Here is a 54,954-nt window from a genome sequence, read left to right on the forward strand (position 1 = left end):
TTTTACAATGCACGCTCGCGGAAATTGAGACGTGTGCACAACGCGACGTGCCAACATTGCTCCCTTTGCTCGAGCTTTACGGCTTTGCAGCTTGGCAGCGCCCATTCACGGCAAAGTGCCGCTGAGTGGAAACCGAAACTGATTTTCACTTTTGTTTTTCTGCCCAATCAATTCGCTGCGGGTAGGTGCGTGCGCATTGGAAGCCTATCAAAAACAACTTCTCGTGTCAGCCAATCAAAATGGAGGCCTGCCTTCGGCTGGCCGCCACTTCCACGTGTCCATGACGCACACGCGTGCCAGCCAATCAGAACGCTCGATTGCCATGGAACTCCTGCTCTTGCTCCCCCGCGTTATTTCCTGAATGGCAAATGAGTGGGGAACAAATGTCTCCGTGGTCAAAAGCCACGGAGGCTTTTCTACGCGGGGTCGCTGCGGCGTTGCACTTAGAAGAGGTAAGTGGGGAGTGGCCCCATGTTAGAAATATCTGATCCCCTGGAGCAAATGGCTGCTTTTAGGGGAAAGGGGGTGGACTCAGTGGGATCTTAGGGGCTTTCCGCACTGACAGAGTTGTACTGGTTTCTATCTAGGTTCACCTCAGTGTATCCGCACTGCAACTGAGCTCAACGTTGTTTTGTCTCAGTTCCCCTCCCCCCCTCAGAACTGCGACATCCCTGTCGCAGTTATGAACTGCACCTTTCTGCTGGAACAAAGTTGATACCGCTTCGAAGCTTCGAAGCACGGACACATCGAAACGACACCTCATCCGTTCAACCAATCAGGATGCGCAGAATGGGAGAGTCGTGGCGGGCATGTAACTGTAAACTGTAAACTGTGAAAACTGTAAAAAAAAGAATGCTCCCGTTTCCCGTGGTAACACAAGCTCCAATCACGATCGAGGAGCAAAACAGGCACCAAGATGATCCCGCCCACTTAGCTCGGTTCCAGGGGGCCAAGTAAGTTGCTGTGCGGACAGCCTGGAATTGCCCCCCACTGAAGGGAACCGAGTCGATCTTAGCTCCCTTCTGTAGTGCGGAAAGCCCCTTAGTGGGGTATAATTCCATAATTACACCACACTAAGATCCCTTTCCTTCATGAACCCTGCTCACCCCAAGGTCCACCCCCAAATCTTCAGGAATTTCCCAGCCCAGCACTGACAACCCTAGCTGTATCAGTCACAGACACTTGTTTTGGAAATATCGTTACCTTCTGAAGTGGGAGATGCCTCGTGACGCTTACTCAACAGGTTGGTGTTTGGAAATATCTGACAGGTGCATGACCACCTCCAGTCCGGACCCATTAAGGCAAATTCCACAGCCTTGCATTTTCCCTGCCGTCCCAGTTTTATTTACTAATAAAACGGATGATTATAGCATCGGTTGTTGTTCCTGACACCGCCCATTGGAGGGCCTTTTTTAAAACTCTCATTAAAGAGTCCCTGCTAAAAAAAGGTACAGCTAGTAAAAAAAAATTCTTTGGGTGTGCTCTCTGAATAATTCATGGTCAGCAGCAATATTCTATTATTTCTTTTGGAGGAAGTGGGTAAATTGGATGGTTGGGCAAATGCAGGAGTATTCATGGCTGTCTGAGGTCTGTGCCAGGAATTTAAAATTCCCAAAGTCTGGGGCCTTTCTCCACCAAGTTGTTGGCACATTTAAGATTCACCAAAAACCATTTTTATTGGATTGTATGGTTTTCGGCTGGATGTTGTTTATAGGCTTAATGAATACAGACATGTTTAGAATATGTTTGAGGGCATATGGGAGGTCTGGGCTGAGCACCTAGTCTCTATGATCTGCTTAAGAAGTTTCTATTTTAAAATTGGCTTTTTTTTTCTTTGCATGGCTCATGAAATACAGGATGGCCTCAAAGAGAGAAGCCCATATTACAAGTTTGTTCCTATCAGATAAAAGATGCTCAGGTTCTGGGAGAGATCTCTGAATATGTTTGGTCCATCTAAGTCTAAGACATGCAGCTGTTGTAGGTGCTTAAAAGATATCTGCCTTCAAAAAGCACAGAATCATTGAATCAAAGGCACTTTCTGCATGGGCCAAAAGCGGCGGCGGGCCGGTAAAACAGCGTTTTGGCGGGGACTGCTCGTGCAGGCACCACTGCCAAATCGCTGCAGCTGCGCCTGGCTCCCGCCCAAACGGTGTTTTTGAATCTCACTCAAGGAGCGAGGTATTTTGGAAATGCCAGCTTCCATTCGGTGCCATGCGAATGGCACCAGGTGGAAGCCAGCGTTTCTCTCCCAGTCCTCCCAAACGCTCCTTACCTCCGGTTGCCTTCTGTCGCATTGTACAGGCCAGGAGACACGCCCCCTGGCCTCATTCTCCAGCGTCGTCACTCTGGCAAGGGTGGGCATGTCCCCTGGCCTCCACAATGTGACAGAAGGCGACCGGAGGTAAGGAGCGTTTGGGAGCAGCGCAGTCTGTGCGAAGGCTGCTCCGCTGCCGCCGCTTCCAGCAAATGGTCCATGCGAACGTCCTGCGGGGGGGGGGGGGCGCCGGCATAAACTATGCCCACGCACCCCCCCTCAGTGCCCGTGCGGAAAGGGCCATAGAGTTGGAAGAGACAAAAAGGGCCATGCAGCAATACACAATCAAAGCACCCAGTGGTTGGATTCAAATAATGTAACAATCAATTCCAGTGGTGAGATTTAAATAATTTAACAACTGTTTGTTTACCAGTGCTGCGTGCTGCCTATGAGACCCACGTGGAGTCTGGAGGCAGGTGCAGAATTGAACATTGGGCTTGGCCTCGTGTTCAGCTGTGGGTTCAGCCTGGCCCGGTCTGGCTTTCAACTGTACCACCTCCAAAGCCCGCAGTTTAAACTTGGATCCAGCCAGGCCAGGCTGAACTGTGGACTTGGCCTGGCCAGGCCTAGCTTTTTACTGCTGACTCTGCCTCCAAAGTGCACGTGACCTTTTGAGGCGGAGCCAGCAGTATACAGCTGGACCCGGTGTTGAACTGTGGGCCAGGCCTGACCAGGTCTGCCATTGAGCTGTGGACTGAAGTCCCCATGGAAGTTCAACGCTGCACAGAAGGGAGATGGGGTTTTTTGAATTGTAAAGGCAGTGTGCTGAATGGGCCCAGAAATTCCAAGTAATGCAGCATTTTGGGGATTTGATTTTTCATCTCCCTTTTAAGGCTGCTTTTATCAGGTGAAACAACTGATAGTCCACTCATTACTCCATACCTCTGACGTCTACGTGGCAGTTTAACCCTGGACCCAGTCAAACTGCATAAGAGGGAGAGGGGGGGTTTTTTGTGTGTAAAGGCAGTGGGTTGAACAGGTCCAGGAAATTATATTGTAGCATTTTTCAGGATCGGATTTTTTGGCTCCCTTTAATTGCTGCTTTTTCAGGGGGAAAAAGCCTGAAAAAACACAGCAAGGTATTTTTTTTTAATTGGGGGAGGGTGTTCCAGATTTACTGAACATCCAACCCTAATTAACATCTTAAGAAAAATTAAAGTAAGTAAATAAATAATTTTTAGAATAAAGAGTGTTGTGGCAACTTCAGGACTAACAAGTAACATAAGAACGAGCCAGCTGAATCAGACCAGAGTCCATCTAGTCCAGCACTCTGCTACTCGCAGTGGCCCACCAGGTGCCATTGGGAGCTCACATGCAAGGTGTGAAAGCAATGGCCTTCTGCTGCTGCTGCTGCTCCTGAGCACCTGGTCTGCTAAAGCATTTGCAATCTCAGATCAAGGAGGATCAAGATTGGTAGCCATAGATTGACTTCTCCTCCATAAATCTGGCCAAGCCTTTTTTAAAGCTATCCAGGTTAGTGGCCATCACCACCTCCTGTGGCAGCATATTCCAAACACCAATCACGCGTTGCGTGAAGAAATGTTCCCTGAATATAAGCTTTTGAAGTAGGCCTCCCATTTACCCATCTCAGGTGGGGAATTACCCGCCCCAGCCCCAGTTTCTCACCCATAAAGAACTGGGGGACTAAGGAGTGGTGAAAAATGGCTTTCTCATAGTGATGTTCCAGGAGCCTTCCTTATCTGTGGTAAAGAACATAGAGACTGGGACAGAGAGCCTACAGTATCATCCAGAAGTGACATAGCATTCTCCACAATTACTTCCCTCTCCAAGCTCTGCCTCCCAAATCTTCCAGCATTTGCAGAAGCAGGGTTGGGAACCCTGTTTTGAGGTCCACCACATTCATGGAGTGGTCACCCAAGTGGTCAGGTAGTAGGTATAACTACACCTGCATACATATTCCTGGACAGAAGAGGGGATTTGTTTTGTTTTGTTTTTTTTACAAAATTCTTCCCAAAGGTCTGCAAGAGTTAGCAATAGGTTTATCACAGTATGGAATATGATTGCATACAAGATCCCTTTGGCATTGGCGATGTACTCCAGATGGTAGTGATAAACAAAAACAACAAGATGAGTAGGAAGCTGCCTTTTACTGAGACCATGTGTCTATGAAACTCACTATCCGCAGGGCCTGTAAGACTGTGTTGTTCCACCGGGCCTTTGGAGTGTCCAGCCGCTGATATGGTGCCCCTCACTGCTCCTGCTTTGGCACTGGTACAACAGAGCTCCTCATATTGAGGGGCCTGCCGTCCCCCCCTTCTTGGGGTGGGTTTTTAAATTGAGCCTGGACGCCTCTTGTTTAATTTGCTAATTGTTAGCCGCTGTTTTTATGTATTTTAAGATGTTTTATTGACGGAGCCTATGTTTGTATTGTACCGGATTTGCTCCTGCTTATTGTTTATATATTATGTTGTTCACCGCCCGGAGCCCTTTGGGGATCGGGCGGTATAGAAATTGAATAAATAATAATAATATCGTCTGCTCTTTTAGTCGTGGTCCTCCAGAATCTCAGCTGTTCTTTCATCTCCTACCTGACCCTTTAAAAAGGAGACACCGGGGGCAGAACTTGCAACATTGTGATGCAAAAGCATGCGCTCTCCCACTGAATGCCATGCCCTCTTTTGCACTTTGTGGTGAACTAGAAATTCCTGGGTCACGTAAGAACACTTTAAAGTGCCATAAGAATTGGTGTTGTTTCTGTATTGCAAGACAGTACAGTTGTCACTCCATTCAGAAGACACTCTAGGAAAACATGTTTCCACTTTACAGATGTGGAACAGTAAGATAGTCTGATCCTATATCAGAGAAGTTAGAAGACATGCAGCAGCAAAATCAAGGGACAGCCAGTGTGGTGTAGCTATTAGCATATCTAACTAGGGTCTGGGAGACCCAGATTCAAATCCCCACTCTGTTAGGGAAGATTGCTGGGTGACCGTGGGCCAGTCACACACTCACCGCTGAAACTACTTCACAGGGTTGTTATGAGGTTGCAACGGAGGGCAGGATGTAGTAAGTAACTTCGGTAGGGTTGCAACCCCAGCTGGCACTCCAGCGCGATAATTGCGGGGGAACAGATTTATTGTTGGTAAGGAACAATGGTCAGTGAATCACCTTGTTAAATAACAGTGGAGAAACTAATCCAGTCCACCAGATAAGAGTCCTCTGCTCATGTGGAAGGGTGGAGAATCAAACCTGGCTCTCCAGATTAGAGTTCACTGGACCAGCAGTGGTATAGTGGCTAAGAGCAGGTGCACTCTAATCTGGAGGGACCAGGTTTGATTCCACGCTCTGCCGCTTGAGTTGTGGAGGCTTATCTGGGGAATTCAGATTAGCCTGTGCACTCCCATACATGCCAGCTGGGTGACCTTGGGCTAGTCACAGTTCTTCTGAGCTTTCTCAGCCTGACCTACTTCACAGGGTGTTTGTTGTGGGGGGGTGGTGGCAGGAGGGAAAGGAGATTGTCAGCCCCTTTGAGTCTCCTTTTCAGGAGAGGATATAAATCCAACTCTTCCTCCTCTTCCTCCTTCTCCTTCTTCACCACTCCACCAGACTGGCTGCAACTTAATGGCACTTTATGCACACATTGCCTTGTTATGATGATACCAGAAAAAAAAATGGAACCCTGTTGAAGTCGGCCCGCGGGGGTCGCAAGGAAGAGGCGAGACGCGGAGATATCATCCAGTGGAGAGAGCCAGCAGCAGGAAGCGTGATCCGTGGATCTGGCAACTCTGCCGTGCTGGGGTCCTCTGGGTAACCTTTATTAGGGTTTTCTACGTATGGGGCGTATATCGGAGGCGGGAGAGCGGGAGAGCGGGAGAATATCATATGATACATGACATCATGGGGTTGCCTACGTGCGGGAGGAAACGTTCGCGTCTGGGTCTAATCCATACCTGGGGGCAAGAGCCCCTTTGTCCCTTTGTCTGGGACACCTGGTGACAGGTAGTTCATGACCTGTGACTCACGGGGGGTCTGGGGGATGGGTGAGCGTGTGGGCCCAGAAGGACACAGATGGCACAGGCATTCCATGCGCTCTTTCTGAGGCTCTGCTGGGTTCGCGGGACTCATCCCTACACCCTGTTCCTCGGACTCATCTGTATATAACCACCGACACCGTTCACCAGGAGACACTGCAAAATAGTTTCGTCGGCCAGACGTTCTGAGCAATGATGGGTAACATCTCTGGCAACTTTTATAGACGCAATGAGCCACACTTTCTTTTTATTAAGCAAAGAACTCCAAGCTCATAAACGTTTGCCTTTTTTTTCTGATCTCCCCATTAAGAGGCAGCCAAGCCAAGCTGCCGAAAGAGATATAAAGGCCAAGCTCATTCCAGAGAGAACTAGACGGTTCACACGGGACCTTCCTGCTGTTTTCATCTCTTTGCTTTCTCTCGTCCTTTCCTAAGAAGTCATGTCTTGTCCGTCGAGCCCTGGAAGCAAAGCCACTCATTTTACTTCCTCCTCGGCGGTCCTGCCACCTACGGGAAGCAAAGACCATGTCAGTTCTCCTTGCCCTAGCAAAACGGGTAGCTCCGGGTTTAAGGGAGCTGGTTGTTTTAGCAGCCGCAGCCTCGCCTGCTACGACTCCAAAGGGCCTCGGGCCGCTCTTGGTAGCTGCCGTGCTGCTAGATACAGATATGGCTCTCGGGGGGCCAGTTCTGGATATGGCTACTCGGGCACTGGATTTGGTTTGCATGGTTTATATGGGTTTCGACATAGTGGGGCCAGTGTTGCAGGCACCCCTTTCATCACTCCTGTCACTTGCAACGAGAATCTACTACAACCTCTCAACCTGGAACTCAACTCTTCGGCCCAGGCAATGAAATGCCAGGAGAAGAACGAACTCCAGTGCCTGAACAGCAAGTTTGCTTGCTTCATCGATAAGGTGAGTGAATAGCAGAATGTCATTGTGGGGTAAAACCTATTCATCCCATGCAAGCTGAGGTTAGGAAGGTATGATTTGTGCTGTGAGTGAGAACTGGACAAAGACTGGACACCTAGTATGGCATAGAAGTTAGAATGTCAGCTGGGGATTTGGGACACCCAGAGTCAAATCCTCATGTTGCTATGGAAGCTCACTGGGCTTTCAGACAGTCTCTCTCTTTTTCTCTCTCTTAGACCCTTTCCACATGGGTGGTAAGGAGCGTCCCAGGGATGTGAAAAACTTTAAACTAGAGAGCCCAAATTCTCCTTTTAAATCCACCTTAAAGGGAGAATCTGGGGTCCCTAGTTAAACAACATTGAAAGTGATGCTGTTTTGGAGTGGATTATCCCCCCACCCCACCCCACCCCACCCTGAAGCAGCATCACTTTCAATGTGGCGTAGTGGTTAACAGCAAGTGCACTCTAATCTGGAGGAACCAGGTTGGATTCCCTGCTCTGCCGCCTGAGCTGTGAAGGCTTCTCTGGGGAATTCAGATTAGCCTGTGCACTCCCACACACGCCAGCTGGGTGACCTTGGGCTAGTCACAGCTTTTTGGAGCTCTCTCAGCCCCACCCACCTCACAGGGTGTTTGTTGTGAGGGGGGAAGGGCAAGGAGATTGTAAGCTCCTTTGAGTCTCCTGCAGGAGAGAAAGGGGGGATATATATCCAAACTTTTCTTCTTCTAAACTGAGGACTTCAGATTCTCCCTTTAAATCCATGTCGAACGGGGTGGATTTAAAAGGAGAATCTGGGGAAATTTGGGGGGTGCCTGCTGTCAGGGGTGCAATTGTTAATCTAGAAGCACCAAACTTTCAGGGTATCTTTAGGAGTCTCTCCCAAAGGGGGTGCCCCCATCCTCCATTGATTCCAATGGGAGCTAATAGAAGATGGAGGCTAGTCCATAGGGTCTGATAACTTTGACTCAGTCCTAACCATTCTCAAACCTGGGAGGCATGATCAGGAGACTGCCCTAATGATACCCCCCCAGGTTAGGTGAAGTTTGGTTCAGGGGGTCCAAAGTTATGGACCCTCAAATGTGTCTTCCCCACCCCTACCAGGACCATCCATGCAAACGGTCCCGGGGCGGGGGGTGCGTCGGCATCAATTATGCCTACGCACCCCCGCAGCGTGGCCGTGTGGAAATTGCTGTGATTGATAGAATGGATTGTTGTTGTGAAGATAGAATGGATGGAGGTGGCTCTGGATAAGCAAAGGCCCTTTCCGCACAACCCAAATGAAACATTTTGAGGCTGGATATAAAACGTTTCCTCCGTGGAGTTCCTCATGGGTTTTTCTTCAAAATCTTTTTATTTTCAGCCTGAAAACATTTAAAATCAACCCTCTTCTTAATGGATTCTTTTTTGAAAATGTTTTCACTTGAGCAGTTCTTTTGTGGAACTGTTTTCACACGCTGTGCAGGTTTCTCTGAAGATGTCATTTCCCTCAGGGACAGTGATATCGGTAGTAGGGGGACGAGGTCTAATTCTAAGAGAATTCCAGGGCCCATCTGAAGGTTGGTAATCCTATGTATGGCTCAGTCACATTCCACTTTTCATTTGTACTTAATTAGTGATTTGGGGGCAAGTCTCTATCCAGGAAAGGACTTTGTCTCCGACAAGCAGAACTTGTTCCCATCCAGCAGCTGGCATTTAAATAAACAGTTCCCCTCGACATGGAGGCTCCATTTAGATATTATAACAGATGGGAGGGGATTTTTAAAAAAATTAATGTAGGTACTCTGGTTTTTTTCCCCACAATGGAGATCCAAAGTGGCTTACCACACTGCTCTTCTCTCCTTCATTTTATCCTCACAGCAACAACTCTGTGAGATGTTTGGCTGAGAGAAAGGCTCATTCCGCACATGCAGAATAATGCACTTTCAAACTGCTTTCAGTGCTCTTTGACGCTGTGCGGAATAGCAAAATCCACTTGCAGACAGTTGTGAAAGTGGTTTGAAAATGCATTATTTTGCGTGTGCGGAAGGGGCCAAAGTGACTGGCCTAAGGTATCCAGAAACTTTATCCTATGCCAGGGGTCCCCCAATGGGGTGTCCCTGGTGTGGGGCCTATAGGGGCCACCAGGACCTTTCCTGGTGGCTGCCAAGTGTTTTTAGAAAGTGTGGGGGGCCATGTGGGGCTTTTCTCCAACAAGGCTTCTGATTGGCTGTGCAGTTTCTTTGAAATGTTCTTTTGGCAACAACTGTCACATGGAACAAGGATCTTCACTTGTGTGACAAAAGTGGCAGGCAGCAGCCATTTCGTGGCTGGTTCTGCCTCCTATGTCCACCGCCATTTTGTGGCAGCCATTTTACAACTGTGCAGTTTCTGCACAGCCCAAATATAATGGACCGAGGAAGCTATTTATCCCATTTTGGGGGAGAACTTTACACAGGGCTCTCCCCCAAAACGGGTTCAGCCTGTTATATTTCCCTCAACATGGGTTTTACAAAAATCGCTACACTGGCAATATTTTGGGAGATGCCAAAAGAGCCACAGCAACCCTGGACTGTTTGCAATTGCTTCCTGGAGGGGAGAAATCTCCAGTGCGAAGGCAAACAGAAGAAACCGTGTTCATTAATAACACGTTACACATTATTTGTGTGCTGTGCAGAAACCACCCCCTGTGTCAGAATTAGAAAGGTGCCTCCAAGCTCAAAAAGGTTGGGGACCCCATCCTTGATCCAACACTAAATCGCCTCACTACACTCGCGAGCGTCTTCTGGCTGTAAAATGAAGCAGGTAGGGGAGGCTTTGGGTGGAGGCAAAGAGAAGATACGATGTGTTTTGGTTGGCCATCAAAGCCAATCAGACATATTTTTGTTGAGAAATTACCCCCTAAATCGCCTCTATATAAGAAGATTCATATAAAGACCAGAGAAACAAATAAGGACCTCAGACAGAAGAAAAAAGATAGCAGAGTGAGCAACCAGATTGGGGTGCCGAGCAGGGGAAGTGAGTGGGGAGAAAAGGTACTGTGGATTGTCTGAGGTGATTTAGGCGGGAAAAGTACATCTTGAGGGAAAATATGGCTCCATTATGGGTAGGAGGCTGGCAAAATATAGTGAAGAGAGGAGAAGCGGCTGCGGTGCTTGCATGATAGGAAACCTCCATGGAGCAAAGCCTAGATGTGCAATCGTGTGCAAGCATTTCTTACAGGTTTAGGATTTTCTCATGTGGAAGCGTCTTTTCGGGGCTTGAGATTTTCACGTGTGTGTGTGTGTGTTTGTCTGTGGAGGATGTGTGTGTTTAGTAACAAAATAAACACCAAGCGCACAGTATAACAACAGCATTAGCTGCTTTGGCTTTCTTTTCTTCTTCTTTTGAATGATAAACCATCCCAGGGTAAGCAGAGGTGTATCTAGGAAAAATGGAGCCCGGGGCAAAATCTAGGGAAAATGGAGGGGGGGGGGACGAGGGGGTGGGCAGAAAACTGCCCCAGGTTCCATTTTCCCTATATACACTTCTGCCCTCTGCTTTATGAGATACAAAAGCCAATCCCCCAGTACTATGAACCTTTGCACCGAGAGCTACACAAAGGCTGATTAAACACTGCTGCTATGCTTCGCAGCAAGGGAGCGTTTCCTTCGGGGTAGAGATTTCTGTGCTGACACTCTCTGTGTTATGGTGCCACAGATTCTGAAAGCCCCATGATTAGAGAGCAGGGAATTCCTGATGTTTTCTCTTGCTTCGTGGTTTCCACTCCTTTTGGTTTCTCCACTCCCCCTCACTCAGTGCAAGCATTTCTAGGGGATCTACGACTGGCTTTTGTGAAAAGCACAAAAATACCAATATAACACAGAAATATCAAAATAACATAGGAATATTGATATAAAAATTAAACTGGCTTTTAAAAAAGTCAGAAGGACTGGGAATAATGCGGAAGTGGGGGCAAGCAAGCCACGCAGCAGGCAGGGGGGTACCTCCTCGCATGTAAACAGAGGAAAACACACCCTGAAAAATGGGCCAAAGTGTGGGTTTCCTATTCTATGGAGCCTATCTTCATATGTGCATCACAGCACACATGGGGCATCGGATCCAGGTTCCTGAGTTTTTGGTCACTGACCATTTTAATACAGGGTTCTTATTAGGAACAATAATAGGCTACTTTTAAAACAATGCTGTTGTTCCTTTAGGTCCAATGCCTTGAGCAGCACAACCTGATGCTGAAAACCAAGTGGGACTTCTTGAAAGAAAAGAAACGGCAAAAAAGTAACATGGAACCCCTCTTCAGTGAGCACAGCAGTAGGCTGAAGAAGGAACTGGAATGCCTGGAGTGGGAAAAGTCCCAGCTGCAAGTGGAGATGAACAATTGGCGAGATGCGATGGAAGGGAACAAAAAACGGTGAGCCCCAAGGCCAGATTAAGCAATGTGCTAAGTACCCTGAACAGGAGAACTCTGAAAATAACACAAAAACTGATGTGACTGTATGTCACAGAAGGGCTGGGCAGACCATTGGGTCTCAGGGGCTACTGCAGGAGCAGCTGAAAGGGAGCAGAAGAAGATGGAGCCTAGAAAAAAGGGAGCTGGAGATTGAGAACGTGACTGCGGCGGCGAGGGGCAAACAGAATGACGGACTGGACTCACTGAAAGCCTTGCACTCATTACTATTCAATAGGGTTGCCAGATCTGACTTGGGAAATACCTGGAGATTTGGGGGGGGGGGTGGAGCCTGAAGAGGGCAGGGTTTAGGGAGGAGAAGGACTTCAATGGGATATAATGCCATAGAGTTCACCTTCCAAAGGAGTCATTTTCTCCAGGTGAACTGATCTATGTCATCTGGAGAAGGGACGGAGCGAGGGGGAACTGCGTCTGGGGCACGCATGCGTCCTGCGCCCCTGTCACACCCTGCCTGCCCCACCCCAGAACACCTCAGAACACCCCCCCGCCATGCCTTCACTATGCCCCCGCACCGGCACATGCACTCCCTGTCCCCTTGGTGCTACGCCACTGCCTGGAGATCAGTTGTAAAGCGGGAGATCTCCAGCCACCCCCTGGAAGTTGGCAATCCTACTATTCAACAAGGTAATCAGGGGGCCGTTGTTAGTCACCAGCATGTAAAGCCTCTCTCTCCTAACCTCCCCAGGTTTGAAGAGGAATGCAACAGAAGAACCTGTGCAGAAAATGAATATGTGGCACTTAAGAAGGCAAGTGGCAGACTGTTCAAGATTTTGACAGAATTACTGAGAGCCAAAAGTGACATAGCATTAGAAGGTATTGATTATAAGGTACAAGGAAGCCTTGCGCTTCCAAACCATGCCAACGGCAGTAATGTCTGGAAGAGATAACAAACTGCCAAAGGAACAGCGGGATTGTATTTGTGCAGAAACAGTCATGGAGGATCTCCCACATCATGTTTTATCTTGTCCAATGTATATGGCACTCAGGGCCAAATTTCTTGAACGATTACTGAGAGGTTTAAACTGATAGTCCGACTGAAAAAAAATGATATTTTTCACTATCAGATGCTAATTCTTGTGTTACTTATAGAATGTCTTTGCTTGTGCAGCAAAAACTATAAAAGCAAGTGAGATCTCAGAGAGTAAGTCTATAGAATCTATTAGTGTGGGTGTTTTAGTTTAGTTAATTTGTATTTTGTCTCTTTTTGTGAAATGAACATTTTACAATGTTATTTTATTGTTTTATTTTAATTTTAATGTTTTATTGTTCTTACTGCACTTGTTTTGTAATGGCTTTTGGCTACGGAACAGTAACATTTGATTTGACTAGAAGGTATTGATACCTGATGTGGAAATCTGACCAGGCACAGCACGGCAGTGTGAGAATGCAAACTGTGAGCTTTCCAATTCAAACCTTGCTTCTACTGTGAACTGCTAGGTGGCCTCAGGCCAGGTACTCTCTGTTACTTCAGCCTGGCCACTTGAGAGGCCCAAATTGACTCAGGACTCTTCAAACTTTTGAGACCCCCATCTATAATGAAAGTTTAAAAATGACGGCACATGAGATATATAAAAGCAAGTTATGAAACTAAGGAAATGCAAAATAAATAAATAAATCAGAGGCCTCTTTGAGCTTGAGGCCCAAGTCCAATAATCCTCTGATTCCCTGTGCCTCAGCTCCTAGGACAAGTAGGCAAAGAACATCAGAACTGCTATATGAATGCTGAAGGTGGTTGGTTAATAAATAAAAGCTCTAGAGAACCAGATTAATCTTCACACATGACAGGATTTTACTCTTTGTTGGTTTTTTAAAAAAATTAGTGGCACATTGATGTTGAATTATGCTTGGGCTGGGGTTAGGGTTGTCAATTCTGGTCTGGAAAATTCATGGAGATTTAAGGATGGGGGAATACGGGGGGTGGTTCACGAAGAATCCATGGTAAGCCATAGGGTTTGCCCTCTGAAGCTGCCATTTTCTAGAGTTGCCTAGGCAATTCCTGGCAAACGACTGGAAGGTTGGAGGCAGTGGGGATGCATAGTATCACAGGACATTTAAAAAAACAATACAGCATTGTGTTGTCAGGCTCTCGAACGTGGAAATAACAGAGACCGTAGGAAAGTCCTAAAGCAGTTTATTTCTACAATGCGTAGAGTAACAGAGAAAGCTGAATCTGGGCTCTCCCGCTTTAGATCCAGCAATTATATCCTTTCAATCCCCCCCCCCATTTGATTCCCACCAAATGGGTTTCACAGAGAGTATAACATTTGCACTACAGAGCTTCAAGAAACCTGGGAACGTTCGCACCTTCCCGCAGGAGGGCTAGCACCAGGGAATTGCCGGGGAGGGGAGAGAGAAACTGGAAAGCATTTACAGGAAACATTTGCAATCCCCACACAGCAAGACATCTAAGCACTGACAGGCATGGACCTGACAGTGTACTGATTGAAAGTGACATGAGTAACTCTAGGAATCACTGAAAATTCTATGGTAAAACCAGAGTTTAAAGTAATTCCTAGAGCTACACGGGAACCATAGCATTTCTGATAATCTTTGCCACTTCTTTTACCAATCTCCAGTCAGTATCAACATCAGGTGTGATGTCACTTCTGGGTTTTCTCAGATATCAATTCTCTCTAGGTATTGCAGTATACTGTCTGGTTTGACCATTGTGATGTCAAACTATTGTGCTGATGGTGCCTCTATATCCCTCCCGCAGATTCCTGCCAGTTGCCATGCTGTGCCTGGTGACCCTTCCATTGCATTTTTGTGTTATTCTGATTTCAGTGGTCAATTTGTCTTTATCATTCATCTGTGTGTTAAAAAAAAACAAAATTCCAGTTGGAATTCTGGACATTTTCAAGTTCAGATTCAACTACCGGTATTTGGGGGTTTAATTACCTGTTGCCCTTTGACGAAATTTTGTTTTAAAACTTTTTTCCCCTTCCCCCTAGAAAGTGGATTGTGTTTTTATAGACAAGTCAGAGAAAGAAGCCAAGGTGGAGGCCCTGATGCGAAACGTCTGCTTCTACAGAGATACTTTTGAGGAGGTAACAATTCTGCTCAGTCGTGCTTTTTGCCTATTAGGGTCAGGCAGTTTCATCTGTTTACCTCACAAAAAGTACTAGAAAAGGCAAGAAGGCATTAAGAGCCACTGTGGGGTGGTGGTTAATCTGGAGAACTGGTTCTGATTCACCACTCTTCCACATGAGCATCTGACTCTGATCTGGTGAACTGGATTTGTTTCCCTGCTCCTACACAAATCCAAATCCAAAACCTTTATTAGGCATAAAACCAGTGCCAAGAATTTCAAATACAACAAAAAGATCATTATCGCTCAACTTGCAGTACACAGAGCAAAAACATAGCAACAGCTTCAGAGATTTCAACACTAGAGCTATTTAGAAGCTTAGCCATTTTTGTTTTATCCGAAAGGAGCATAAATCCTGTTGGTAACACTAGGGTTGGTCAATACTCAAAAAAAATTGCAAAATTCGGATTTAGTATTTTGGGCATAAAATGATTTTGTATAGTTCGAATCAATCATAGTCGATTCGATATGCCCGAGAAAATTCGGGTAAATCCGAAAAATTCGGTCCATTTTATTATTTTTTTTGAATTTTGGTGTTTTTTACACGTTTTGGCCTGCAGTAGGTGCAATTTTAAAGCTACAGCATCTAAACTTTCAGGATATCTGAGACTGTCCTGATGATTTTCCTTGTTATGTAGTTTGCTCAGGGGGGGCAAAGAAGACCCCGCAAGTGCCCCATCCCCCATTGTTTCCAATGGAAGCTAACAGGAAATGGGGGCTACACTTTTAAGGTCCATAACTTTGAACCCCTGAACCAACCAATTAAACTCTGTGGAGTATCATAGGACAGTACTTGGTATGATAAATTCCGAAATTTCCAGATAGCAGTTTCTAAACTGCACCCTTTGTCACCAACACTTCCCCAGATTCTGTGCTCTGTATGGTTGGAGTTGTTCCATTAGAAGCTAATGGGGTTTCAGGGCTGGAGTGCACATTTCTCATGGAACCCATTAAATCCTCAGCCTTCAGGGAGAAGCTAGCGACACCATCCAGGTTTGTGGGACCGCTATCAAGGGGTTCAATGTTATGGGTAGGGTCCATCTCCCACTGCCCCCATAAGCAAGTTCTCAAACCTGATGGTGTCATCCAAAGACCTCCTCCTGAAGATACCCCCCCCAAACATTTTGTGATTGTACTTGATAATGTGCACCCCACAGCCTCCACCAGAAATTCCCCATTGACAGCAATGCAGAAGTCACTGCAGAAAAAGAATCTTGGGCAAATTTTTTGGGGTGATTTGTACAATACTTTAGATATTATCAGTAATTGGGACATCAGGACTGTCCTGATGACACCCCCCAAGCTTGGTGCATTTGGTTTAGGAGGGCCAAAGTTATGGACCCTCAAAAAAAATGGCAGCCACCATCTCCTTAGCTCTCATTGGAAAAAAATGGGGATAGAGGCCCCCCTTGAGGGTCCATAACTCTTTGCCCCTGAACCAAACTGCACTAAATTGGGGTGTCATCAGGACAGTCTCCTGATGATACCCCTGAAATTTATGCCAATTAGCTTTAAAAAATTCCTGCTTTCATGTTTCACCGCTTCCCGCACATGAAGAAGCCTGCTGGAGTGAGTGAGCGGTGAAACACGCAAAACCAGCATTTTGAAGCTAGTGACACTAGTTTTCAGGGTATCATCAGGAGACTGTCCCGATGATGCCCCCTCAAGTTTGGTGCAGTTTGGTTCAGGGGAGCCAGTTATGGACTCTCAGCGTAGCCCCATCCCCATCAGCTACCACTGGAAACAATGGGGATAGTTGCACCCTTTGAGGGTCCATACTCGAACCAAACTGCAATCTGAACTTTGGTGGGCAACATCGAAGGCCACCCGATGATACCCCGCTGATACTTTATGCTTCCATGTATTATCTCAAAATGTATCCCCTGAGAATCTCAGAATTGTTCAGATTATTTGCAGTGACTTGTGCCAGGCTGCTGTCAATGGGGAATTTCAGGGAGTTGTGAGGCATTACTTCTTGAGAAGGGTCAATAAACTAGGTAGTTTTCAGGAGAGTCTGGATGACACCATCCAGGTTTGGCGAATTTTGCCTGTGGGCGAATTCTCATGGGACCTGGAAAAAGGGTAGGTCCATCTCCACTGCCCTGAAGTAAGTTCCCAAACCTGGATGGTGTCATCCAGAGACTCTCCTGAAGATACCTTGCCTTGTGGGTTTTACCATGAAAAATGTGCACTCCACAGCCCCTCTATCAGAATTTCCACACGCAATGCAGCTAAGTCACTGCAGAACAGCACCTTGGTGCAGGTGCCTGCAGGGGTGCATTTGTAGATAGAGTCGGTAATAGTAACATCAGAGACTGTCCTGATGATACCCTCCGTTTGGTGAAGAATTAGGTTGTGTTAGACCCTCAAAAGGGTAGCCTCACCTTAGTTCCCATTGGAAAGAATGGGAGATAGGACACCCTTTGGGGTCCATAACTTTGCCCCCCCCAACCCCAAACCCCAATTAACTTGAGGGTATCATATGACAGCCTCCTGATGATACCCCTGAAATTTTGGTGCTGAGACAAAAAATGCGCCCTGCAGGCCGAAACGCGGAAAAAAAAACCCTCAAAAATAAAACGCATTGTTGGTGATCCCAATCCCATGGATTCGGATCTGTTAGATTCGATATTCAGATTCGGCCCCTCCCTGTCCAACTGGGTCCTGAATCCAAAGCAGATCTGGTAAAATTGGATTTGAACCGGGTCAATCTCCAACCCTAGGGTAACACAAAGTGCTCTCAAATCGGTTCTGCTGATGTTGTTGTACTTTGAACAATGAAGCAGAATATGAGAAAGTGTATCAGTTCTATCAGGACAAAATCGACAGCGACACTCATTTTGTGGAATACCAGAGAAGCGACCTTGAAGATGTACTGATGGAAAAGAGTTACACCTTGCTCTAGTCATGACCCATCTGCAATTGTAATTAATAAGTTGTTGCAGGTATATAGCAGGGCTAGATTTCTGAGGGATAATCCCAAAGAATATTGGAGAGCAAGAGCTTTGCGCTTTGCTCAGGAGAAATTGGTACTCTTGATCCCTGCTCCTACACATAAAGCCTATTGGGTGACTTTGGACCAGTCACAGTTCTCTCTGAACTCTCTCAGCCCCATCTATTTCACAAGATGACTGCTCTGGGGGAAAAAAAGGAAAAGAGTTTGTAACCTGCTTTGAGACTCCTTAAGGCAGAGAAAAAGGAGGGCATAAAAACTTAACTCTTCTTCCTCCATCTGAAGCCTGCTACGTGACCTTGGGCCAGTCACAGTTCTCTCAGAACTCTCTCAGCCTCACCTACCTCACCAGGTGTCTTTTGGGGGAAGGGGAAGAGAAAGCAATTTTAAGCTGCTTTGAGACTCGTTATGGTTGAGAAAAGTGGGGTATAAGTCTAAACCCTTCTTCCAAGTGTCACTTCTCTTGCCTGAGAATCTGGTACATATTTGTAATGTGCCTTCTCTCTTGTCAGATTTATTATATACAATCTATTGAGTTCTGACCAAAAAAAGTCTTTATTCATACCGTATTCCTTTGTACAAATAAAGTTTACAAAAGAAATTAATCAATCAAAGAAAGAGGTTAAAGTAATCATGGCCGGTGACAACCCCTCCCCCCACACCCACGGGAGTGCTGTCAAGTGTACCTTTCTGCCCTTGAACAGTGAAGTTTATGAACTTACACATATTTATTTGGTAATACGCTCAACTGATTTCTGCACTACTTTCTTCCAACTAAGGCCCTTTCCGCACGGGTGTTTTATGGCACCCTGGGGACGGCAAAAACGCCGTCCCCAGGGAGCCATTCGCACAGGGGGCGCAGCTGCTTCGCAGCCGCGCCGCCCTCGTGTCGCCCGACCGGTGCGAAGCCGGCATTTCCCAACCTTGCTCGGGGAGCGAGGTTGTTGGGAAATGCCGTCTTGGAGCCGCTGCCGTGCGAACGTCAGCGGCTCCAAGGCGCCCTCCCCCCCACTCCCCCCCGTCACTTACCTGGTCCCTGGCCCTCCGGCGTGTCGCTGAGGCCTGGGAACACGCCCCCTGCCCTGTGACGCTCAAGCAGGCGCGCAGGGCCGGGGGGCATGTCTCCAGGCCTTGGCGACGTGCCGGAGGGCCAGGGACAAGCTGGGTCAGCCGGGCGACAGCGCTGCGCGGCGCCGTCATCCCAGCCAGTTCTGGGACCGTCCATGCAGATTACGCCGACCCAATGTGGATTACACTGACCCAACCCCTTCCGCCTCCGTGCGGAAGGGGCCTAAGACTGAGAGCCAGTAGTTACAGAGCAGGGCCAAGATGAGGGAGGAATGGACTCAGATTCCCATTCCCATGAAGCTCAATGTGTGACTTTGAGTTAGTCATTTTCTTTCAACCTGACTTGTCACACGGGTTGTTGTCAGGATGGGGGAGGGGCAGCGAACCCTGCCCAGGCTGAATAAAAATGTAGGTAAAGCTGTTATCCTAAACAAAATTACACCCTTCAAAGCACTGGAATCAATGCTCAACTTTGCTTAGGACTACATAGATTTGTGTATAGATCTATGATGTGGCCTCATTTGGAACACTGTCCTTACATGGTTAGAGCAGGGGTCGGCTACCTTTAACAACCGGAGAGCCATTTGGACCCGCTGCAGCCCGCAGGCCCCAGTCTGGCCTGGAGCCTGTTCATGTTCCAGCTCACCAGCCTCATCCCCGCCAGGAGGGCAGGTGGTGAAAACCTCACTCCCACCCGCCCAAGCCCTCTCTGCGCGAAGAGATCGAATAACAAGACTTCCACGCAAGTGCGCACTTCAGGTTCCCATTAGACACCGTTATGTGGGGCCGAAGGAAAGAGGGAAAGCACTGTGTATCAAACGGAAATAATAATAATTATTATTTATTTAATTTAACCTCCAAGTGGGCCTGGAAAGCTCCTACAATTACAACTGACTTCCAAACTGCAGTGATCAATTCCCCTGGAGAAAATGGCTGCTTTGGGCAGTGGATTCTATGTACCACACTGAGTTCCATTTTCAGTTCCATCCCTCTCCAACCTCAGCCTCCACCTCTAAATCTTCAGGAACCCCCCCCCCCCACCCCCGGGAGGTGGCAACCTTAGGTGCCACCTTAGGACATTCTTTTCTACTTGTCTTCAAATAAGAGAAGTCAGAAGCATCCAATGAAATGGATGGGCAGCAGAATCAGGATGGAAATGTTCCTTTATACGAGCGTATAAGATGTGGAACTGATGGATCAGTCCTGATGGCCACAAGCATATAGCACTAAGAGGGGACTAGATATATTCATGGAGGATAGGTTATTAGCCATGATTAAAAGGAGCCGTCACAATCAGTGGCCGTAAATCTTTAAATGGCAGTACAGGGGTGTAATGCCCATTGGGCAAGGTGGGCAGCTGCCCAGGGCACCACCTTGTGGGGGGCAGCAAAATGCAGGGTTCGTTTTTAGGTATTTTTAGTGGTTTTCCGTTTTTGGCCTGCAGGGGGTGCAGTTTTTAGACTAGCGGCCCCAAAATTTCAGCGTATCATCAGGAAACTGTCTTGATGGGACCCCCCAAGTTTGGTGAGGTCCAAAGTTATGCACTCCCAAAGGGGGTGCCCCATCCCCCATTGTTTCCAATGGGAGCTAATAGGAGATGGGGGCTACAGTTTTGAGGGTCCATAACTTTGGCCCCCCTGAACCAAACTGCACCAAACTTGGGGGGTCCCATCGGGACAGTGTCAAGATGATATCCTGAGTGGCTGCCCATGGGGGGAGGCATCCAACTCAGGTTTTGCCTAGGGCTACAGTTTGCCTTGTTACGCCCCTGTGGCAGTACCAGGAGGCAACATTGGGGGAAAAGCCTTGGCCTTTGTGCTCTGTTTTTGGCCCTCCAGAATAACTGGTTGGCCAGTGTGTAGACAATATTGACACTGGTCTGGTCCAGCAGGGCTCACTTATATTCAGTTATTGTGTTCATTGTATGTATATTGAAGATCTCACAGAAGTATGCTTTTTACTGTGAAAAAAAAAAGCCCTCTTGTTATCTGGGTTAAAAGCAAGGCTTACCTCTGCCTGCTGTTTCCATCACTGCTTGGCAGGGCAGCAAGAGAAAAATGGGGGAGAGTAATTGTGCAGTGGTGTGAACCCGGAAGTGATGTCACCACATCAGCATGTTGCTTGAAGGATTCCCCCAAAACTCTATCGTAAAAAATGTTGGAACAATGTTGTTCTCCTATCCTGGCCCCGCCCTGGCACTGGTTGAAAGCCAGTGATTGGTGATCCTATACCCCACTCAGAATTGCAATTTTATTTTTTTAAAAATGAAACCCACAGTGTTGGACTAAATACTTTCCATGGGAAATTTTGCAGGAAATTAGTGAGCTACAATCACGCATCTCAGATACGTGTGTCACAGTGAAAATGGATAACAGCCGAGGCCTGGATGTGGCATGCATCGTTGAAGAATTCCGGTCTCGGTATGAGGAGATTGCCTCCCGGAGCCGAGCTGAAGCGGAGGCTTGGTGCCAGTGCCAGGTACACCTGATTCCTCTTTAGAGCAGTGCCTCCTGTCTAGAATTTTTCTCAGGTACAGTATGTGGTTTGCCAGGTACACCTGATTCCTCTTTAGAGCAGTGTCCCCTGTCTAGAATTTTTCTCAGGTACAGTATGTGGTTTGCCAGGTACACCTGATTCCTCTTTAGAGCAGTGCCTCCTGTCTAGAATTTTTCTCAGGTACAGTATGTGGTTTGCCAGGTACACCTGATTCCTCTTTAGAGCAGTGCCTCCTGTCTAGAATTTTTCTCAGGTACAGTATGTGGTTTGCCAGGTACACCTGATTCCTCTTTAGAGCAGTGTCTCCTGTCTAGAATTTTTCTCAGGTACAGTATGTGGTTTGCCAGGTACACCTGATTCCTCTTTAGAGCAGTGCCTCCTGTCTAGAATTTTTCTCAGGTACAGTATGTGGTTTGCCATACTGAACTTTGGTCCAAAATATGGTGTATTTATCGGGGTATTTGGTTAATATGGCAGAATTTACCCAGTCACAGACACATGATACTGAGTGCAGTAAATAAATCTCCCAAGAAGTATATTTCAAAAAGTAAACCTTCCTTTTATTCAAGTAGATTTAGTTCACATTCAGGTTGCAGTCAAAAGGAGAGCGAGAAAGCTCATCTGAAGAGTACTTTCCCGATCACAAGTGGTTAGCTTATCCGGCATCGTGTGTATGGAAGTATGAGGCATGGTTTCTACAGGAGAAACCTGGGGAGGCATGTGACACCCTAGAAAGACATGTGGAGAAATGGGAAGAACAAAGAACAGAGAGAGTGTGTGTGTAAGGGTCAGGGGGCAGCTCCCAGGTTAAGACAAAGAGAAAGACGTTCCATTCAAGGAGATAACACTTATTCACACTTAGAGTTATGCAGTACACACACACACACACACACACCCCATATCCAGATGCAGAGTAGGTCACTACAACATTGTTAAGGCCAGAATGCTTTATTCACTTTCTATATTTTTCTCCATTCTGAAGTAAACAACCCAACATCATTGTTTCAAAAAAGCTCAGGGCTTGTAAGGCTAGAACTACATGTTATATTTCTATAGCCATGTCATCTAAAATGGTCTTCCCAAACAAGTTATCGTATTCTACATAATGAGAGTTTAAGAAGTCATATCAAGCAAACACAACAGGCTCCCCAAAAGTAGTTTATAGCCCTTGATATTGTATTCCCATGGGTCAGTGGACTAACGAGAATATTACAGGAGTCAAACTAGGACCTGCAGTTAGAGGGGAGAATTGGTGAAAATTGCTCTCCTTCACTTCCTCATGCAATTAGCACTTATTTGGAGCAGAAAGAGAGCTTAACATCTAAGCAGTCTTTGTCTGGGCCGGAATATGATCATCTTCTCTTCCTGACCCATCTCTCCTAGCTAGTAGGGACCCATCTCTTTGGGAGGTGGCATAGGTTAGTGATACAGAACACACTTTGCAGGTGTTGGGTGCTAGCTTCAATCCCTAGTATCTGAAATATCAGGCAATAGACCTGGGAAAGTCACCTGTCTGATAGAGCAGCACTATCTATTGTGTCATTTCCATCTATCATCATAGTATCAGGAGTTGAGGACAACTGCTGCCAAACACTGTGACAACCTACGCGATGTCAAGGATGAACTTAGTGAACTGACACGAGTTGTTCACAGAATGGAAGCAGAGATTGCTAATGTCAAAGCCCAGGTGAGCACTGAATTTGAATACATCACTTTCATTGGTGTGCTTGTCTACAGAAACATAAGGGGTCCATCACCTTCTAACAGCTGTGGTCCAGAACAGCAAGTTGCTACTTAAAGGCTACCTGGTCCCATTGATATCTGTTGTAAATAAGGTGGCATCAGTGGTATAGCCCTAAGGGGGCTGGGGCACGCGCAATGCACTGGGCGCATGCTGGGAGCATTCCGGGGTGTGGAGGGAACAGGCAGGGGCATGGCAGGGATGCAGAGCGCACATGTGCCCCAGGTGCAGTTCCCCCTAGCTCCAGCATATGACCACCCATGTTGTACTGAGTATGGGTAGATTGGTCCCTGCTTTCTGTTCCTTTATAGTAGAGTGAGCTATCCCTGTTCCAGGCTGGACTAACCATTATGTTCAGTACCATTTCTAACTGTGCAAAGGGAGAAGACTCCTCTCCTTGCTATGCTTCATGCTATTCTGAGTTTGGGGAGGAAGGTCTGAGTGGGAGTATGTGAACAAGCAGGCCCACTATGCATAGAACATTTACCCCGGGGCTCTTCAGTGTGCAGTGGGCTTGCAGAGGGGTCTCCTTGCATTTTTCTGTTTACACACGAGGAACCATTCTCTGCCTGCCCGGAAGCTAGCTTGTTGGTGTCAATGGGCCTCTGCAGTTTTTCCTGGTTCTCTTAACTCCACCCATCAACTCCTCTTAAAGGCACAGATCCAATCACACCTGTAATTGCAAGATAGAGGGCCTTGTTAAAACCCTTTAAATTGCATTTATATCTATATACCTTTCATAGCAAGCATATTGATGTTGTAGCCCCTTTCCAATATAACCCTGCCCCCCCCGAAAAAGAAAGAGGAAAGTCATTCAAAGGACCACATGCTACAGAAGAAGGGGACCAGGTAGATCCCACTCCCTTCTCCCCCCTGGGCTTTTCTGCTAGCTAGTAGCAGAAAAATCTAGCCATCTGGGCAATTGGGAAGCCTAATTGGACTGCTGGTCTGGTCTGGTCCAGCAAGGCTGTAATGTTCTAATGCCTGCAGTACTTCCCAATGCAAGAAGAAAGCTGAAGCCTGTGCATGGCATTGGGTACAGACCATGTGCTTGCCACAGGCTTGGAGACTGTCCATTTACAGCAGGGGTCCCCAAACTACGGCCCGGGGGCCAAATGTGGCCCCCCGAAGGCATTTATCCGGCCTGCCAGGCATGGCGGCGATGGCTCCATTCATGTGCAGTGGGGGCTCGAGGGAGAGGAGGAACCGGCCCCAACGGCTGTTGATTGCAATTACATGATGGCACCCCCAAATCTCCATGAATTTTCTGACCCAGAGTTGGAAACCTTACATGTGGCAACGCCTGCTCCGCCCTTCCCTCTCGGCTACTCCATGTGTTGCTCTCAGGCTTTCTGTCCCGCCTCTCACTCCCATTGGCATCAGCCAGGCTGGCGAATCGCTCGCTGGCTGCTAGGGAGGAAAGAGCCCAGGAAGATACCTGATCCTGGGTTAGATGGAATGCTTCATTGGGAAAGTTCTGTTTTTTTTTTTTTTACAGGGGAAGGCATCTCTACACAGCCTCCCCAACAATATTTGGAGCCCAACCCTGCACTTGACATACCTTCTTGGCCAGGTACTGTTCTAAAAATAGACCATGACAGAAAGGCTGAAAGGTGAAATCAAACATTTTACAATCATTTGTGCATAGGAATTTGTTCATAGTTTTTTTTAGTCCGGCCCTCCAACAGTCTGAGGGACAGTGAACTGGCCCCCTGTTTTAAAAGTTTGGGGACCCCTGCTATATATGATTGTTTTATATAATGGTGAAAATCAATAAAAATATTTTTTTAAAAAAAAAGTTCTCCATCTTCAGGGATGGAATTTCTAAGTTCTGAGGCAATAGCTCAGTTCAGGGTCTGCAACCTGTGGCTCTCCAGATGTTCATGGACTACAAATCCCATCAGCCCCTGCCAGCATGGCCAATCGGGAATTGTAGTCCAAGAACATCTGGAGAGCTTCAGGTTGCAGATCCCTGGTTCAGACAATGCAAAACCATGGCTGGTTTTAATTATGGTTCAATTGTTCAAGGTGTGGTTCGTAGATGACCATATTTGACATGTGCTGATTTCACTGTCTTTACTCTTAGGCATTTATTTAGCTAGCGGATTATGTGAAAGGAGCACCTAGGAACAAGCCATGGTTAAGTTAGGATGTCTTATACATCACACAAAACCATAGTTACTTTTTAACCATTGTTAATTACACCATAGTTAACCAGGGTTAGTTACATAAACTTCAAATTATGGTTTCAGATCTTGGGTTGACACACTTCTTCCAGCTATCATGTTTAATGAAGGAGCTTGCATCCAGACATGAACTCCATTTGTAGATAGTATAACTGAACAATGGTTTTACTTTTTATCTGATCTAAGCCTAATATCTCTTGTTATCTAAACCTGGTGTAATAACAGAGGAATTTCTACCATGTTTTGCTTGGTGGGACATTTTTTAAATCCTGGCTAAGGGATCTAACCCAAGAAGGCATTTGTTCCCAAAGAGATGGACACACCATTCCTGATTCTTTGGCCCTTTCCATTAGGATTTTTCAAAGAGGATTCAAGAAGGGGCTACCAGATTCTATTCTTGAAAATCCAGATGGTAGAAAAACTCTGATGTGTGTAACACTAGACACAGCGTGTAACAGACTTCCCTCTGTGATACACCTGTGAAGATGCCAGCCACAGATGCAGGCGAAATGTTAGGAACAAGATCCACCAGACCACTCTTTCTCTTTCTCTCTCAGTTAAGTTATAAATGAAAAATATTGTGATGTTATACCTATTATATGTCTGAAAACCTAAATAAAGCATTTAAAAAAAAAATGTTAGGAACAAGATCCACCAGACCACGGGCACACAGTCCGGAAAACCCACCACAACCGTCTGATGTGTGTGTGTGATTGATTTTTCCTTCCCTGTCTATTCTTCACACCTCATCAGTATTATACCACTGTAACTGTGGTGTCTTCTACCAAAGTTTTCTAAGAATTCTACTGTGAGGAGGCTGTTATGCACTCTTTAATTAAAGAAGATTCTTTGGTTACCTTTCACAGATATATAGCTCTCGGTTGTGTGATTTTTAAAACTACTTTGAGTTTGTAGCAGGAATATAATTCCATGGAAATCATTACAAAAGCATTTGCATAGAGCAGTGTTTCCCAACCTTTTCGACGTCACGGTACCCTTGAACTCGCTCTTCATATCTCAGGGTACCCTTGAGGTTCGTTTGATTTTTTTTTTGCATTTTTTAGTTTTTCCCCCCCCCCCCCCACCCCCCCCCCCCCCCCCCCCCCCCCCCCCCCCCCCCCCCCCCCCCCCACCACCCCCCCCCCCCACCCCCCCACCCCCCAACCCCCCCCCCCCCCCACCCCCCCCCCCCCCCACCCCCCCCCCCCCCCACCCCCCCCCCCCACAACCCCCCCCCCCCCAAACCCCCCCCCCCCCCCACCCCCCCCCCCCCCCACTCCCCCCCCCCCCAACCCCCCCCCCACCCAACCCCCCCCCCCCCCAACCCCCCCCCCCCCCCACCCCCCCCCCCCCCCACCCCCCCCCCCCCCCACCCCCCCCCCCCCCCACCCCCCCTCCCCCCACCCCACCGCCCCCCCCCCCCCCCCCCCCCCCCCCCAGAGCCCCCCACACCCCCCCCCCCCCCCCCCCCCAAACATTTTACAATCATTTGTGCATAGGAATTTGTTCATAGTTTTTTTTTAGTCCGGCCCTCCAACAGTCTGAGGGACAGTGAACTGGCCCCCTGTTTAAAAAGTTTGGGGACCCCTGCTTTACAGAATATTCAAAAGCTTTCCCCATGGCTGGTTATATGAATAGGAATGAAATTTAAAGGGATAGCTGAAGGTGGCCAGTTGGTGCTGAAGCACCTTTGCTGCTGAATGTCTGTTCTGTCGCTTTGTGCCTTCTCTCTGCATCTTGCTGCCTTTACAGCGCTGCAAACTGGAGGAGGAGGTGGCTGCTGCTGAGGAATGGGGAGAGATGGCCATGAAAGATGCCAAACGCAAGCTGGCTGAGCTGGAGGACGCCCTGCACAAGGCCAAGCAGGACATGGCCTGCCAACTGCGGGAGTACCAGGACCTGATGAGCCTCAAGCTAGCCCTGGATATTGAGATCGCCACCTACAGGAAGTTGCTGGAAGGAGAGGAATGCAGGTAAAAGCATCAGGCCCAGTTGGACACAATGAAAAGGCCTATTAAAATATGTCCAGAACTGCAGAATTTAATAATTAGCGATGTACATATCCATTATCTGGTAGAGAGGTCAGTGAATGGGAACTTTATACTTAGGGTGATAGAGTGCATCAATTTTAATGCTAATTATACGGAAAGAAGAGTAAAGAGTAGGGTTTCCAGGTCTCTTCTGGAAACTGATGATGGCTGCAGAGGACATGGGCTCACCTACCCTGGGAGGAACCACATTAATAAGAACATAAGAACAAGCCAGCTGGATCAGACCAGAGTCCATCTAGTCCAGCTCTCTGCTACTCGCAGTGGCCCACCAGGTGCCTTTGGGAGCTCACGTGCAGGATGTGAAAGCAATGGCCTTCTGCAGCTGTTGCTCCCGATCACCTGGTCTGTTAAGGCATTTGCAATCTCAGATCAAATAGGATCAAGATTGGTAGTTATAGATTGACTTCTCCTCCATAAATATTCCTCCAAGCCCCTTTTAAAGCTATCCAGGTTAGTGGCCATCACCACCTCCTGTGGCAGCATATTCCAAACACCAATCACGCATTGTGTGAAGAAGTGTTTCCTTTTATTAGTCCTAATTCTTCCCCCCAGCATTTTCAATGAATGCCCCCTGGTTCTAGTATTGTGAGAAAGAGAGAGAAATTTCTCTCTGTCAACATTTTCTACCCCATGCATAATTTTATAGACTTCAGTCATATCCCACCTCAGCCGTCTCCTCTCCAAGCTAATGAAAAGGGACTCCGTCTTCCTAATCTCCTCAGTACGAATAATGAAAGCCTTAAGGGACCTGTGCCACAGTCGCTCCCTGGGGTGTGACGGTTTAGGGCAGAAATTAGGAAGAACTACCTCCTGCTTCAAATGAAAGCCTGTAGCCACCTTGGGTCTAAAAGTGGGATCAAGTTTCAGTACTACTCTGTCCGGGAAAAATTGACATAAGTTGGCATTGACAGACAGGGCCCTAATCTCCGAAACCCGCCCAACTGAGGTGATGGCCATGAGAAATCAAAGCTTCATACGAAGCCACCTAAGGTGGATGGACTGGACTGGTTCAAAAGGGGACTTGGTTAAGGCATCCAGGACCTCATGTAGCCTCCACGAGGGAAAGCGATGGGCAACTGGGGCCTGAGAGTGTTGAACCCCCTTGAGAAACCGCAGAATTTCAGGGTGCCTAGACAAGGGAACCCCTGCACCTCCGGGACCACGGTGACGAGGGCTGCCAGCTGACGTCGTAGGGTAGAACTCTGCAGGCCAGAGGAGAACCCATCCTGCAAAAAAATCCAGAATGGACGGAAGGGAAGGAAAATGGGGGTCTAGCTGCTTCCTTCTGCACCACCTAACAAAAGCCTTCCATGAGGCATTATAAATCCCTTTGGTAGATCTCCTTCTGGCTGCTAAGATGGTATCCACCACCCTCTTAGAGTATCCCTTTTTTCTCAAGGCTCAAGTGCATACACTGCCGCAGCCTGAGGGTGGCAGAACCTCGTGTAGAAAATCAGAAGCTGACTGTTCAGAGGGGACACAAACAGGTCGACCGTTGGTAACCCAAATCTGTCCATGATCTTCCAGAAGATCTGCAATTTGAGCTGCCATTCTGCATTGGAGACCTTGGACCTGTTGAGCCAGTCTGCTCTCATGTTCAGACACCCCCGAATGTGTTCCGCTCTCAATGATGCTAGGTTCGCCTCTGCTCAGGTAAGTATCCTGAAGGCTTCTGAGTGGAGATTGGCGGACCTCGATCCCCCCTGGTGATTTATATAACACATGGCCGATACATTGTCTGTATGAACCACCACGTATCTCTGGAACAGGCGACTTCTGAAAGCCCTGAGAGCCAACAATATCGCCCTTACCTCCAGGATGTTGATTGACAGACCCGATTGTACGGGTGACCAGGTGCCCTGGATGAAGCAGTGACCTAGGGTGGCACCCCAGCCCTTCAGACTGGTATCCGAGAAGAGATGTAGCTGCTGTCAAGGGGCACCTTTCCCTTTGTCAGGATGACCGATCTTGTCCACCATCTCAGACTGAGACGCACTGACGTTGACATGGCTAGGGGGTGATCCTTCTTCTGGATGATCTGCATGGCCCACGGGCACAGGAAGATCTGAAGAGGTCGAGCATGGGCCCGGCCCCATTGCACAAGGTCCATGGTGGACAGTAACAGACCCAGTAAACTTGCTAGCGGGAGCAGGGTGGAGGATCTGGCCGCGAGAAACTTGAGGCAGGTCTGCGGGATCTTTTGAAGCTTTTGGGGTGGCATGAAGAGAGTACACGTTGTCAAGGCTATGAGCGCCCCAGGTGCTCCATCCTCTGCGAAGGTGTGACGGAACTCTTCTGCAGGTTGACAACAAAGCCGTGGTCCAATAACACCTGCTGCACCTGCTTCACATCTCTGGCAGCCCGAGCTACCGACCTCAACCTGATCAGCAGATCGTTGAGATAGGGATGAATGTGGATCCCCTGACTGCGAAGGAATGCTATCGGTGCCACCAGGACCTTGGTGAAAACCCTGGGGGCTGTTGCCAAACCAAACGTAAGGGCTACATATTGGAAGTGCTGGTCCCCCAAGGTGAACCGCAGGAACCTCTGGTGGGAAGGGCTTATGAGGATATGCAAGTACGCCTCTGCTAAGTCCAGGGAAGTCAGGAAATCACCCTGCTGGATCGCCAACACCGTTGAGCATAGGGTCTCCGTGTGGAAGCGAAACCGGCGGAGGTGTCGATTCACGTGTCACAAATTGAGAATCGCCTGAATGTCCCTGTTCTTCTTGGGGACAATGAAGAAATGCGAGTACACTCCCCTCCCCTCCCCACTTCCCCCTGATGGTGATCAGACAGCCCGGAGGAGACTGTCCCTCTTGTCTGGGTTGGCACTGATGGGGGATGGGAGCAGTGGTGGGATCCAAAAATTTTAATAACAGATTCTGATGGTGGTGGGATTCAAACAGTGGTGCCGCCGCACACACGCACCTCCAATCCCTATTGGGCAGGGAGGTTGCTTTAGTAACCCCTTCTCGGCACTCCATTTCTAGAGAAGTGGTGAGAACTGGTTGGATCCCACCTCTAGATGGGAGGAACCTGTCCCTTGGCAAAAAAAGGAATTCTAGTGAGTAACCTAAGGAAACAACCTCCTGGATCCAACTATTGGAGTGGGGTTCTGTCCAGTGGTGGGAAAAAACAGAAGACGCCCTTCGATCGGAATGTCCATACCGTCATGCCTTGTTGGTGTTGCTGGTGGACTCAGGTCGGGAGGACTTGCTGAATCGCTGCTGCCCACGAAAGGACCGGTACTTCCGGCACAGATTGGTCTGCCAATCCGGTCTTCTTGTGTCGCGATTAGCTCGAAGGGAAGAACAAAAAGAGTGAAAGGCCGGCCTGGGAGTGAATCTGGTCTTGTTCGACCTGACATAATGGGGTAGGACCTTCCCCTTGTCCTTGGTGGTGACCAGAATTTTGTCTAACTCCACTCCAAACAAGATCCCACCCTGGAAATCATAACTAGAAACCACAGTTTTGGAGTGGGTATCCGCCTGCCATGGTTTTAACCAGATGACGCCGCCATGGTGTGGGAAGTAGTAAGGAAGGCATTTAAAGTGGAGTCAGCCAGAAATGATACAGACATAAGGACCCTTCCAACTCCCTCCCTGATTCCCTGATCTTCAGGAGGAATGATGGCCAGAATACGTTTGAGCCATGCTATGGTGGCCCTGGCCACGGTGGTCAAGGGAGCAAGGATCCTGGCAGCCATGGCAGTACCCTCATGAATCTTGGGTAGGCTATGGTCTGCCTTCCTATCGATGGAATCCTTTGGGTTGCCTTCTCCGTCCCTATACACTAAGCCCCCCGAGTGAAGCGCAGACACCAGGCCATCCACTACAGGAGTTTTTACCATTCTGTTGAAATGCTCAGGGGCCAGATAAAGTTTTTGAACACTGGTGGAAAACTCTTATTGGCAGCAGGACTAACCCACTGTTTCCTAAACTTATGCTCGAAGGACTCAGGTAAGGGGAAAATTTTTGAAGGTTTCTTGTCTGCAGGGAAAATGGAGGAACTGCCCCTGGGACAGCCCTTAATGGGCTTTGATGCCCCAGTGGTGCAGGGATCTACTGCTTCCTCCGTGTCGTGCAGCTCCAAGGCTGCGATAGTCTTGGCCAAAAGGAGAGAAAGCTGCTCAGTTTTAAAGAGGCGTTGGACCTGTTCCGATGGCTCAGGAGGAAGATCCTCAGGATCAGAAAAATGGTCAGAAAAGTTCACCTTCCCCTCGCTAAATTCATCCTCCGAATGATAGGGGGAGCCCTGCCAATCCCAACTCCCTCTATGGCCCCTAGGGGATCTGGATCTCGGTCTATGGGCAGGAAGGCTGGCGGGGAGGGGAGGCTGAATCTGCCTGGCAACTGCCTCATTAATAGAGGACTGCAGCAGCGCCACTAGCTGTTGTGGAGAGCAAGCGCTCCAATCTAGGACGCTGGAGCCTGCCAAAACTGTCCTGCCCGCTCCGCCAACCCACCTTCCTGTCTGACCTGATCAGCAAAAAACGTGGAGGGACCGGCAAGGCCCGCATCGGCCGAGCGGGAAATAGGTGGGGGCCCCGAAACAGGTGCCTGGAATGCCGCCATAGCCGTAGCACCGCCCTCACCCCTGATTGGGGTGAGCCCTCCGTGCAGTGCAGTTTTGCGGCTGCCTTCAACCCTCTCCTGAGGGAACGCTCCCTGACGCCCCGTGCTGGGGCCGGCCAAGCATGCGTGCCTACCTGCGTGCCGATCTGGTGAAGGAGAGGTCCACCGGCGGTACCTCCAGCTGCCCTGGGACCTCGCTGCCCATTCTTCCCTCCCAGCCAAGCGGCTGTGCGGGGGAGAACACGAACTCCTAGCCATGGCTCTTGTGTTTTCTGCTGCAGTGCAGCAGAAAGTCTCCCTGGGGGGAGAAAATGGTGCCTGAGCGCCTGAAGCCATAGCCACGGAATCTTTTCCCTAGAAAAATTAAAAGTAGCCTGACCCACAGACACACCGACGAGGGGTGGGAAGAGTTGGGGAGAAAACGTTAGGAAAGAGCAACACACTTCACAAGGAACAACAAGCACACACACACACACACAGTACAACTGAAGAGCCTGAAGAAGTAGTTGCACTCTCTGCCAAGACAGGAAAGATACTGGAGTCAGAAAGGGGCACAACCCTGCCACAGAAAGTGACCAAAGCATCTTTCCTGCCTCTCTGACTGAAGGTGGAGAATACCCAGCAAGACGGTCTCCACCATTCAGTAGAACACAAAAAAAATACAAAAAAGCCCAAATATCTTGCATTTGGATTTGTTCACATTCGGGTAGGACATATTCTGGCTGATTTTGGCCCGAATTTGCCCGAATTTGCCCAAATTCGGGCCGAATCCAGCATCTGTTGCACCCAAATCTCCAAGTCGATTCCTGCCCCTTCCCTTCTAGAGGGATTCCTGCCCCTTCTATGGGTTCCATATAGTTTGTGAGAGAGTGCTAGAGCAACTTCTAGCATGATGTTGGTGCTTCCTTGTCAACCTGAAAATGGCATCATCATGCTAGGCGCACAGATCGCTACCTCCCCCCCCCCTTTCACTTCCATGTCAACCTGGAAATGACACCATCATGCTAGGAGCGCAGATTCCTGCCTCCCTCCCTTTCGCTGGCCTGCTTATGCCCATTGACCAGCTAAATGTCAGTAAACAGCCGCATGAATTGGAAGCCAATTGCCCACCATTACCTGGATGCTGGGAACCCTTCTCTCTCTCTCTCTCTCTCTCTCTCTCTCTCTCTCTCTCTCTCTCTCTCTCTCTCTCTCTATCTATCTATCTATCTATCTATCTATCTATCTATCTATCTATCTATCTATCTATCTATCTATCTATCTATCTATCTCTCTATCTATCTCTCTATCTCTCTATCTATCTCTCTATCTCTCTATCTATCTCTCTATCTATCTATCTATCTATCTATCTATCTATCTATCTATCTATCTATCTATCTATCTATCTATCTATCTATCTATCTATTTATTTATTTATCAGTCTTATATACCGGCCAATCCCCGAAGGGCTCTGGGCGGTGAACAACATAGAATTACAAATACATAGTAGAGGAAGGCATAATAAAGAGGAAGGCATGGTGGCTTACTGGTGGGGCATTTGCTTTGTGTCCAAAAAGGCCCAAGGTCAATTCCTGGGATTTCTATTAGTCGATTATGAAAAAAGACTGTCATTCAAGTTCTTGAGAGACAGCAACTGCTAGACACAAAGTAGATGGTACTCCCCTTGATAAACCACTGGTTTGATTCAGTATAAGGCAGTTGCATGTGTTCATTATGTTCAATTGGTACACTGGGTCCCTAATATGAACCTGCTCATTGCAAAGAAGAAGTGCTGGCACATACTTCAGACTTGCTACCGCAGGGGCTGCCGATTCCAGATTGGAAAATTCCTGGAGATTTGTGTGTGGGAGTGGGGGAGGGGTGGGAGAGTGTTCCTTAATAAGAAGTTCAATACTGGTGGGGCTAGGAGCATTGTTTGTTGTGGTTTGAAACCTTCATAACTCCTTGCCAGGATAAATGGGAAGAAAAGCCAGTTTTCTTGCAAAGGTTCACAGACAGGAAAGAAGCATTCCTGTTTCAATTACAGTTCAGGGTGTATCTGTATACTGTGGGCTCAGAAAATACCAGCGAGCATTTTTAGGAATTTTGCCAGATGGGATAAATACTACATTTATCTGAGAATAAACCGTGATGGTGGGTAGTGCTTTCAAGCCACAGGTGACTTATGGTGACCCTGTAGGATTTTCAAGACAAGAGACCACTGGCGTAATGCCCATTGGGCAAGGTGGGCAGCTTTGGCCCCCCTGAACCAAACTGCACCATACTTGGGGGGTATCATTAGGGCAGTCTCCTGATGAGACCCTGAAAGTTTTGAGACTGTGCCTTCAGAAATGTCCCCCCCCCCACAGCCTGCAACCCCCATTGACAGCAATGCAGAAAACTCAATGCAGAACAAAGATTCTTGGGCAAATTTCTAGGATGTTCCTGCAGGGGGTGCATTTTTGGATGTATCGGCACCAAAATTTCAGGGTATCATCTGGAGATGATGGCACCCCCCAAGCTTGGTGCAGTTTGGTTCAGGGGGGCCAAAGTTATGGACCCTCAAAACTGTAGCCCCCATCTCCTATTAGCTCCCATTGGAAACAATGGGGGATGGGGAACCCCCTTTGGGAGTCCATAACTTTGGACTCCTTGAGCCAAACCTGGGGAGTAGCATAAGGACAGTCTCCTGATGATACGCTGAAATTTTGGTGCTGATATGTCTAAAAATGCACCCCCTGCAGGCACCAATGTCCTGGTGCAAAAATATTTTTGGTCATGGTAGAATGGCCGCCCATGGGGGGGGCGGGCATCCAACTCAGGTTTTGCCCAGGGCTACAGTTTGCCCAGGGCTGCCTCGTTATGCCCCTGCAAGAGACCTTTAGAGGTGGTTTGCCGTTGCTTGCTTCTGCATGGGCTGAGAGAGTTCTGAGAGAACTGCAACTGAACCAAGGCCACTCAGCAGGCTTCATATAGAGGACTGGGGAATCGAACTTCTAAATTAAGTCTGCTGCTCTTAACCATGCTGGATCTCTGAGGGTAAATTACCTGAGGGTAAGTCATCAGAAATATCCACAACATGGAACTATTGAGGGGAAAAAATCCCATATCCACCCCACACCCCAAACAATGATTTGGGCCAAGGAACAAAAAAAATGTCTGTTGAATAAGGTGAGCATTAAAATCATAAAAGGAGCCTTTTGGATCAGAGAACAGTTTTATCTAGTCCAGCTTCTTGTTTCAACAAGTGGCCAACCAGATGACCCTACAAGTCATACTGTCATGGCATATCTTAATAGGGTAGAGTCATCCATTTTCCGAGTAGTATGAAGGGGCTTCTTTTGACTTCCTCCACAGGGAGAGCCACTTGAGTAGGAGAAATCCGTCTTCCATTGAAAGAAAGCTTCAGACTTGAGCCAAAAAGAAGGGTGGGGTATAAATACTTGAATAAACAAAAAATAAAGTTTGCTGAATGGTGGGTAGGATGTAGCTAGGATCTCCTTCGTTATCACCACCACTACCAACAACAAGCAATGTGTACTCTTGAGGTATACTTCCCTCTGAACATGGAGATTCCAGTAAGCTATTATGGCTAATAGTTATTGATAGACCCATTCTCCACAAAATGGAAAGTACTGAATGAGGCTAAATGTAGGAATAAGGATCCCTAAAAGGTGGGCGATGGGTTGGGAATTAGGGCAAAGGGCTACATTATCAGAAAATAGCACTATTGTACAGAGCAGGGCAGATTGTTCATGCTTGCAAGCTCATTGTAGCATCTTAGGGAAGTGAACTTCCAAACCTAAGGCACATTTATACATAACACTAGCAGGATACTCGTGCTTCGCTACTCATACTTCATCACAGCCTCTCTATGAATTTTGGGATGACATTCAGCATACTTCTTTACAGCCTGTTTGTGAACTTTGGGGTGGCATGCAGCATATTTCCTCACAGCCTGTCTGTGGACTGACGGGTTGGTTTTTGCATATTTTGCAGCAGCTTCCTGTAGTTGTCTTTTTCTAATGCAATGTGTAAATCGCTTTCTGCATTTAATTCCTCTTCTCCCTTTAGCGGTTTCAGCAGAAGGAACAAGTTTGTATGTATTGAGGAGGGCGGTGTTAGAAAGCAGTTGGCACACCATTGGATCAATCGTGCTTGTTACTTGGTGGGCATTTGCAGAATTTGTTGATGTGACAAATAGAGTTAGAGCTTCAAAGTGCCCTTCATTAAAATGTCCTGTGAAACGAAGCTATATATATAAACGTGAAATACCGCTGACTGACTGACTCATCAAAAGAACTCAAAAACCATCGAAAATACCATGTTGGAGGACATGAAACTTGTGGTGTTTAACTGTCACCCTTAGAATGTTTGTGCAGATGGCCAGAGTTGAACAGTAAATATCTAATAAGTCGAGTGGAAGTGAATATTTTGGAAAATCCTTTCTTAGCGAGCACCTGAAGCACATAACAAACCGGTGTGCCAAATTTCAACTTTGTAGTTTTGGTGGTTTTTGAGTTCTTTTGATGAGTCAGTCAGTCAGTGAGTGGTATTTCGCGTTTATATATATATATAGTGTGAATTGGGTTCCTATATACAAGTAATTAGACCTTTCCTTCTCTGTTTAATTCCATCCAGGATGGGCGAAGGAGAATGTGCTGTGAATATCTGTAAGTACTTCCAAGAGCTGCATCAGAAATGTTGCTAATCTTAATTGGTTTCATGGAGCCTTTTCATGACCCAGTCTTTTTCATGTCTATGCACAGTTGTGCAAAAGAGTCAGGGTGCCGTTGTGTGCAACCCCGACTCTGTTTGCAGGCCAGGAAGAGGAGGAGGCATTCTGACCAATGGAAATGACGTCGGCCAGTCTGGGAGTTTCAAAAGAGGCATCCCTGCAGGCTGCGTTCCTTGTGTACAGCCAGGTCACCCTTGTGGAGACATGCGTCCCCTTCATGGATTCAGCATCAGAAATGCGACGGCTGGCAATGTTAGGTTTGTACCTGCAGCTGTCCCCTGTGGATCAAGAGGCTAAATCTAAATTTTGCCTTTCTGTACACAATCTAAGATACCTGAAGTTGTATGAGATATTGTTGACTCGGCTTGCTTAACCTGACTCAGCAGTTTTTGACCATTCAGGGGAATCTCTCGGGAGTTCCAGTCCTATATACCTGCTCCTTGATCTTGGTCATTTGCAGTTCACAATCTGCTTGCAGTTTATTCTGACTATCAAGCACATTACACACATCTCAGCTGTTGGCTGCATTATTCTCTCAGTGATCATATATTTAGAGCCAATACAATTGTCCAGTGTTTTTTTGGGGGGGCCCAACTCTGATTAGATCTCTTGATTAAGAATGCATGTCACGAATATTTAAAAAAAGATATTTCTGGGGACCTGGTAACAACAACAAGCTCCAAGTCCTAGAATGGCTGGAAACAATTTGCTATGAGCATATTCAGTTCATGATAAAAATCACTCCTCTCTTCTCTGCAGAAAGTAGGGTGAAAAGACTCTCTCTTGTGTATGAGTACTCTAAAGTAAAGTTGCCTGGACATCTCCCACTATTACAATTGATCTCCAGGCAACAGAGACCAGTCCCTCTGGAGAAAACAGCTACTATGGAGAGAGGTCTGTATGGCATTGATTGTACCACACTGAGGTTCCCACCTTAGCCTAAATACACCTTAGCTTAAATACACTTAGCTGGCTACCTTAGCCTAAATACACATTACACAGTCCTTGTATTGCATCTTGGTCTGACACAAGAACTACCTTGTTTCCCCTAATATAAGACATCCCCGAAAAATAAGACATAGTAGAGGTTTTGCTGAAGTGCGAAATATAAGGCATCCCCCGAAAGTAAGACATCGCAAAGTTTTTGTTTGGAAGCATGCCCGACGAACAGAACACAGAAAAATAAGACATCCCCTGAAAATAAGACATAGCGCATCTTTGGGAGCAAAAATTAATATAAGACACTGTCTTATATTCGGGGAAACACGGTAGCAGAAAATCAGGGGAAAATGGGGAGATTACCACCACTTCTGGGAAAGCATGGAAGTGACATTGCTGAACACTCTATGGATCTTTGTAGATTTTCGGTGACTCTTGAAAGGTGTGGTGTCACTTCCAGGTTTTTCCTGGAAGTGATGTCACATCATTTTTCCTGGAAGTGATGTCACATTTCCTGGAAGTGATGTCACATCATTTTCATTTCTCCCACCAGCCTCTGCAGTGCTGGCAGGCAAACCCTGTTGCAGATAGCAGATCCCCCCCTCCCCATGGCCATATAGCAATCCCAGCTTTCTAGCAAACATGGCAAAAGGGGCCACCGCTAGTCTTGCAACCATGGCATGTAAAGAGAAGGTGTTTAGCCCTCCCCTATGTTGGGACCTGAAATGCCCCCAGGGAGTTGCTTTTTGCTGTACTTGGGAACTTATATGAACCCCATGAGTATATGTGGAGCCCTTCAATGGAGTAACAGAACCCAGACTGGGGCTGTTTCAAGCTGGGAAAATGGCATGGAGGGAAAGGCTTAAAGTCCTTCTTCATCACATTCCTGGAAACTAAGCTCCCTAGTGATAAACTCTCAACACACATCTTATTAAAAGTACTCATGGTAGACCCAAGTGCAACACAAGGATTATATAATGTGTAGTGAGACAGAGTTTCCCCCTTCTCTGTTTATCTCCTCCCAGACCTATCTTTTGTTTTGGAAGATCTCTGGTTTTAATAACGTCTGAATGAAAACACAAGAAGATAAAGACTTTCCTTATTGGATCAGACTAAGATCCATCTCTTCTAACATTCATATCTCCAAGAATGGGCCTCCAGATGCCTCTAGGCAGTAAAAATACAGGAAGGGGACGATGCCTTTGCTCTGTTTCCCCTCATCCACAGTATTCAGAAGTAAACATGGACCTGGGAGTTTCCATTAGGGATGTGAAGCCACCGTTAGGTCTACCTCCTATAAATTTGTGCAGCTTTTAAAAACAACATCTATGCTAGACATTAGTTCACTGCATTGCATATTAATGGATCTATCATAAAAAGAGTGGTTTTCGTAATAGCAGTGAAGGAATTCAGACTATTCCAAATACCCCACAGGTAACTGATGAATAGGCACATCTGTGGTGAACAGGGAAGGGAAGTCAGGCTGATTATCAGCTTGTTTGGGTATCTGGCAAGCAGGGGCGGAACGAGGCAGCCCTGGGCAAACTGTAGCCCTGGGCAAAACCTGAGTTGGATGCCCGCCCCCCCATGGGCGGCCACTCCACCACGACCAAATTTTTTTTTTGCACCAGGACATTGGTGCCTGCAAGGGGTGCATTTCTTGACATATCAGCACCAAAATTTCAGCGTATCATCAAGAGACTGTCCTTATGCTACCACCCAGGTTTGGTGAGGTTTGGTCCAAGGAGTCCAAAGTTATGGACTCCCAAAGGGGGTGCGCCATCCCCATTGTTTCCAATGGGAGCTAATAGGAGATGGGGGCTACAGTTTTGAGGGTCCATAACTTTGGACTCCTTGAACCAAACCTCACCAAACCTGGGGGGTAGCATAAGGACCCCCTCCTGATGATACGCTGAACATTTGGTGCCACTAGCCCAGTGGTGGCGAACCTTTGGCACTCCAGATGTTATGGACTACAATTCCCATCAGCCCCTGCCAGCATGGCCAATTGGTCATGCTGGCAGGGAGACGATAAGCTGGAGTGCCAAAGGTCACTCTATCTTTTCTGCACCCCCTTCAGGCCAAAAATGGAAAACCACTAAAAATACCCAAAAACGAACCCGGCATTTTGATGCCCCCCACAAGGTGGTGCCCTGGGCAGCTGCCCACCTTGCCCAATGGACATTACGCCCCTGCTGGCAAGTTATGTTTGAATGAATGACAGTTAGCATTGCATGATTCGCAGCTAAGATTTACAAACGAGAAAGTGGGATCTGTTTCAGCCTCACGCATTTTGTTTTCACCTTCTGGCTGGTTGCTTTTTCCTGCCCTAAAAAACGCATTCTTGTATTTGAATATCTGTTTTCAATAAACTGATATAGCTGAGCAAAGACTGGAGTCAGATGAGCTTTAACTATGAAACTATGAAACAGACGAATAATTGCATTTTAGAGCGATGACAGGTGTCATATTTTGCATCTTCAGGTCTATGGATAGTTAAGTGGCCAGTTCATACACAATCTGGTTACCTGCAGACTTCAGCATCCAATAATGCCATGTATGTGAATGGGCCGCCACACTCGGAGCATCACAGTAGACATATTCAATTGCCGTTGCTGAACAGCAGTGCCTAATGAAGCTGCTTGCTATCAGGAGGAGGTCACTACTGCAGGACAAATGAGGGGCTAGTGGAATTCCTACTTCCATCAGTACATAAGGTACATCAGAAAACACCATGCAAGCTGTTGAGTGGCTAGAACCTCTTGGTGCAGGCTGCTGACATGAGCTGATACATCTATCCAATCTGTAGCTATGCCCTTGAACTTTTTTTCAAAGTAACCTTTATGGGTGGGGGTTCTCATTCTCCTTCAATAGACTGGTAGTAGCAGCTGGCAGTGGCGTATCTACCTAGGGACAAGGGGTACCCCTTGTCCCCGGGCGCCACTCTTCTGGTCACGTGGGGGGCGCAAAATCAGCCCCCCACGTGTCCTGCTGCCTCGTCGTTTTTAGATTATTGCCTCAACCCCCCGTCGAGGAGCGCATAAAAACGATGAGGCAGCAGGACTTCCTACTGCCTCCAAATGCCCTCAACCCCACCCCGGGCTTGGAGGGGAGGTCAAAAGAGATTGCAGGCTGCCGGCTAGGAATCCAGCCGGCGGTGGGCACCCTAGACCTTGCCCATGTCCATGGTGACATGGGTGGGGTCAAGGGAAGTGGGGGGTGGAGCCTGGGGGCATCAGGGGAGGAGCTGGGGTGGTGAGGGGGCAGAGCCTGGGGGGCATCTCCGGGCGCTATTTACCCCCGGTACACCTCTGGCAGCTGGTACATCCTGGTAGCAAACGGTTTCCCCAGCTGCTGCTTTTCTTAAATAGTCCACTAAACAAATGTGCCTATACCAAGACTGTGATGTCACCGAGCTTCACAAGTTTTCTCAATTCAAAGTCCTACCTACCTTGGTTCTTCCTTCTAATGTCCCTCTCACAACTACATCCTCTCTCCGTCACCGCTCAGCGGCAGAAGCAGTGTCTGGCATTGATCAAGATGGATGAATTCAGAAATGCCAATGTGCAGTTGGCCCTGCAGTGTTAGAAATGACTCAGAAATTCTCACTTTGAAAATATGGATTTGTGAAGGCAGGGAGAGGCCAAGGGATAAAATCTCCCATCTCCCAATATTTTTTATTTATTTTTATCCGAATATCCGAAGGTAATGAATATTCCCTAACTCTCCTAAGATTTTTCTTTTTTTCTTTTCTTCACTGCTGGTCAGTTTTTCTCTGTGTATGTGAGTTATGTGTGTTTCTCTTTAAAATGAATGTTAGCTGAACCATCTTGGGGCACTAAGGTGATCCCCCATTCCCTTCATTCTACCTCAGATAACCACGAAAGAAGCTTTTTTAAAAAAAAAGTTCAACAAATAAATAGTGAAATTTTATTAAACACTTTAGGGGGATAGGATAGGATGGAATATTGTCAATCAGGAAAGAAACAGTTGTATATACAAGCATGAAGTTGTTTCCTGAATTCAACACAGGTGGTAATTGCCTTTTTAAAAATGTCACTTTGTCACAGGGTTCTTAATGCTTTTTTTAAAAGATAGATTTTCAAAATGTTTTGCAGATTTACCCCAACCTAGCAAGTTCATGTGGTAACTCAGGTGCCTGTAAACTATATGGGAAACAGTATTTCTCCCAAATTGCTTTCCCTTTAGACTCTCCAAACTTTAGAATTACTTTACAGAGTTTGAAGTCAATCCCTTTAATGAACTGGGGTGGGAATCCTTCTCCCATACACAGTGTACACTCCCCTTCTAGAGAATGGTCCCTCTCTGACACAAATTCTTTAACTATCAGTTTTCCCAGTTTTACCTACTTTGTCCAAAAGTTGAACTTGCTCCACTCCAAGAACCTGTGCTTGGGATTCTTCTCTCCCTAGAAGTAATTTCCCTTCCTGGCTTGAATAGGGTCTCTCTTTCCCCAATACTCTCTTCCTGCCAGCACAACAGGTTTTTCCCAGACACTAAACACATCTCTTCTCTCTGGAACTCAGAGCTGAACTCCTTCAAAATTTGTCAGAAGCTCTGACTCCTTTTTCCATCCATTCCCAACCTATCACTCACACACTCAGGCTTTCTGAGGGATTAACACTTTAGAGTGAGGCTTTTAAGAGCATAAGAACATAAGAACTAGCCTGCTGGATCAGACCAGAGTCCATCTAGTCCAGCATTCTGCCACCCGCAGTGGCCCACCAGGTGCCTTTGAGAGCTCACATGCAGGATGTGAAAGCAATGGCCTTCTGCTGCTGTTGCTGCTCCTGAGCACCTGGTCTGCTAAGGCATTTGCAATCTGAGATCAAGGAGGATCAAGATTGGTAGCCATAGATCGACTTCTCCTCCATAAATCTGTCCAAGCCCCTTTTTAAAGCTATCCAGGTTAGTGGCCATCACCACCTCCTGTGGCAGCATATTCCAAACACCAATCACATGCGTTTAGTGGAAGAAGTGTTTTCCCCTTTTATTAGTCCTAATTCTTCCCCAGCATTTTTCAATGAATGCCCCTGGTTCTAGTATTGTGAGAAAGAGAGAAAAAGAATTTCTCTCTGTCCAACATTTTCTACCCCATGCACATAATTCTATAGACTTCAATCCTTATCCCTCCTCAGACGTCTCCTCTCCAAACTAAAGAGTCCCAAACGCTGCAGCCTCTCCTCATAAGGAAGGTGCTCCAATCCTTCAATCATCCTCGTTGCCCTTCTCTGCACTTTTTCTATCTCTTCGTTTTTTTTTCTACTTGTGCCTGCTCCTTAGGTCCATCACACAGTTAATTTACTTTGAAATGTGGGGGGGGGGGGGAATCTGACTCAGGATTGAGTTGAATGAAAACAGAACCAACAGTGGGTAAGAACTGTATTGCTTTGTCAGTAACATGTACACATCAAGTGAACCAAGACGGTCCTATCACCATTTCCTCAGATGACCACGGTCTATCACACTTTCATTCTGTCCTTCAGTGAGGGTTACCAACCTCCAGGTAGTGGCTGGAGATCTCAATTCAATTCAATTCAATAAGCCTTTATTGGCATACAGAACATACAATATAAATACAGTTAAAATTACTAGATAAAACTTCACCCTGGATCATAAGTTCAGCTCGCAAACCTCAGCCAGAAACTTTGCCACTGCGAGACAACAGTCAAGGTCATTATAGTTTAAGAGCATATTTTCTTTATCAAGCTCTGTCTGGGTTTTCATAGAGTCAATGGCCCCTTCCGCACAGGCAAAATAATGCGTTTTCAAACCACTTTCACAACTGTTTGCAAGTGGATTTTGCTATTCCGCACAGCTTTAAAGAGCACTGAAAGCAGTTCGAAAGTGCATTATTCTGCATGTGCGGAATGAGCCAATGATTTGTAATAATAAGTTGGATCTTGGTTTCTGGTAAAGTGGGCAGTGGGCTGGAGATCTCCTGCTAATACATTTGATTTCCAGGAGACAGAGATCATTTCACCTGGAGAACATACCTGCTTGGAAGGTGAACTCTATGGTGTTATAAGGCATTATGCCCCGCTGAAGTCCCCCCTTATAAAAATACATCATTAAAATGCCATGAATTTAAAAATGTAACTCTGAAACTGCTGATAGAGAGGAAAAAACTAAACAAATTGAACACCATCCTTAATAAAGCCATCCATCTGCCTCCTAAAGTTTGATTGTGAGAGGGGCAGGCACACTACCCTAAAGAGTTTGGTCCATAATCATAGGGGTGCTGCTGATAAGGCCCTCTTTCGTGTACCCACCAAATGAACTTCTTTGGTTGATAGGACAGTCAAGAAAGTGTCAGGCTCATTCCGCACATGCAGAATAATGCACTTTCAAACTGCTTTCAGTGCTCTTTGAAGCTGTGCGGAATAGCAAAATCCACTTGCAAACAGTTGTGATAGTGGTTTGAAAATGCGTTATTTTGCATGTGCGGAAGGGGCCTCAGAGTCCCGATTAATTACTTCTCACCTTTTACAGCTGCTGCTATCAACCATTTCATCTCTTTCACAGTTTCAGCTACTGAACGCTTAAATTTGGTGTCAGTTTATTGTTGCTTCCTGGCAGGAGGCTGGTAACCAAAAGCCCGTTCACATCAGAGCTGACATCGTCTAGCTTGCAGCCATTTGACCTGAATCGCTAACTGGCTCTGCTTCTCAAATTCTCTCAGCTCCACTGGGCCCCTGCATTCCTCCACCTCGTAGTGCCGGGCAACCAGATAATGGCGCTCACCTCACTAGACATAAACATTCTAACAATCCTGCTTTTCCCACCAGCTGGCAAGGAGGGGCTGGAGGGTGCTAAAGCTATACCTCCCTTTGGCTTTCTCACGTTTCTCAGATCTGGCTATGAAAAGTACAGTACCTTGCCTTGCATAGACCTTCAATAAAAACTACTTTTATCAATAACAGAGTCTCGTTAATGTCTACCAACAGGCAACCTTACAGAAAACTTCTTCCTGTGATCTTAATTTCCAGGGAACAACATATAGGGTGAAGCTACAGTAGAACAATTTGCTTTTCTGTGTAGGCATCATTGGAAGGCCTCAGATACATGGACTTATTTAGAAATATTACCATGGATTATTTACATCTGAAAATCCTTAATCCAAACTGTCAAACTCATAATCAGATTTGTGAAAGAGTTTCCTTTCTCCTTCCTTTTGACTGGATATGTGTGAATAAAACAATTTGTATGAGTGGTTGTGCACATGGATGAAACCAGGACTGGGATAAGGATGAAGAATGGAGTAAGCACAGAAAATGGCACCAAGAAGGAAGTTCAGGGAAGCAGAGAACTGTGGAAAAGTGATCAGTAGATCACACAGCAACTGAAGACATTTTGAAAACATTTCAACCAGAAAATTATTTTAAAAGGGGATTCATTTTGAGGTTGAAAATAAAATGTTTTCAGAACCAAAGGGGGGGAAAGCAATGTGAAACTTAGTGGAGGAAACAGTTTTTATTCCCTGCCTCAAAATGTTTTAAAAGGTTTGTTGAGAAAGGGCCAACATGAAACACTAGGTGCATTTCTAACAGAAGATTACACAATCCGAAGCAGTTTTAGGTGGTGAATGATTTGGAAAGTGTTAGTCCTGACATTTGTAGAGAAAGTAGATATCCTGACAAAGAAGAGATATTTTAAAAGACTAGTAACCAAGTCTGTGAAACTTTATCCCTTAATTTACTGATATTTCTTTCCTCCTTCCTCCACTGAGAGGTGGGCCCAGATTGGCCCAGTTTTGTTAGACCTCAAAGCTAAGCAGGACTGATCCGGTTAGTACTTGGATCAGAGACCACCAAGGAAGTCCAGGGTCCCTACACAGAGGCAGGCAATGGCAAACCACCCTTGCTTGTTTCTTACCTTGAAAACCCTGTGCCTACAGGATCACAATAAGCCAGCTGTAACTTTATGGTAATTCCCAGACACATACTCAGGGGGAATGTGAGCTACTAGGGTGGAGGTACCACATACTCCCCCTTTCATTAAGCATCCCAGATCCTATAACTTTAAAAGTAAAGTGATGTATATAATTAGTTGCAGTTCTTCTGATAAAAACCCTACTGCATGCAGCATGCAAAACTAAAATGCAGGGAATGCATCCCCTAGTAGGAGACCAGTTTGGCACCACCTTTGGGACTGCTCCAGCAAGAGATTACAAGCTGCAGCATCACTTTTACAAGCGAGATGTCATTTCATGGCAGTGTTTTAATGCCTCGAAACTGTGTGCAAGCGTAACTGCTAAAATTGAATTGCTAAATGCAGTTCGCAACGTGCACACCATTAGGCTTGCTGGCCTCAGGTGGGATCGTTTAGCAACTTGATACCTCACCTAGAGTTTGTGCAACACGTGCAGTCTTTAAAGAACTGTGCATCTGCAACTCTGTCCTGCAACAAGGGAAGAAATAAAAGTCAATCAAAGGGATTTATGTAGGATTCAGTGCCTTTGTAGAGTGAGAAGAGCTTGTGAAGGGACTATTGCTTAATGTTATTTAGGACTGAGCTGCAGAGGCAACATTTTGTGTAAACCCTTTCAGTGTTAGGCACAGGGCAGAAGCCCTGTACTCAGAGCTAAGGCTCTGTCCGGTTACTCAGAAATAACCATCCATAAAGCTTCTTCAGTGTTCAGAGTTTTATTGTTTTCAATTCTGCGCCAGAAGAGGGAACCCGGAGCTCTCCGTTAAAAAAATCAGGACAGGGAGGCGGTTCAAGGAGCTGCCGCCACTGTGTAACATAATTTATAGTTACAAAAAACATACCTCCCTGCTCCCTTGCCTTAGCCATTGGGTTGGCGAGTCAGAGTAGGCGATGCAGACCTTGGTCATCTTATCCCACCTCTTACCACACCTTTCCATCTCATTTTTTTAAATGTAACTTGAGTCTAAAACACCTCATGTACAAAGTTTCTATAGCAATCAAGTCTTCTGCTAACCCTTATCTATTTGTGAATTCCTTGTTAGCTCCCTCATCTCTCTGAGAGGCCTCGTTTCTCTCAACTTAGAGCCTGTGTCAGGCTGCTCTCTGACACCCCTCCGCATTCCTCCGTGTTTACCTGATTTTCAGCAAACTCAATTCCAAGCCTCATCAGGGATGTTAGCTAAGATGATTTTATATAACGTGCTTCACTCTTTGTGCAGGCTAACTTTTAAGGCTACCTATATGTGGCTATATGGCTTAAAACACTATAAACTATATATGTGTACATATCAGCAGCAGCTGCAAAAAGGGTATCTGGTTTAGTGATGGAAGTCTTGGGCCCTTTCCACCCAGGAAAATAAACATGGGGTGCAGCCAGAGTACATGAGCCTAGTGCAGCCCCAAGCCCTTTGCATGGCTCCAGGCGGGCGGCCCCGGAGCCAACACGGCTGGCCAATGTGCCTTCACATGGAGGCGCATCTGATATTAGTGTACCTACCTCTCCCAGCTGCGTAGCAATGCAGCTGGCCACGAACAACACCCACAGCCTTACTGACGTCTCTGGATGTCCATGCTCTCCTGTGTGGCCATGCAGAAGAGAGGCAGAGAGAACAAAACAAATAAGGCGCAGCCCAGAAATGCGCCTTACAGCTGTGGCTGTTCACTCAGGCGTGGCTGCGAGATGCATTAAAACAAAAGAATAGCAGAAATCGCGATCCTTGTAAAATCCAGGTGATGTAAGACCTGTAAAATCTCGCTTCAGGAGCGGGATCCATGCAAAATTCCCCCCCAACCCAGGTTTTATCCCATCCTTAACCCGTTATTGGCCTGTGTAGAAGGGGCCTTGGAAATAAGATCAAAATTGTTCCTCTATACCAGGGGTAGGGAACCTGCGGCTCTCCAGATGTTGAGGAACTACAATTCCAATCAGCCCCTACCAGCATGGCCAATTGGCCATGCTGACAGAGGCTGATGGGAATTGTAGTTCCTGAACATCTGGAGAGCCGCAGGTTCCCTACCCCTGCTCTATACAGCCCTTTTAGGAGAAAGTCGCTGATCGGATTGCTTGGGATAGCCCATGTGAACAGTCCAAAAAGAATCATACCCCCTCTCCATTCTTGTTTATTTGTTGTCTAAAAAGTTGTAATCTAGTCAATATGAGAAGATGTATAGTAGCATCATATTTTCATATTCAATACATGATCCCTGGTTGCCTGGAGAAACATAATGAGTGAGAAAGAGTGACAACATCGTCACAGCTTTTGAGATATGAAACGATCACGTCTGCGGATGTAAATGCACATTTCTATAACATGAACATATGAACCTGTTTCATACTGAATTAAATCGTTGGCCTATAAAGAGCATTACAGTCATAGCTCGGGTTTCGTCACCTTCGGGTTTAGACGGTTTCGGGTTTCAACGGTTGCTCCCGGCCGTTTTTTTACCTCAGGTTTCGCCGGTCGCCTTGGGTTTCGTTTTTATCAAACAGTGTAAATTTATGCCATTTGAGTAAATTTGCTACTCTGTTTGCCTTGGGTTTCGCCGGTTTTGGGTTTCGCTGAGCGTTGCTGGATGGATTACCGGCGAAACCCGAGGTATGACTGTATCTTCTACTGTGACTGGCAGCAGGTCTCCAGGGCTTCAGGTGGAAGTCTTTCACATCATCTACTACCTGATAGTCTATCTCAGGGGTAGGGAACCTGCGGCTCTCCAGATGTTCAGGAACTACAATTCCCATCAGCCTCTGTCAGCATGGCCAATTGGCCATGCTGGTAGGGGCTGATGGGAATTGTAGTTCCTGAACATCTGGAGAGCCGCAGGTTCCCTACCCCTGGTCTATCTGGAGATGCCAGTGATTGAACATGAGACCTTCTACTTGAAAAGTTCTACCACTGAGTCACAGCCTCTGCTAGAGAGAGCTGCTTCCTCAGCAGTTTAGAGAGTTTGCAAAAATTTCCCATTGTGTCATGCAAAAAATACTTGGCTACATCAAAGCCACCTTGCATTCGCAGGCGTCTAAACTGATAATTAAGTCTCCTGGCTTTTTAGGAGGTGACAGATTACAGGTTACCCTGGAGTAGGAGGTCTATAAATTAAGTGAGTAGATGCAGCCAGTAACCAAGAAAGGCAGGAGGCGGGCCAAGTCCCGACTTCTAGATAGCCATGAATTAATTACATGTTTCACCCCTGTGTTTTAAAAAAGGAGGGTGAAATAAATAGATATGGCATTGTAGGTGGGGTAAACAATGGATTTGGGAAATCCCTGAAACCTTTTAATGGGTCGGACGAGCAGCCGTTTCATTCTGTGAAGACACAACACGCAAGGACTGGGCTCCCTAAACATACCAAGCTCATAAAGTCAGGGAAGTTGCTTTGTCCCCCATTTCGAGTTGGCCAAGCCCAACTGCGCCAAACAAATATAAGGGACAAACTTTCCTGCATTTCACCGCAACCTCTTTACACCTTCCACTCTGTCACATTCACCCCATTATCATTTGCTAACTTGCGGAAAAAAATGCCATGCCACACTAGCCCTGCCTACAACCCCAAGGATTTCAGCTCTTATTCAGCTGTCCTTCCCCACACGGGGAACACATTCCGGGCGAGCGCTTCCTATCATACAAAGGTGGTTGGAACTGGTAATGGAGGAGCCAGCTGTTTTAGTAGTAGGAGTGTGGGAGGTGCCAGCTCTTGTGGCACCAGAAGTGCCAGCAATGACCTGCCTCCATGGTGTGGATATGGCTCCCAGGCTACCAGCACAGGATATAGCTATTATGGCCCCAGATACGGTTACAGTTTCAGGCGCTCAGGCCTCTGTGTGCCTGGTTCTCCTGGCATCACTCCCATAACTTGTAACGAGACCCTGCTGCGACCGCTCAACCTGGGGATTGATGCCACAGCTCAAGCAGTCAAATGTCAAGAGAAGAATGAACTCCAGTGCCTGAACAGCAAATTTGCCTATTTTATTGACAAGGTGTGTAGCTGCTGGGACGGGGTCAGAATAACTATCGTTGGTCTCATGTCAGTAACCTCTGAATGTAGCTGTTTTGGTCTGCAATGGAACAGGTAGATCTGAGTCCAGTAGCACCTTTGAGACCAAACATGGTTTCCATGGGATAAGCTTTCAAGAGTTCAAGCTCCCTTTGCCAAATTCAGGTAGCAATGGAGATCCCTGAAGTCTTTATATCCCAATCAACAAGTGGAAGGTACGTTGCTAAAAAGGGACTTAAATGCATTGGGCCTTTGTGTCCTGTAATTGCAAATTATAAGAATCACATGGGCCATTTAAAGTGGCTGGCCTGGACAGGGATTTAGGGAGGACCTCTGAACACAACTGCCTTATACTGAGTCTAACATTGGTCTAACAAAGGCGTTTTCCCCATGCCCAAAACATCCCAGGAGGAAACTGGGATCATACATACCGGGATGGTTCCATCTCAGTTTCTCCCTCCACCCATCAGTGCGTTCAGGCCAGGAGGAAGAACTCCAGATGATTACACACGGCCCCCAGTTTACTTTCAATGGCCCTGAAAATATTAATCTCAGTATTCCGTATTATTATTCCCACTAAATGGGATGTGTGTGCGCGCACAAAGCAGTCTTGCCAATTTCCTGGTGGGGCCTGGAGTTCTCCTGGAACTTTAGCTGATCTCCAGACTACAGAGATCAATTCAATATACCGTGTATTCTGGGTGAAATCCTTCCCCTAGTCCCTCTGCTCCACAGACACCGACCCCATATCTCCAGAATTTCACAGGCTGGAGTTGGCAATCTCACTTCACCATCATAAAGCCACAGACATCTGATTAAGAGGTAAATGACTTGAAGCTCAACGCCCCCACCCCCCTTTCCCCACAGACCTTTCCGGCTAGCACTCCAGAAGCCAACAAGAGAAATTAATAATTAAATTGAATTGAATAGTATCTAAGATATAATAATTGGAGTAGGAAAAATACTTTGGAGCAAACAAAGGACAGAGATTATAAGATTTTATAAGGTCTCCCTAGCAGTGGTGTAGCGCCAAGGGGGCGGGGTGTGGGGGTGTGACACACTGGGTGTGCGCCAGTGTGGGGGTGTGGAGGAGGCGTGGTGGGGGAGTTTGGGGCATGGCGAGGATGGGCAGAGGTGTGGTGCGGGTGCAGGGGACATGCATGACCCGGGCGCAGTTCCCCCCACGATGGCTCTGCTCCCTAGTAATCAGAAAATGTTATAATGGGACCCATTGTGTAATATGTACTTAATATAATGCTGGGTAGATATCTCCTATGCTGTAGCTTTTACTATTTTTGATTACTTTCTTTTTCCTTCATTGGACCTGTCCAATATATGTTAAAAATTATAAAAAACATTTAAACATTAAATTAAATTGTCATTAGTGATGGAGTGACATAACCTCTGTAGGAATCACTAGAAAATCTAGAGTAAAACCGTTGAGCTTTTGGCAGTTCTGAAGAGAAGACTGCTATCTGTTCTGAGGAAATCCTAAAAATGATATCAGTCCTCTCTGGGAATCATCAAAAACTCTATGATTTTACCACAGAGATTCTGGCAATTCCTAGGGAGTTGTAATGTCACTTTGGGGGTTTCCCAGTAGGGATGTCATTCCATCGGCGACCTCTCCCACTTAGTTTCCCTCTATAATTGATCTGTCCCCCCTTCAGAATATCACTCTCCTCTTCCCAACATCTACCAACCAGAGACAAAAAGAGCAATGTGGAATTAGTGGTACCTGAGGTCACAGGACATCAAGTCACTTTGGGGTTTGGGAACTGTGGCCCTCCATATCTGACCTGATTCTTAAATAGGCCCTCTAGGAAGTCTGTTTGCTGACATGGAGATTTTTCATTCTAAGTACAACTTCACTTATCCAAGCAACCTTCCAGACTCTTGGAGAGTGTCTAGAGAAATGGCAGAATGAATGAGGCTATGGCAGACATGCACAAAAAGAGTTCAATAAAAAAAAGAACTGGGTAGGGTGAAATAATTCTCTGCTTTGCATGAAAGAGAGAAGGATGGTTAGGTGTTACATTTTCATGGTATCTCATTGTAGAGTAGAGTTGTCAGGTCTTCCCTGGCTACTGGTTGGAAATGGTAGAGTAGGTGTCGTCTGTTGACCTTGTAAGGAGTGCTGAAGTTTGTCTAAGGCGTTTCGCGACGCATCGGCGAAGCGGCCGGGTCGGCGTTACTTACGACCTCGACGACGCTGGGGACCGTCCCGCGATGGATGGTCCTGGAACATCGGCAGCCGGGCGCCAAGCCGATGAGCGCCGGCCCGTCGACAAACATGTCCCCGGGCCTCGGTGTCAGCCGAGGCCTGGGGACACGCCCCTGGCTTCCCGCCTGCTCCATCGGGCGCAGGGCAGGGAGGCGGTCCCCAGGCTCGGGCGACGCCGAGAGGCGTCCGGGACAAGGTAAGTGCCGGGTGGGGCGTATGGCCCGCTGCCGTTCGCTCGGCAGCGGCTTCGAGGCGGCATTTCCCCGAAAAGAATGCTTCCAAGCGCTCTGGGGAAACGCCAGTTTCGTGACGGGCGGGTGGCGCGAGGGCGGCGCGGCTGCGATGCAGCTGCACCCCCTGTGCGAATGGCAGCCTGGAGACGGCGTTTTTACCGTCTCCAGGTCGCCATTCATTGCCCGTGCGGATATGGCCTAAGTTCCTTTGAAAAAGACAAGTGTTAATGAATCTCCCTCTTGCATTGCTGCCAGCAATTCCTCTTCCCCCAGGGAGATCTTGATCAGTTCCAGTGTGAAATGTTTCACTCTCAAAATCAATCACCTGTGCAGATGATATTTCTCTTGGTGACAGGTCCAGTTTTTGGAGCAGCAGAACCTGATGCTGAAGACCAAGTGGGACTTCTTGCAAGAGAGGAAGTGTTGCAAAAGCAACCGGGAACCCATGTTTAATGAATATATCTGCAACCTGAAGAAAGAACTGGAGTGTCTGGAGCATGAAAGAGTGCAGCTGCAGGTAGAAATGAAAAACTGGAAAGCGACTCTGGAATGCAATACGAAAAAGTGAGTTTTACCCGCTAATGGGAGGCCATGTTGGTTTGTGTCAGTTCAGACTGGGTAAACACAACTTGGGGTTTCACCAATGCAACCCTCAGCCACGCATGGCAGCCTAGCGGGGAATTAATGCAATTCTTGTTTTTGCTTCCAGCTGGCGGTTAAACTCAAATATGTATTGTCGAAGGCTTTCACGGCCGGAATCACTGGGGTGCTGTGTGGTTTCCAGGCTGCATGGCCGTGTTCTAGCAGCATTCTCTCCTGACGTTTCGCCTGCATCTGTGGCTGGCATCCTTCAGAGGATCTCTGCTACCTTCAATATGATCCTCTGAAGATGCCAGCCACAGATGCAGGCGAAACGTCAGGAGAGAATGCTGCTAGAACACGGCCACACAGCCCGGAAACCACACAGCACCTAAACTCAAATAGGTTATCAAGAGCAGAATAACAGCAGAGCCCAGGCATATATTGGGGGATGAATACATTTTTCAGGGATGTGAACATGGGAGAGGGATGTCTCAAATCATATTCTTGAAATGTGGAAATAAATCAGATTAGTAGGGTGCTGTGAGTTTTCCGGGCTGTATGGCCGTATTCCAGTAGCATTTTCTCCTGACTTTTCACCTGCATCTGTGGCTGGCATCTTCAGAGGCCATATAAGCCGGGAAACCCACAACACCCTAGTGATTCCAGCTGTGAAAGCCTTAGACAATACAAATCAAATCAGACTTTCTTGTAATTTATAATGCCAATAAAGGCTTCTGGCTGGAGATTAGACTCACAGGATGGGATCACACGTGGGGCATATTGCGTGTCAGTAGCTGTCCCAGAGAAAGGATACTTGAGTCATGGTTTTGTCCAGCGTGGCTCTCCGCAGTCCTTTGCCAAAGGTAGCATTAGTGAGTTTAGGATTGTACTCAATACATGAAGGGCATTTTACCGGAGGGCTCCCACCCTCTTCCCTTCAGTAAAGGGCTACCAAGGTACTTTTACAATATATCTTCACCATATCTCCGACGTACCCTAATGCTAGCCCAACTGAATGCCCTACCTTCAGCAGTCCTGAGCGGCAGATTTCTCCAGATCCCATACCAACAAAGAACGTGTCCCTGCTCACAAAAAGCCATTGAAACAATCGAGCACATCCTCCTAGATTGCGAACTATATACTTCATCTAGAAGACAATATATAGACCCATACACTGAGAACTATGCCAACTCACCAGACAAGGTCAAATCCTTCTTTCTGCTTTGTGATCAGTCTCCTCAGAGATCCCTAGACGTTGCCAAATTCCTGGCGCTGGCACAGCAGATTCGCCACAGATTTTAGTTTATTTATTTATTTATTGTTTTAACTGCTGGAAATGTCCGAACCTACTTATTTTAACTTGATTCTCCTCAACCTCCCTGTTGTATTTTAAACTTATGCCAATAAAAAGGTTGATGATGATGATGATGAGTTTAGGATTGCCAACCTCCAGGTGAGGCCTGGCTATATCCAGGATTGACAACTGATCTCTGGGCTCTAGAGCCTGGATAAAATGATGGCTTTGGAAGGTGGACTTTATGGAATTACGTGCTGCTAAGGTCCCTCCCCTTCCAAACTCTGTTTGCCCCCAAAAGTTCCACCGCAAAATCTCCTGGAATCTCCCAACCCAGAGCTGGCAATCCCTCACTGGCTTGAGTCAATGTAATAATGTTATTATCTTAAATATATTTATTTAAAAGAAGGAGAAATGAGATACATAACTGCTGGAGGTGTTTAAGGCATACGGTTCCCTCTTTGAGGTCAAAATGTGAATTATTTCATGAATCCAATGTATGCCTACAAGTGGCCACGGGTAACGTCATATTTAATACCGGTGCAAAGCTTTAATTGTTTTTTAAGATGAAGGAGGGGGAGAAGGGTGTGTGTGTGTGTCTTTGTGAAGTCTACTATGAATCCATTAAATGTTGCAACGTGAACCTCCCTGTGGTGGAAACTGCTTCAAAGCAACACAGATATTAAAGACGTGACATTTATGCCTCTTTTAAAACCTCTGAAAAATGATGACAGTGCACTAACTTGGCTGTTGCGGGTTTTTTGCTGTGACACACCTCCAGAGCTGCCAGCCAAAGGTGCTGGCGAAACATTAGGAGCAAAAACGACCAGACCATGGCCACACAGCCCAGAAAACCCACAACAGCCCATTGATTCCAGATGTGAAAGTCTCCAACAATACAGTGTACTAACTCTTTTTCAAGGCTGATCTTAAAAGGGTCAAACCTTTACGGCCCTCGTTCTTGATTCACTAGAATATTCTAAATTCTCCGCCTCAAAAGTAAGAGCAGAATGAAACAAGATTGCGACGATGCAGCCTGAGTTTTATCATTCTTCAATGGATTGGCAAATGAAGCAGCTTCGGCTTCTTCCAATTTCTCCTGCACTTTTGTCAAATGCCTTTCCTACTGTCAGCTATGCCTAAACCCACTTCATAAGAAGGAGCAATATAGGGATGTTCAATGTATTGTCGAAGGCTTTCACGGCCG

General features: G+C 46.9%; 1 protein-coding gene across 1 annotated transcript; it reads left to right on the forward strand.

The window, feature by feature from the left end:
- The first annotated feature begins 6,745 nt into the window (after positions 1-6,745).
- Positions 6,746-44,147, forward strand: LOC125427918 (keratin, type II cuticular Hb5-like). The gene is made up of 10 exons (XM_048487485.1): positions 6,746-7,219; positions 11,391-11,599; positions 12,342-12,402; positions 14,608-14,703; positions 21,079-21,243; positions 22,823-22,948; positions 26,941-27,161; positions 36,436-36,467; positions 36,564-36,789; positions 44,072-44,147. Exons 1-10 carry the CDS (start codon positions 6,746-6,748, stop codon positions 44,145-44,147), a joined length of 1,686 nt encoding a protein of 561 aa, XP_048343442.1.
- Positions 44,148-54,954: the final 10,807 nt, after the last annotated feature.

This window comes from Sphaerodactylus townsendi, linkage group LG03 (assembly GCF_021028975.2).
Source record: "Sphaerodactylus townsendi isolate TG3544 linkage group LG03, MPM_Stown_v2.3, whole genome shotgun sequence".
Taxonomy (NCBI): Eukaryota; Metazoa; Chordata; class Lepidosauria; order Squamata; family Sphaerodactylidae; genus Sphaerodactylus; species Sphaerodactylus townsendi.

Bases quoted from the DNA above. Each gene is read 5' to 3' on its own strand.
- LOC125427918 (XM_048487485.1), top strand. From the start codon at position 6,746: ATGTCTTGTCCGTCGAGCCCTGGAAGCAAAGCCACTCATTTTACTTCC. The intron at 7,220-11,390 runs GTGAGTGAATAG...TTGTTCCTTTAG, and splicing joins TTGCTTGCTTCATCGATAAG to GTCCAATGCCTTGAGCAGCA. The intron at 36,468-36,563 runs GTAAGTACTTCC...GTCTATGCACAG, and splicing joins AGAATGTGCTGTGAATATCT to TTGTGCAAAAGAGTCAGGGT.